Below are 72,089 nucleotides of genomic sequence, written 5' to 3' on the forward strand. Positions count from 1 at the left end.
TGGCCATAGTTATTCGTGCATGTTGTTGTTGTTTTGTTGTTGTGGGTGAAGTTGAGGTGAGCCGTGAGCTTGGGTGAAGCCATGTTGGTCTCATTTTGCATGTATTGTTGATGGGTTGAACGTGTGTCAACATATGTAAATGAACAAAGATTGTAGAAGTATGTTTATGATGTTGCATGTTGGTATTGGACTGTTTTTCTTGAAGTTGAAGTGGGCCGTGTGTTGTAGACTTAAATGGAATCATGCTTAATCTTCTTGTACATGTATTGGGAATGAATTGAGTGTGTTGTAGTGTGGATAAATGGATGAAAATCATGAAGTTGTTGTAGTTGTGTTGAAGCCGTGTAGGGGGCTGTTTTAGAGGAATTTATGGACTGTTTTGTGTCATGTTTTGATTGTTGTTGTTATAGACATTGTGGTGTATTGTATGCATTATGAATATGTGAATTGAGGTGTTAAAGAAATGAATCATGTTGAAGGGGGAAAACAGTCCAAACCGTGGACTGTTTTGATGTTAGGAGTGAATTAGTGTATGTTGAATGTTGATTATTGTTATGAACGTATAGTGAAAGTGAAGTTTAATGATTCAAGTTGAAATTGAAATGGTTTGTGGGCTGTTGTAAGAGTTAATATGATGCTAAAACAGTTCCAATAATCGTATAAGTAATGTTGTAAACGTGTTGTTGTCGTTGTAGTTGAAGTTGGAAAATTGCGAAGCGAAAATGGTAATGTTGTGTGCGTTGTTTGGCCGTGGATAAGGGCCTGTTTTAAATGATGTACGGACTGTCCAAAGTTCCCTTAAGTCATGTTTAAACAAGTTCGGATTGATACATGAAAGAATGACTAACAATATTAGCTTGTAGTACTAGTTGGTTTGAAAGCGAACGAAACGTCGTCTAAATGTTGGAAAGGGATTGTTAACGTTAAAATACATATTGAATTCCCTCGTAGACTAATTGTAGCTCTTGATATCTTGATATAGGATAAGTACTATTGGGCAGCAAGTACAAGTTATAATACGACTAAACGCTAAAGGTATGCAAAGCCTATTCCTTCTTTCTTGGCATGTCCTAGACATAAGTAAGAAATGATATGAACCTTGGGGTAAATTCTACTCTCTAGTTCCAAGCATGACTTATGATTCTATTCATTCCGTAATGTTGTGGTCACGAGCCTACTATATGATTGACTAATGAATGATGTATAGAAGTTCCTACTCTTAAGGAATTGCATAATTAGAGGCATACTTGACTATCAAAAGTTACACCATGTCAAATTGATACATGTACATGAAATCTGAAATGTTCCTTACTATAACTTGTAATGAGATTTAAAAAGAACTGAATATGATTATTATCCTGACACTTTAGAGCTGGTCAGTTACTTATCTATTGAGTCTCAAAAGATGATTTGCATGTATGTGGTTGCTTATTATTCTGCTCGTGCTTACCGCTATATCCTTCACTGAGTCTCAGGCCAGGACACGTTTTCGTGCGCATATTTACTATATTACTCACCGAGCCCCTCACTAGAGGGCCGGTACACGTTATATATATATGATGATATGATGATATGATGATATGATGATGATATGATGACATGATGATATGGAGATGGCGGCCAGGAGGGCATATATTCCTTATTACCGAGTCTCTCACTAGAGGGCCGGGACACGTATATGTTTATGTTATGATGCTATGATTATAATTACCGAGTCCCTCACTAAAGGGCCAGGACACGTTATATATGTTATATACAAAATGATTATTCAGCCTTGGTTACAAAACTCTATATTGATATTGATATGAGAATGATACAGATGAAATATGTTCAAAGGCAAGTTTTATGAAATTTTGTTTGTTGCATTGGGTCCTACACACCTTGTCTCAGTATGAGTCTATCACTATGTTTCATGCTTTACATGCTCAGTACATATTCCGTACTGACCCCCTTTTTTTTCGGGGGGTTGCGTTCATGCCCGCAGGTACAGATGCTCGTTTCGAAGATCCGCCAGCCTAGGATATCTATTCAGCTACTTTGAAATGCTCCTTCGTTCCGGAGCCTAGCTTGTGATATAACTCCCTTTTGTTGTATATGTATGTGTTTAGTTGGGGTACGGCGGGGCCCTATCCCGTCATATGATTCTGTCATTACTCTTAGAGGTCTGTGGACACATGTGTGGGTCTGTATATAGTTGTTGTTGCGTTGTATGAATATGACTTATGTTTGGGGGCGTACCCATTCGTAATGGCAGCCTTGTCGGCTTGCATATATATATATGTTTGGGATGTTGCATGTAGTGGCAGCCTTGTCGGCTTGCGAAGATATATATATGTTGTTGTTGAAGATCGTAACTCCTCAGGAGACAAGTGCCTACGACATACAGAATTTTGACAGCTTTAGAATAACGTCCTGCCTTTTTATACAAATAAGTTCACAATATGCTGGTTATAAATGATTATAGTTAACAGGTGATATGAGTGTCCAATTCGGGCACTAGTCACGGCCTATGGGGTTGGGTCGTGACAGCTCCGACTATGGTGGCCGACATGGGAGATCGGGTACATAGATTTGTGAGTGGCTTAGGGCCACATTTATTTAAAGATTGCTTAACGGCTTCATTGCAAGACGGGATGGATATTTACCGAATACTAGCCCATGCCCAGAACTTAGAGGGACTACAGCAGCCACAAAGGGGTGATCGCGACATTGATAGAAGGCAAAGCAAGAGGGCCAGATCTATGGGGGCAGGAAGCGACTATAGAGGGGGATCGAGGCAGACTTATTCCCGACATTCAGGCCAGTCAGTGACTAGTGCGCCTCCACAATTTGCAGATAGGAGATTTGATCTCTCCTTTCCTTCAGGACAGGGTCAGATTTCGAAAGCTTCGGGTTCTCGGTTTGGGGGTGATTATAGTCAGAGGAGACCACCAGTTCCACGATGTAGCCGGTGCCAGAAATTGCACTCAGGGCCATGTCGCCAGGACACAGATGCTTGTTATGTTTGTGGACAGACTGGGCATTTGATGTGAGATTGTCCCTCGCTGTACGGTAGAGGTGGGGTCCAGCCCACAGGTTAAGCAGCTGGTTCTTCCTCTGTGCACCCGGTAGGGCAGACTCCACAGATGTTAGTAGGTCGAGGTAGAGGCAGAGGGGGAGCATCTACTTCAGGTGCCACTCAGTCCCGTGTATATGCTTTAGCCGGACGGCAGGATCTTGAGTCCTCCCCGGATGTGGTTACAGGTACATTGTCTATATTCTCCCGTGATGTGTATGCATTGATAGATCCGAGTTCTACATTCTCTTATATTACTCCATATGTTTCTAGTTGTATTGGGGTGAAACCTGAGCCAATCAAACCTTTTAAGGTATCTACTCCGGTTGGTGATCCCGTGTTAGCGAGACAAGTGTATAAAAATTGTGTACTGGTGATATGTGATCGCCAGACCAAAGCTGATTTAGTCGAGCTGGAAATGATAGATTTTGATGTAATTATGGGTATGGATTGGTTGGTCTCGTGCTATGGTAATGTTGATTGCTGAATGAAAGTAGTTCGATTCCAATTTCCGGGAGAGCCCGTGCTTGAATTGAAGGGTAATGCAGCATCTCTGAAAGGTATGTTTATTTCCTCCCTTAAGGCAAGAAAGATGATAGCCAAGGGCTATATTTATCATCTAGTTCGAGTTCATGACACTGAAGCAAAGTCGCTAACTTTCCAATCCGTTCCGTTAGTGAATGAATTTCCAGATGTATTCCCAGATGAACTTCCAGGTCTTCCTCCAGAAAGAGAGATTGACTTCGCCATTGATGTGTTGCCGGACACCAAGCCTATTTCTATTCCTCCGTATCGAATGGCTCCGGCAGAATTGAAAGAGTTAAAAGCACAGTTGAAAGATTTTCTTGAGAAGGATTTTATTAGACCCAGTTCATCGCCGTGGGGAGCACCAGTCTTGTTCGTGAGAAAGAAAGACGGATCTCTACGAATGTGCATTGATTATAGGCAGTTGAACAAGGTGACGATAAAGAACAGATATCCTCTCCCAAGGATTGATCATTTATTCGATCAACTACAGGGTGCCAAGTGGTTTTCTAAAATAGACTTGAGGTCGGGTTATCATCAAGTGAGGGTTAGAGAAGAAGATATTCCCAAAACAGCTTTCAGAACGAGATATGGCCACTATGAATTCTGAGTAATGTCATTTGGGTTAACTAATGCTCCGGCAGTGTTCATGAATTTAATGAATAATGTGTTCGGGCCACTCTTAGACTTATTTGTGATAGTATTCATTGATGATATTCTGGTATATTCTCACACAGAATCAGAACATGCAGATCATTTACATATCGTTCTTAGAATTCTTCGAGCCTGAGAATTATATGAAAAAATTTCAAAGTGTGAGTTTTGGTGTAACATTTCAAGGCCATGTCATTTCAGATGATGGCATTCGAGTCGACACTCAGAAAATTGAACCTGTGAAGACTTGGCCAAGGCCTACAACGCCTACAGATGTCCGTAGTTTTCTGGGATTGGCAGGTTATTATAGAAGATTTGTAGAGGGATTTTCCTCTATTTCAGCTCCATTAACAAAGCTAACCCAAAAGTCAACTAAGTTTCAATAGAATGATGCCTGTGAACGCAGCTTCTAAGAGTTAAAGGACAGGTTAACCTTAGCTCCGGTCTTAACACTCCTAGAAGGGCCAAATGGTTATGCCATGTATTTTGATGCTGCTGGTGTTGGGCTAGGGTGTGTATTGATGCAGCATGGTAGAGTTATTGCTTATGCTTCGAGACAGCTGCGGAAACATGAAAAGAACTATCCAACTCACGATCTCGAATTGGTTGCAGTCATTCACGTCTTAAAGATGTGGAGACATTACTTGTATGGTGTACATGTTGATATCTATACAGACCACAAGAGTCTTCAATACATTTTCAAGCAAAAGGAGTTGAATCTGCGGAAGAGGCGGTGGTTAGAACTACTGAAAGATTATGATGTGAGTATTTTATACCACCCCAGAAAGGCAAATGCAGTAGCTAATGCGCTTAGCCGCCGATCAATGGGAAATTTATGTGAAGTTCATCCAAAAAAGAAAGAGATGGTTCACGAGCTCTATCAATTAGCTAATCTTGGAGTACGTGTAATTGATTCGGGTAGTGTAGGGATTGGCATTAATGATCCCACAATTTCATCTCTGAATATAGAAGTGAAAGAGCGTCAGTATGAAGACCCTCATTTGTGTCATTACAGAGACACATCTCATGGGAAAGAGAAGTCCCCATTTGAAGTTTCGACTGATGGAATACTTAGATACCGAGGCAGGCTATGTGTGCCGAATGTTACAGAATTACGCCGGCGAATTCTAGACGAAGCCCATTATTATCGGTATTCTATTCACCTAGGTGTAACAAAGATGTATCACGATCTCAAAATGATTTATTGGTGGGATGGCATGAAAAGAGACATAGCAGAATTTGTAGCCCAATGTCCAAATTGCCAACAAGTAAAGATCGAACATCAGAAGCCAGGGGATTATTGCAAGCAATGGAAATCCCTACTTGGAAATAGGAATTGATCAACATGGATTTTATTGTGGGGTTACCTAATTCCTTCTTTTTTGGCATGTCCTAGACGTAAGTAAGAAATGATATGAACCTTGGGGTAAATTCTACTCTCTAGTTCCAAGCATGACTTATGATTCTATTCATTCCGTAATGTTGTGGTCACGAGCCTACTATATGATTGACTAATGAATGATGTATAGAAGTTCCTACTCTTAAGGAATTGCATAATTAGAGGCATACTTGACTATCAAAAGTTACACCATGTCAAATTGATACATGTACATGAAATCTGAAATGTTCCTTACTATAACTTGTAATGAGATTTAAAAAGAACTGAATATGATTATTATCCTGACACTTTAGAGCTGGTCAGTTACTTATCTATTGAGTCTCAAAAGATGATTTGCATGTATGTGGTTGCTTATTATTCTGCTCGTGCTTACCGCTATATCCTTCACTGAGTCTCAGGCCAGGACACGTTTTCGTGCGCATATTTACTATATTACTCACCGAGCCCCTCACTAGAGGGCCGGTACACGTTATATATATATGATGATATGATGATATGATGATATGATGATGATATGATGACATGATGATATGGAGATGGCGGCCAGGAGGGCATATATTCCTTATTACCGAGTCTCTCACTAGAGGGCCGGGACACGTATATGTTTATGTTATGATGCTATGATTATAATTACCGAGTCCCTCACTAAAGGGCCAGGACACGTTATATATGTTATATACAAAATGATTATTCAGCCTTGGTTACAAAACTCTATATTGATATTGATATGAGAATGATACAGATGAAATATGTTCAAAGGCAAGTTTTATGAAATTTTGTTTGTTGCATTGGGTCCTACACACCTTGTCTCAGTATGAGTCTATCACTATGTTTCATGCTTTACATGCTCAGTACATATTCCGTACTGACCCCCTTTTTTTTCGGGGGGTTGCGTTCATGCCCGCAGGTACAGATGCTCGTTTCGAAGATCCGCCAGCCTAGGATATCTATTCAGCTACTTTGAAATGCTCCTTCGTTCCGGAGCCTAGCTTGTGATATAACTCCCTTTTGTTGTATATGTATGTGTTTAGTTGGGGTACGGCGGGGCCCTATCCCGTCATATGATTCTGTCATTACTCTTAGAGGTCTGTGGACACATGTGTGGGTCTGTATATAGTTGTTGTTGCGTTGTATGAATATGACTTATGTTTGGGGGCGTACCCATTCGTAATGGCAGCCTTGTCGGCTTGCATATATATATATGTTTGGGATGTTGCATGTAGTGGCAGCCTTGTCGGCTTGCGAAGATATATATATGTTGTTGTTGAAGATCGTAACTCCTCAGGAGACAAGTGCCTACGACATACAGAATTTTGACAGCTTTAGAATAACGTCCTGCCTTTTTATACAAATAAGTTCACAATATGCTGGTTATAAATGATTATAGTTAACAGGTGATATGAGTGTCCAATTCGGGCACTAGTCACGGCCTATGGGGTTGGGTCGTGACAGCTCCGACTATGGTGGCCGACATGGGAGATCGGGTACATAGATTTGTGAGTGGCTTAGGGCCACATTTATTTAAAGATTGCTTAACGGCTTCATTGCAAGACGGGATGGATATTTACCGAATACTAGCCCATGCCCAGAACTTAGAGGGACTACAGCAGCCACAAAGGGGTGATCGCGACATTGATAGAAGGCAAAGCAAGAGGGCCAGATCTATGGGGGCAGGAAGCGACTATAGAGGGGGATCGAGGCAGACTTATTCCCGACATTCAGGCCAGTCAGTGACTAGTGCGCCTCCACAATTTGCAGATAGGAGATTTGATCTCTCCTTTCCTTCAGGACAGGGTCAGATTTCGAAAGCTTCGGGTTCTCGGTTTGGGGGTGATTATAGTCAGAGGAGACCACCAGTTCCACGATGTAGCCGGTGCCAGAAATTGCACTCAGGGCCATGTCGCCAGGACACAGATGCTTGTTATGTTTGTGGACAGACTGGGCATTTGATGTGAGATTGTCCCTCGCTGTACGGTAGAGGTGGGGTCCAGCCCACAGGTTAAGCAGCTGGTTCTTCCTCTGTGCACCCGGTAGGGCAGACTCCTCAGATGTTAGTAGGTCGAGGTAGAGGCAGAGGGGGAGCATCTACTTCAGGTGCCACTCAGTCCCGTGTATATGCTTTAGCCGGACGGCAGGATCTTGAGTCCTCCCCGGATGTGGTTACAGGTACATTGTCTATATTCTCCCGTGATGTGTATGCATTGATAGATCCGAGTTCTACATTCTCTTATATTACTCCATATGTTGCTAGTTGTATTGGGGTGAAACCTGAGCCAATCAAACCTTTTAAGGTATCTACTCCGGTTGGTGATCCCGTGTTAGCGAGACAAGTGTATAAAAATTGTGTACTGGTGATATGTGATCGCCAGACCAAAGCTGATTTAGGCGAGCTGGAAATGATAGATTTTGATGTAATTATGGGTATGGATTGGTTGGTCTCGTGCTATGCTAATGTTGATTGCTGAATGAAAGTAGTTCGATTCCAATTTCCGGGAGAGCCCGTGCTTGAATTGAAGGGTAATGCAGCATCTCTGAAAGGTATGTTTATTTCCTCCCTTAAGGCAAGAAAGATGATAGCCAAGGGCTATATTTATCATCTAGTTCGAGTTCATGACACTGAAGCAAAGTCGCTAACTTTCCAATCCGTTCCTTTAGTGAATGAATTTCCAGATGTATTCCCAGATGAACTTCCAGGTCTTCCTCCAGAAAGAGAGATTGACTTCGCCATTGATGTGTTGCCGGACACCAAGCCTATTTCTATTCCTCCGTATCGAATGGCTCCGGCAGAATTGAAAGAGTTAAAAGCACAGTTGAAAGATTTTCTTGAGAAGGATTTTATTAGACCCAGTTCATCGCCGTGGGGAGCACCAATCTTGTTCGTGAGAAAGAAAGACGGATCTCTACGAATGTGCATTGATTATAGGCAGTTGAACAAGGTGACGATAAAGAACAGATATCCTCTCCCAAGGATTGATCATTTATTCGATCAACTACAGGGTGCCAAGTGGTTTTCTAAAATAGACTTGAGGTCGGGTTATCATCAAGTGAGGGTTAGAGAAGAAGATATTCCCAAAACAGCTTTCAGAACGAGATATGGCCACTATGAATTCTGAGTAATGTCATTTGGGTTAACTAATGCTCCGGCAGTGTTCATGAATTTAATGAATAATGTGTTCGGGCCACTCTTAGACTTATTTGTGATAGTATTCATTGATGATATTCTGGTATATTCTCACACAGAATCAGAACATGCAGATCATTTACATATCGTTCTTAGAATTCTTCGAGCCTGAGAATTATATGAAAAAATTTCAAAGTGTGAGTTTTGGTGTAACATTTCAAGGCCATGTCATTTCAGATGATGGCATTCGAGTCGACACTCAGAAAATTGAACCTGTGAAGACTTGGCCAAGGCCTACAACGCCTACAGATGTCCGTAGTTTTCTGGGATTGGCAGGTTATTATAGAAGATTTGTAGAGGGATTTTCCTCTATTTCAGCTCCATTAACAAAGCTAACCCAAAAGTCAACTAAGTTTCAATAGAATGATGCCTGTGAACGCAGCTTCTAAGAGTTAAAGGACAGGTTAACCTTAGCTCCGGTCTTAACACTCCTAGAAGGGCCAAATGGTTATGCCATGTATTTTGATGCTGCTGGTGTTGGGCTAGGGTGTGTATTGATGCAGCATGGTAGAGTTATTGCTTATGCTTCGAGACAGCTGCGGAAACATGAAAAGAACTATCCAACTCACGATCTCGAATTGGTTGCAGTCATTCACGTCTTAAAGATGTGGAGACATTACTTGTATGGTGTACATGTTGATATCTATACAGACCACAAGAGTCTTCAATACATTTTCAAGCAAAAGGAGTTGAATCTGCGGAAGAGGCGGTGGTTAGAACTACTGAAAGATTATGATGTGAGTATTTTATACCACCCCAGAAAGGCAAATGCAGTAGCTAATGCGCTTAGCCGCCGATCAATGGGAAATTTATGTGAAGTTCATCCAAAAAAGAAAGAGATGGTTCACGAGCTCTATCAATTAGCTAATCTTGGAGTACGTGTAATTGATTCGGGTAGTGTAGGGATTGGCATTAATGATCCCACAATTTCATCTCTGAATATAGAAGTGAAAGAGCGTCAGTATGAAGACCCTCATTTGTGTCATTACAGAGACACATCTCATGGGAAAGAGAAGTCCCCATTTGAAGTTTCGACTGATGGAATACTTAGATACCGAGGCAGGCTATGTGTGCCGAATGTTACAGAATTACGCCGGCGAATTCTAGACGAAGCCCATTATTATCGGTATTCTATTCACCTAGGTGTAACAAAGATGTATCACGATCTCAAAATGATGTATTGGTGGGATGGCATGAAAAGAGACATAGCAGAATTTGTAGCCCAATGTCCAAATTGCCAACAAGTAAAGATCGAACATCAGAAGCCAGGGGATTATTGCAAGCAATGGAAATCCCTACTTGGAAATAGGAATTGATCAACATGGATTTTATTGTGGGGTTACCTAATTCCCGAGGAAAGTATGATTCTATATGCGTGATCGTGGACAGAATAACGAAATAAGCCCATTTCCTTTCGGTTAGAACTACCTACTCAGCAGAAGATTATGCGAGGTTGTACCTCAAAGAAATTGTGCGACTTCATGGTATTCCACTATCCATTATCACAGTTTACAGCAAAGTTCTGGAAGTCCTTTCAAGAAGGTCTAGGTACACAAGTAAAGCTTAGCACGGCATTCCATCCGCAGACTGATGGGCAAGCCGAGCGTACTATTAAGACCTTGGAAGATATGCTCCGAGCATGTGTGCTGGATTTCGGTGGTAGTTGGGATGATCACTTACCCCTTATTGAGTTTGCATACAAAAACAGCTACCATTCCAGTATCCAAATGGCACCGTATGAAGCATTATATGGAAGAAAGTGTAGGTCCCCAATTGGATGGTTCAAAACAGGAGAAGTACAGCTAATAGGCCCTGAATTGATTCAGCAAGCGGTAGAAAAGGTCAAGATGATCCGAGATCGATTGTGGACAGTCCAAAGCCGCCAGAAATCTTATGCGGACAATCGCCGGCGAGACTTGAAATTTCAGGTTGATGATTGGGTATTTTTGAAAGTGTCGCCAATGAAAGGGGTGATGAGATTTGGCAAGAAAGGGAAGTTCAGTCCTAGATACACTGGACCCTATAAAATTATCCGCAAGGTGGGTCATGTAACCTATGAACTGGACTTGCCTTCAGAGCTTGAATCGGTTCATCCAGTTTTCCACGCCTCTATGCTTCACTAGTGTGTTGGAGATCCTACAAGGATTGTTTCGATTGATGATGTGCAAGTGATAGAAAAGCTAGCCTATGAAGAAGTGCCCATTGCCATTTTAGACAGGCAAGTGCGAAGACTTCGAAATAAGGAAGTGGCTTCAGTCAAAGTCTTGTGGAGAAATAACAACCGGGAAGAAATGACTTGGGAAGCGGAAGAGAAAATGAAATCCACATATCCGCACTTATTCCAACCCCTAGGAGAGATTCAAGATGAAACGCCAACGATATAAGGTAGTTATGCTTACTTTTCATGCTTTTGGTCATGTATGGCAAATTCGTAAGTTCTATTGTGTTGTGGCCCTGTGAGGCAATGTTATTATGGGTTGTTGTGACAGGTTGGTAGTGTCATATTACAGGGGAAACTTTGGCGAAATTTTCGTAGGATTCCCGAGTGTTTAACATTCGAGGACGAATGTTCTAAAAAAGGGGGGGAGAATGTTACACCTTGGAAAATTCCCCGTTAGCATACAGTAAATAGGCTAGCAAGGAACACGAGGTATATGATGATTAGGAGAAGTGAGAGAAAACATTTGAGGACCCTAATCAAGATTCAAAGACATTTGATGTAAAGGAAGAAGTTTTGCAAGGAAAGCAAAAGGATATGTTATGTGTCGGGTAGGAATTGTGCACGACGAGTCAATGATGGGCATAATGATTTCTTACAGACGAGTAATAACGTCCCTTAGATTGGTATTGAACTGTTAAACAAGTGTTAAGAAGGTTCCATAAGGATCGGAGATCAAACGAGTCGACGAGAATAAGTCCTGGATAGCTGAACATTATACGGCCAGACATACTGGCCGTATAAAATCCACGGACCGTATGTCCAACCGCAGATTCAGCCCAGAATGGAATACTTCACTGGACCAAACATACGATTCAACATACGGTCAGTGAAAAATATACGGACCGTATGTTGGTCCGTATAAGTTGGTCGGGACAGGTTGTGATTTGATATAAGGGACCTCTCTCATTTCATTTTCATTTCATTTTGCACCCACAAGTCAAGAAACCTATAGAATATTCTCTCCACTCTTCAGCCACAAAAAATCAAAGGAAAGCCAAGATCAACCACTTCAAATCCATGAAAACAAGTGTGTGAAACTTAGTAAAATTTCATCTACCTCAAGAAAACCCAAGGGAAGTGAAATAGGGTTTTGGTGTTGGAAGAGCATTTCCATTCAAGGCTTGTTCATACAGCATCTAAGGTAAGTTTCATGACCATACCATGTTGTTTAAGGTATTGGAAGGCTAAGACACTTGAATTGTAGAAAGACATAGAAAATGGGTCATAAATGAGTGAATAGTGTCATTGTTGAATAGTGGTTGGGATGAATGATGAATGTTGGTATGTTGTGATCGTGAATATGTTATAAATGACATTAATACCATGGAATAGGTATTGTATGTGAGAAAACGCGATAGGGAGTCATAACCATAATTGTGGAGAAATTGAAGGGAAATGGTGAATTGTGGTAAATGTAGATAAATGATGATTGTCGTGTGCGATATTGTGAATATTGATATGAACATTTGGGAGTTGATATAGAATATGAGAAAAGTAGTATAAACAAAGGAAGTACTGCCCGATTTTCTCTAGCATTAGTAAGTCCGTTCTTATAATTGTTAGCTAATGTCGATATGAATTCTCTTGAAGGTAGAACGTGTGCGTTAAAAGAGAACAAGCAAGCGATAGACTAGTTAAACGACAAAGGTATGTAAGTCAAATCCCTTTCCTTCCAAGGCATGAATCTTCTAGGTTTTTCCATGATCCTCCTATATGATGGAGCTTATGAGTCCGTAAATATACCAAACTATATACGAGTATGATAATGATGATGATGAGTAAAAGTATATAGATTCTAGAGTTCATGATATGATGTTCCTATAATGTAAATGATGTCATTCTTGTTAACACTTACCTTATATACTATTTCTTTCGAGGTGAGGCAGGATGCTCATAAATGTTCATAATATAATCGGGGGTTCAAGACCTTATGTCACCCCGACATAGCCATGATTGCCTTCAAAAATCTAATGTATGCTCTTAATGGTAAATATGAAATGATACTACGTCATGATATGCCTATGTTATGTATGAAAATGCCAAGCTACGATATGTTCATGAGATTTTTAATAATGATGGGTTACGATTGACTATGTGACGATATGATTCCACCGTGCCTAAATGGTCGGGCATGTCACCTCTAAGGCGGGCTGCGTAGGATTCCACCGTGCCTAAATGGCCGGGCATGTCACCGCTAAGGCGGGCTGCTATGTTTACACCGAGACTAGAGGGTCGGGCATGATCACCACTAGTGGACAGCATATGATGGTTACCCGGACGCGGGTTAACGATGAGGATTATGATGTGATGATATATGTAATGTGATGACATATGTACCATGATTATATAAATATGCGATAGATGTACGAAATGTATTCACCTATGAAACTTATGCATGTTATATCCTTCTCTTATGGCTCAGGATCCTTCTACTATATTTATTTCATTCTTGTCTTACATACTCAGTACAATGTTCGTACTGATGTCCGTTTTCTTTTGACGCAGTGTTCATGCCCACAGGTAGACAGGGAGGTGAGCTTGATCTAGACCTGTAGTAGCTATCAGCTGATTTGATAGCACTCCATTGTTCTGGAGGTGCTTATGTTGTTCTTTTATGTACATGTATATTTTGGGCACCACGGGGTCTTGTCCCGTCCTTATGTCTAGTACTCCAGTAGAGGCTCGTAGATACGCAGTGTGGGTTATATGGTCTCACAAGGTCACTACTGTATATATGTAAGTATGTGTACATTATCTTTTTGATAGCCGAGAGGCATATGTATATAAAATTATTTGTGTTTCCAAATGAAATATGATTTTCTTATAATTTGAGTATAAATTTGATAAAATAGCATTGAATGAGCATGATGAGTAATAGAACACTGGTGCTCGGTGGTTAGCCCAGGTACCCGTCGCGGCCCCTAGTCGGGTCATGACAAATTTCCTCCAAAATCTAGCACACATGCTCTCAGCATATCTTTAAGGGTTTGGATAGTGCGCTCAGCCTGTTTGTCAGTTTGTGGATGGAACGATATACTAAGTCTCACTTGTGTTCCCAAACCTTCTTGGAAGGATCTCCAAAAAGTAGCCGTAAATAATGCTCCTCTATCAGTAATAATGGATACTGGAACACCGTGAAGTCACACTATCTCTTTGATATACAACTTTGCATAATCTTCTGCTGAGTACGTAGTTCTGACTGGCAGGAAATGAGCTGATTTTGTGAGTCTATCTATAACCACCCATATAGAATCATACTTACGCCGGGAACGAGTTAAGCCTGTAATGAAGTCCATATTAATCGCTTCCCATTTCCAAGACGGAATCTCTATAGCTTGCAGTAATCCCCCAGGCTTTTGATACTCAATTTTCACCTGTTAACAATTAGGACATTGGGCTACAAACTCCGCTATAACTTGCTTCATTCCATTCCACCAATATATAGATTTAAGATCATTATACATCTTTGTCGCTCCTACATGGACAGAATAACGAGAATGATGGGCTTCCTCCAGGATCTGTCGACATAGCCCTGCAACATCAGGAACACATAATCTGCCTTGATGCCTGAGAACTCCATCTGCAGGAACCTCAAATGGTTACTTCTCCTTCTGAGGAAGCACATCTCCATAGTGAACTAACATGGGGTCCTGGTATTGGTACTTCTTTACCTCCTCTACTAAAGATGAGACCGTTGGGTTCTGGACAGTAACTCCTGTACCGCTCGAGTGCATTATGCAAACTCCTAGGCTGGCTAGCTGTTGAAGCTCACGAACTAACTCCTTCTTCTTCGGTTGAACATCACCTAAACTACCCATGGATTTGTGGCTAAGAGCATCGGCTACTACATTCGCCTTTCCCGAATGATATAAGATGCTCACATCGTAATCTTTCAATAGCTCCAACCACCGCTGTTGCCGCAAATTCAATTCTTTCTGTTTGAACATATATTGGAGACTCTTGTGATCTGTATAAATATCTGCATAAACACCATATAAATAGTGCCTCCATATTTTTAGTGCATGAATAACTGCATCCAACTCTAGGTCATGAGTCGGGTAGTTTTTCTTGTGTTTCCGTAGTTGTCTTGAAGCATAGACAATAACTTTTCCATGCTGCATCAACACACAACCTAGCCCAACACCTGAAGCATCATAATAAATAACATAGCCTTCTGATCCCTCTGGAAGTGTTAGGACTGGGGTTGATGTCAATCTATCCTTCAACTCCTGAAATCTGCGTGCGCACGCTTCCGTCCACTGAAATTTAGCTAATTTCTGAGTCAGCTTCGTCAGTGGTTCCAAAATGGAAGAAAATCCTTCTACGAATCTTCTATAGTAACTGGGTATCTACTCGCATACCGTCAGCTAAAATAATGTGCCCCATAAAAGTCACAGAATTTAGCCATTCAAATTTTGAAAATTTGGCATATAACTCCCGAGCCCGAAGAATTCCAAGAACAGTACATGGATGATCCGCATGCTCTGCCTCCGATCAAGAGTATACCAGAAAATCATTGATGAACACAATTACAAATAGATCTAAGAAAGGCCTGAATACATTATTCATCAAGTTCATGAATACCGTTGGGGCGTTAGTCAACCTAAATGACATTACCCGAAACTCGTAATGGCCATATCTAGTTCTGAAGGCTATTTTCGGGATGTCCTCTTCCTTGACCCTCACTCGGTGGTATCCGGATCTTAGATCTATTTTTGAGAACCACTTGGCACCCTGCAACTGATTGAACAAATCATCAATCCTTGAAAATGGGTATTTGTTCTTTATCGTCACATTGTTCAATTGTCTGTAGTCAATACACATACGTAAGGAACCATCTTTCTTCCTTACAAACAACACAGGCCCTCCCCATAGCGACGAACTGGGCCTGATAAAGCCTTTTTCAAGCAAATCCTTCAGTTGCTCCTTTAACTCCTTCAATTCTGCAAGGACCATTCGATAAGAAGGAATAGATATGGGCTTAGTATCCGGCAACACATCGATAGTAAACTCAATCTTCTGTTCTGGTGGAAGACTTGGAAGCTCGTCTAGAAACACATCCGGAAACTCATTTAGTTAGCGATTTGTCTTATGTGTCTTGAACCTGGACTAAATGATAAATACAACCCTTAGCAATCATCTTTCTCGCTTTGACATTGAAAATAAACCTACCCCTCGGGGACGCAGTATTACCTTTCCATTCTAAAACTAGTTCTCCCAGGAACTGAAATTGGACTATATTTGTTCTACAATCAACATTAGCGTAACAGAAGGCTAGCCAATCCATACCTATAATAACGTCAAAATCTAACATGTCCAACTCATGTAAATCGGCCATAGTATGGCTATTGCAGACTACAACCACACAGTTCCTATATACCTACTTAGCTACCACTGGGTCCCTTACAGGTGTGGATACCTTAAACGGTTTGATTGGCTCAGGTTTCACCCCAATACGGTTGGCAATATAAGGAGTAATATATGACAAAGTAGAACCCTGATCAATCAATACATACACATCATGAGAGGATACTGACAATATACCTGTAACCACGTCAAGGGAGGACTCAAGATCCTATCGTCCCGCCAGTGCATATATACAGTTCTGAGGGCAGCTTGAACTGGATGCTCCTCCTCTGCCTCTGCCACGGCCTACTAGAGTCGGGGAAGTCTGCCTAAGAGGGCGTATAGATAATGAAGAGCCAACTGCAGACCCCATTGGTTGAGCCACACCTCCACCTCCTCCCAAAGGACAATCCTGCATTATATAACCAACCCGACCGCAGGCATCACAAGCGTCTGAACCTTGGCGAAACTGGCCCGAATGTGGCCTACCACATTGATTGCACTGTGGTAAGGGCGGCCTCATCTGACCGGATTTACCTCTATACCGGGAGCCCGAAATCCTGGAGCTTTTACCCGATCCAAAATAAATAGGACGATTAAATCTTTTTCCCGCGAACCGAGGAGGTGCACTGACCGCTGATTGGCTTGAATAACTGGAATATTGCTGCCCTTAACTTCCTCTGAACTCGCTAGCGACACCAGAAAATCTGGCCCTCTTACTGTGCCTTCTGTTAGAATCACGCTCGCCCCTTTGCAGCTGCTGCTGTTCCTCCAAATTTTGAGCATGGGCATGAAATGTGGCCCCAACCCGCTCATAAATCGATGTACACAGTCTCCCATATCGGCTACCATGGCTGGGGCATACCTAGCCAAAGAATTAAAAAGGAGACTATTCTCGAGCGCTCATATTCCCTTACCCGAGATTCAAGAACTTGTCATCTCGAGCACGTCGAACCTCTGGTGGTAAGTAATGTCGCAAAAAAGGCATCCACGAACTCTTTCCATACTGGGGGAGGTGCATTTGCCCTTCGTGAAGACATCCAAGTGTTGTACCAGTAGATGGCCACATACAGCGATCTATAAGAAGCCAGTTCAACTGACTCAGTATCAGAAGCATATATTATTCTAAACGTCCTCATCATCTCATCTATATAGCCCTGCGGGTCTTAATCTGGCTTTGACCCGTAAAATTTTGAAGGGTTCATACTAATGAAATCCTGGGCTTTTGCATTGACCGCTCTATCATCTTGGCCGGCAGCTTGCCACCTAGCCTGAGCAGCAACTAACTTGGTCAGCAACTGAATAGCCTCAGTCATCTGCTGGCTTGGGGCACCTGGCAGAGGGACTGGGGGTACAAGAGTTAGAGTTAAAGCCCCTTCATGCTCCTTTGGTAGGGGTGGAGTAGGAGAGGTTCGAGATGGAACCTCGTTATAAGACTCACCCTCCTTTACCTCTGCTGGTGGCTCCCGTTCAGTTCTTCTTTCGGCCACCGTCTTGCCCTTCTGGGCTGCTGTAGCTTTCCTCTGCACAAGCATTACTGAAATCATAACACACGATTAAGAAAAAGGAAAACCTGGTAACATGGCTCTATCGCATGATCTAAGATAAGAAAAAAGTTCATTTAACCCTAAACACCCCGCAGCCTCCTGCTTATAAGTGTGGTGCACTTCACACCCATAAACAGGACTCTAGCGGACACGACTCGGAGACATACCCTAGGACGAACTGCTCTGATACCACTTTTGTCACGATCCAGCTGGAGGGCCATGACGGGTCTCTAGTACTAGCCTACCGAGCACTTCTAGCCTAACATTCCATAACCATTTCTAAGTGGGTCATATAGACAGCTCATGAATATCATACTTAGTAAAATCATCAATAACAATGTCCATAAGCATAGGCCAGCGAGACTACCAAAATATTATACAACAATAAGAACTGAAGAAGCTATTGAACATCTAACAGCATACATATCTCCACGAGCCTCTAAGTAAAATACATGAATCCATAAGATGAGGAAGGATTTCTCCATGCCCAAGTATATATGTACAAAGGAGTAGTACCAAAAGACTGCAGCTCTGGAACAACTGGAGCGTTTCTGAGATGCCACTGATGGAGCTCCTAGGGATCAGACCCGTTTATCTGTCTACCTGCGGGCATGAACGCATCATCCACAAAAAGACGTCAGTATGAACAGTGTACTGAGTATGTAAGGAAAGAGTAACCACATAATAAGAGATACAGAACATAACATGGGATCAGGATAACCTGTATGTCTGCTTGCCTCTTAAGGCAAATATCATGCATGCTTAGCCTTTTCATAAAAACATTTCTCATACTTATATAACATAATAGTGCTGCGGACCTGCAGCCCGATCCATATATATAACATACTTATACTTATGTAACATAATAGGCATAAATATGATTCTATATGGGTAATTGTGGATAGACGTATGAAGTCAGCTCATTCCTACCAGTCAGAACTACATATGTAGGCCAAGATTATGCAAAGCTCTATGTCAAAGAGATAGTGCGGATCCATGATGTTCCAGTATCTATTATTTCTGATAGAGGGACATATTTTACCGCCAATTTCTGGAAGTCTTTGCAAGAAGGTTTGGGGACTCAGCTGTTATATCCCGTATTTTATACGTTCAGATATTTCAAGGTAGTCGTGGCAAGTTAAGGGAATGACCATCTTCCAAAATTATTTTAATGTACAAGTTGGTTATGAATATTATTTATGAATATTAGTAGTATGGAAATATCGGGAAAGGTTAAGGGTAAAAAGGGAAATTCGCAAAATGGTTCATGGTAATATTGTAGAAAGGCTAGGGGCAAAATGGGAATTTCACAAGGTGTTCGAGAAAGTTCTTGAGGGACCAAAGTGTACATGGCAAGACAATTAAGTCATCTTTTATTTTAAGAAAATTCTAGAGAAAGGGAGAAGGGCCATGTGTCCCTATTTTTAAATTGAGGGACTAAATTATAAATATGGATAAGTGGTGGAAGAAATAAAACCATATTTATCTTCCAAAAATCAAGAAACTTGTAGAAGAAGAGCAAGAAAGAGGAAGAGAAGAGAGGGGTTCGGCCCTAAGCCAAGAAAATTGGCCCCATGGAAAACTTATCAAAAAAATATTTTCTTGTGGTATTCTAAGCAATTGGAAGGCCCTTCTTAACATGGGATTATTATTGAAGCAAGAGGACCATGTATTCTTGCAAGTTACAAATCATGGCTAAGTGGGGAGTTAAGGAGAAAAGGTAAGAATCAATCTTCTTTTATATGTTATGCATGGTTGGTATATGTTGTAGAGTGAAGAAATGGATGAAATATATGAAAATATGTGTGTTGGTGTATGGCCGTGCATATGCCATGTTTGGCCGTGTATGTGTTGCATGGCATTGAAGTGATGAATTAATTTTATTTAGTAAGGTGAATGTTGTAGTATGTGTAAATGGATGAAATTCATGAACTATGTATATGTATGGTGTTGGCCGAATGGAGTGGTTGTTTGTGTAAAAATGATGAATTAATTCTATTTAGTATTTTGATTGTCATATTGTGGATTCCATGATGTAAAATGAGGATTTAATGGCGTGAAATGAAGTTGTAATCGGTGTGGTGTCGTTGGAGAAGTTAATGTGACATTAGCATGAATTCTTATAATTGTATAAATGAAGTTGTTAATGTAAAATGTTGGTGGAATACATGAACTTGGAAGTGAGACATTTGTTTGGAAGATTGTAAGCTGGGTTGTGGTGATTGAATTTGAAAGAAGGAATTAAGTTGTTATTGTTCTTGTTGAAGTTGGAAGGTGTTGGATGAAGTAGTATGTTGATTGAATCATTTTGAATATTATATGAATTGAATTGAATATAAATGAATGTCATTTAATTTTATGACAAAGGTTGTTAATATTAGAATGCGTCTTGAATTGATTGTTGATGTTGTTGGTATAATTGATGGTATTGTTGTTGATAGTTTGGCCAGGTTAAATTCCCGGATTGTTGTTGATTGAAATTGGCCAAGTTAGATTTTTGGAGATGGTGTATTTACAGGGGAAGTGCTGCCAAAATTTTGGTAGACAAAGTGTTAGTCTAGAATGAGGTTCTTAGACATCTATAGCTAATGTTTATATTCGTTTGTTATATCCCGTATTTCGTACGTTCGGATATCCCAAAGTAGTCGTGACGAAGTAAAGGGAATGACCATTTTCAAAAATTTATTATAATGTATAAGTTGTTGTGAATATTATTTACGAACATTGGTAGTATGGAAATAGTGAGGAAGACTAAGGGTAAAAAAGAAAATTCGCGAAAAGGGTTCATGGAAAATATTGCGAAGGACTAAGGGCAAAATGGGAATTTCACAAAAAATATCAAGAATGTTCTTGAAGGGCCCTTGGCCGTGTGGCATGCCCCTATATGTCCACATTTGTATTAATTAATAAGGGCTAATGGTAAATTATAACAACATAAGGGGCAAAGCTTGCCAAAGAAGACATTAGTCTTCTTTGTTAAAATTTCAAGAAAACTCTAGAAAAAACAATGACAAATAAGTCATCTTTGCCACCAAATAGAAGAATCTAGAGATGGATAGGTGGCCACATAAGATTGGAGGAGACTATATATATATATATATATATATAAAAGGAGAGGACTAATTCATCAATTTGGAGAGTTGAAGAAACAAAGAAAAAAGAAGACACTTTGGAAGAAAAACAAAGGGCCAATTTCGGCCAAGCTTGGAGGAAACAAGAACCTTGGAAAAATTTCTTAAAAATTACTCTCTACTAATTGGAAGGTCCCTAGCTAGGAGAAGAGGTCATTGGAACAAGTAGAACATTTATTGTTGCAAGATCAACATTCTAGCCAAGTGGGAAATTGAAGAAAAAGGGTAAGAACTTAATCTTCTTTTATATTTTATGTATGGTTGTATATGTTGTGGTGTGTGGGAGTGAATGGAACTCATGAAGATTATGAAAATATGGATGTTGAATAGTTGTCCGTGTATATGTAGTTGTGGCCGTGTGGTCATAGTGTGATTTGGAAGAGAATGGATTAATTCTATGTAGTATGTTAGTTGTTGTTGCAGTGTAGTTGTTGTGGCCGAGAATGTTATTGTGTGGTAAGCTATGATGAATTGATTTCATGTAATATTCTAGTCGATGTCGTTGCGGATTCTATGATATTATATGAAGGTTTAAAGGGTTGGAACGAAATGAAAATTGGTTGTAGATTGGTGGAGAAGTTAATGTAATATTAGTATGCTTCTTTATGTTTGTATGAATATGATGTTAGCAATGCATGGTTTTAATGTGGGTTATGAATCTAGAATAAAAATGTGTGGTTACACTTTTGTTGAAGTTTTCGGGTAGCATTAAATCATTGTGAATATTGTGAATGTTGTCGGACTATGTAGGAAGAGCGCTTAATGTTAGAATGTATTCTTGAATTGATTATTGACGTTATAGCTTGGTTGTTGGTTGGGTTGCTGTTGAATTGGGCCGAGCCATATTCTCGGGGGTGGCATATTACAGGGGAAATGCTGCCGAAATTTTGGCAGACAAAGTGTTACTTTAAAGAATCAACTTCTAAAGGCTCTAATCATGTTTTGGTAAACATGACCAATTTGTAGATTTTGGCGGATTTGGAACGTGAATTTGGAGTCACATAAGAAGCAGAAAAGGTATGTAAGGCTTCACCCTTCTTTCTATGGCATGTCTTAGACGGAATATGTTGGATATGAGCCTCGGGAATAACTCTACCCTCCGGAATCCGCGCCTAAAGTTTTCTCTTTTTCAATCAGTAGAATTGAACTAAAAAGTGTGCAAAATGTTGGAAGAATTTCCTAAACCTCCAGAACTCGCATAAATAGGACCCGACTACCCTAAAACCCTCACAAGTAACGCCATGACATGTAACATATGTAAATTTGGTACGCCGCCTCATTTGACCCGAGGTGGGCCCATGGTCCCCGGATTTTCCTTATTGTTCCGTTTGATCTATTTTGAAGCAGAATCCAAAGAAAACTTTTGATCCTTATCCCGTTCACCGAGTGACAAGTATTGTAACTATGCTAATGAGGATACTTCTATGATGACAATGATAATGATGATGTTAAGAAAGGGAATATGCCTATGATAAGTATGACAAAGATGATTCCATGACTAAGATGATGAACATGATCTTATAATGATAACGATGTAGTCCAAGATGAGAAAATGCCTACGGTAGATGTGTTGGCAAAATGTTCTGCTATGAAAAGGAAAATATGGAAACGTTAAACTAATTCTTGATATCTCAACTCTATTACAGGTAATGACTACTCTAAAAGGTCCTATGTATATGAAACTGTAACCTATGACCCTATTTGATGTTTTCCTCATAATGACACTTTTCATTGGTAGTCTCGCCTCATAATACTCGTTCCTTCAAGGTGAGACAAAGCGACTATGGTTGTTCCATAATGTAATCGGAGGCTACCGACCTTCCGTCACTCCGATGGACACATGACTTTCTTTGAGCTCTCATGCATGCCAATGGTATGACATATGTATATGAATGTGAATATGTATATGTATATGTATACGGGGAAAAGGGAAAGGGCCACTGTTATATCACCACCTGATTCAGCTGGATTTCGTCCCGGACGCGGGATATGGGAGAGCCGGATACGGCGTCTGTATATGTGAAATATATATTTATATATAATATGTTGGGACACTGTTGGGGAGGCGGGTGGGAGAGCCGATGTATTCGGCGTCTGTAAATGTGAATAAAGGATACCGTTTTCTGAAATGTTCTGTTTTATGTACATGTGAGTAAGAAGTACTGTTTTTCTGAAAAAGGGACTAAGCATGCATGGCATCTGCCTGAAAGGCATTCATATGTACAGGTTACTTCTGTCCAAGATAATCTCCATATGTCTATTCCGTTATTAATCATACTGTATATTCCTTTATTATGTCACTATTCATGCCTTACATACTCAGTACTTTACTCGTACTGACCCCTCTTCTTCGGGGGCTGCGTTCATGCCGCGCAGGTACACCAGATGAGCCACAGCTATCATAGAAGATGTTCCAGCGGAGTTGGCAGGCTTCACTTGTTCTGGAGTGTTGCCGAGTCAGAGTGTCTGAGCCATGATGTTTGTTTGATGTTAGAGACTTTGCAGACAGAGTCGTGGGTATAGAGTGTCGATAATATGTTGTATCATAAAGTCCATGTGATTGCAGATTCTGTTTGACTTGAGTACGATGGTAAAAAAAATCTCTTGAAAGTTTTACTATGTTTTCCATTTTTATTGATATAAGAGTCTAAGAAAGTTAAGTATGTAACAAGAGTCAGCGGGTTCGCTCGGCTCCAGATATGGGGTCGGGTGCCCATCACACCCTAGTAAGGTCGGGGTGTGACATCGTTAATATTGTTATAGATTTTGGAAGGCCAAGAGTTGAGTTGGATTGATTAAGGAAGCGAACAAGGTATGTAAGGCTCATCCTTTTCCTTCAAGGCATGATCCCGACTTTAAGATTTCACATTTATTTTCACATCTCTTTGATCTCGAAAGTTAGGTGTTATGATTCCAATGCTATAATTTTGTAGTTACTTCTAAATCTTCCTTGTCATCCAAAGCTAAAAGTCTAGAGTTCCAAGATATGATATCCTTCCTAATAACCTATAATGGTTTCCAAAATGTCTATATCTTTCCAAAGCAAAGGCGTATGAATTTGTAAGCTTCTATGACTACGATGATGAATATGCTTTTGTAATGATAACGATGAAGTTAAAGAAAAGAATTGTCTAGAATGATTATGACAAGAATGATTGTATGTCTAAAAGTCTTAAGTTAAGGATTCAATATGAATATAAGAATAATGAACTAGTTCTTGAGTCCAGTTCTATTCCTTTGTCATGACTCTATTTTCTAAAGACTCCAAAGTACATGAAGTAATGTTTTACGAGGTTTACGATCTTGTTCCATGTTTTCTCTTAATGCTATCCTTCATTGATAGTCTCGCCTTATAATATTAGTTCCTTCAAGGTGAGACATGACGATCTAGATTATTTCATAATATAATCGGAGGTTACCGACCTTACGTCACTCCGGTGAAGTTATAGCTTTTGATTGGGCTCTTATGCATGCTTGAGTTGTGATGATTACACCGCGCCTATATGGCCGGGCATGTCACCGCTAATGCGGGCTGCTATGTTTCCACCGTGCCTATATGGCCGGGCATGTCACCGCTAATGCGGGCTGCTATGTTTACACCGAGCCGAGAGGGCCAGGCATGATCACCACTAGTGGGCGGCATGAGATGATTACCCCGGACGCGAGAGGCCCGAACGCGGGCTAAGGATGTTACGTGATTCAGACAGGTTATGTATACATGAAAGTAGAAGTGAGCATGCATGATTCCGCCTTAAGAGGCAAGCAGTCACAGTATATCTTTTCTTTTATCTTCTAGATTTCCTTATTATATTGTTGTTCATGCTCTGTCCATATTAACCTGTTATTATTTATGCCTTACATACTCGGTACATTACTCGTACTAACCCCTCTTTCTTCGGGGGCTGCGTTTCATGCTGCGCAGGTACACCCAGATGAGTTGAAGCTATTATAGAAGATGTCCCAGCGAAGTTGGCGAGCTCCATTTGGCCCTGGAGTGTAGCCGAGTCAGCGTACTATGCTATGATGTCTTGTTCGAAGTTAGAGACTTTGCAGACAGAGTCGTGGGTATTGGGAGTCAGTCTGTCAGCGGCTCCATCAGCCGATGTGTCAGTTTGTATTATGATATAAGTTCTACATGGTTACAGATTTTATTTGATTTGAAAACAACAAAAAGAATATTTCGGAAAGCATTATTATGTATTTCATGTTTATTTGATTTAGAGGTCCAAAAGATTATGTATGTAATAAGAGTCAGCGGGTTCGCTCGGTTCCTGACACGGGGTCGGGTGCCCATCACACCCTAGTAAAGTCGGGGTGTGACAAAGTGGTATCAGAGCAGGTCGGTCTAAGGGTTGTCTGCAAAGTCGTGTCCAGTCGAGTCCTGTTTATGGGTGTGAAGTCGGCCACATTTATAAACAGGAGGCTGCGGGGCATCTAGGAATTGTTGACCTTCTTTCTGTCTTAGATCGTGCGATAGAGCCAAGTCATAGGAAATAAGATTTCTTATACTAATCGTGAATTCCGCAGACGCCTAGTAGCGACGGAAGAAGGCGAGTGACGATATGACAAGTCACAGAGGTAAGTCTGGATATTTTGTTCTGTTATTTGGGACTGGAAGTTCTGGATGGCTGGAATATGTCATATAGCCGTATGTTCTGTGAAGTATTATCGATAGTTGCTGCGAACAGATCTGGAATAGTAGAAATGGTGTAGGAGATTCTGCCAGAACGGATACGTCTAACAGGAAGAAGAGTGGAAAGAAAATACTATACATAGGCAATAAGTGAGATGCGTTGTTTCAGAAAGGTTATGGATTTGGCATGGCAATGTAGGTGGGATCGCTACCATCGGGAATCTGCGAATCCAGGACGAAAGATAGTCCTAGGATGTGTCTACGAGCCGTGTCTAGTAGAGTCTTGGTTATGGGTGTGTTGCGCGCCACACTTATAAACAAGAAGTTGCGGACATTTTAGGAATATATGACCTTCTTTCTTCATAAGAATCGTGCGATAGAGCTATGATGTAAGAAATTCTTGTTCCTAAATCGTGTGTTGTGTATTTCAGAGATGCCTAAAAAGAAAAAGGCTACAGCAGCCCAAAAGGGCAAGACGGTGGCAGAAAAGCGGGCTGAAAGAGCACCGCCACCAGTAGTCGAAGAAGATGAGTCCCAGAGAGCGGCTCAATCTCAGTCCTCCCAGACAGTGCCTATTACCGAGGAGCACATGGGAGCCTCAGCCCCAGCTCCAGCTCCTCCACCAAATGCTTCGGGCCAAGATGTAAAAGAGGCCATTACTTTATTGACTCAATTGGTTGCGGCCCAGGCTCAGGGGCACAGTTCAGGGTATGGTGATAGGGTTGTTAGTGCAAGAGCCCGTGATTTCATTACTTTGAACCCTCCGGAATTCTTTGGGTCAAAACCGGAGGAGGATCCCCAGGACTTTATTGATGGTATGCTAAGGACTCTCCGGTTGATACATGCTTCAGACACCGAGTCAGTAGCGCTGGCGTCACATAGATTGAGAGACGTCTCGATCCAGTGGTATAAAGTGTGGATGGCTTCACGGGGGGCCAATGCACCTCCCCCGGTATGGCAAGAGTTTGTTGATGCTTTTCTCCGTCATTATATGCCCCCAGAAGTTCGGCGAGCTAGGGCCGATAAATTCTTAAATTTGAGGCAAGGCAGTATGAGTGCCCTAGAGTATAGCCTCCGTTTTAACTCCTTGGCCAAGTATGCTTCGGCCATGGTAGCAGATATGGGCGATCGGGGTCACCGATTTGTAACGGGCCTAGGGCCCCATCTGATGGACAAATGCTTGACTGCGTCCCTTCAGGATGGTATGGATATTGCATGCATTCAGGCACATGCTCAGAACTTATGTCACACCCCGACCTTACTAGGGTGTGATGGGCACCCGACCCTTAATTAGGGCCGAGCGAACCCTCAGACTCTTGTCGCACATAAAATTACGTCAAACTTTTAAATCAGATCAGATAAAATATATAGTAATTTTTTCTTTCTTTCTTTCAGAAATGTTCTTTCTCGAAGCTTCCAAACGAACAAATCTATAGTCATACAAAATTCAATACATAACACAGACCGACATATCGGCCGGCGGAGCCGCTTACAGACTGACATACTATACCCACGACACTGTCTGCAAAGTCTCTAACATATATCAGACATCACAGCACACATACTCTGACTCGGCAGCACTCCAGGAGCAAATGGAGTTTGCCATCTTCGCTAGAACATCTTCTATAATGTCTTCAACTCATCTGGGAGTACCTGCGCGGCATGAAACGTAGCCCCCGAAGAACAGGGGGTCAGTACGGAATATGTACTGAGTATGTAAGGCATGAAATACAGAAAGCAGAACCATAATCGAAACAAATAGTACAAAGGGTAAGCATATTATCCAGATTGCCGAATTACTTACTTCTCAGACACAGATCATACAGACCAATACAGATCATACAGGCCGACACAGATCGTACAGACCAATACAGATCATACAGACCGTACAAATCATACAGAGCGTATGGAATGCTGACATACTCACTTTCCAGGCACAGATCGTACATACCGTTATCAGATATCAGAAGGAGTGTGGCACGTACAGAACGCACAGATAATGTCATACGTCAGACGGAGTATAGAACGTACTGATTGCTCAGATGATGTCATATAGCAAACGGAATACAGAATATACGGAAGGTCAGAATACTTACTTTCCAACACGAGTCATGCATATCGGGATCGGATATCATATCACATACGCGGCAACCCCGGGGACATATACCACGCCGGGACAATTACCATATCATACATACGGTAACCTCGAGGACAAGTAACACGCCGAGGAACCGGTGAACAATGCCAAGGGATGCGCACGATAACATAGGAACGTGGTCGCCACTCCTACCTTTGGCGCCACAACACATCATATTTTAGAAAATTTGCTCCGATCTCCGTCACACATCATAACATAACCACGGTACCCGGGGCGGACAGATAACACGGCTCCCCGAGCCCGGACACATCATACTTCATAATATATCCTCGGTAACCGGGGACGGACATATAACACAGTACCCCGGAACCGGACACATCATACTTCAGAATTCATATATGGAACCCAGCCCTCAACAGAGGACTCGGCGAACCATCCGCACGATACATACCGGCCCGGGACTCAGTGAAGGAAATCATAACATATGCACGAGTAGAATAGTGAGAAACCACATGCATAGAAATCAAGACTCGACAGACCAATGTACTTACCGATACCTGGAGGCTCGAAACAGATTTCAGGTCAATCCGCGTAGTATGAGAAAGTTACGAGCGTTCGAAGTACAGAACGCTTTATAAGCGTTTCAGAAGCCTTTTTTGGGGAATCAGAATCATAGTCATATCAGACACCTTCAGATATCCTTACGAATCAGATCAAATAGAGATTTTGGAACCATACTTACGTATAAGAAAATTATAGACGTCTTGATACAGAAACATCTTCGAACATTTCAGAGCAATCCGAGATCGTATACGAAAGTTAGGGACATTAAATCTTACAGAAGTTCTTGAACCAGAATAAACATATCAGAATGCTCTTATCAGGATACTGATTTCGGAATTCTCATATCAGGATACTTATATCGGAATACTTATATCAGCATACTTACATCAGAATACTTATATCAAAATACTCATATCGACACACTTATATCAGAAGACTGATATCAAAATGCTTATATCAAGACACTTATATCAAAATACTTATATCGGAATACCTATATCAAAATACGTATATCAGAATACTTGTACCAAAATACTTATATCAAAATACTTATATCAAATACTTATATCAAGGGATGAACTAGGATCACAAACTCAGGTCAAGAAGTGAATTAGAATCATAATCAGACTCAGCATCACAGAACAGAGTTACCCCAAGGCAGCATATCACATTATACCTTACTTGGCTCTAGGACATGCCAAAAAAAGAAAGGGTAAGCCTTACATACCTGTGTCGCGACCAACTAGTTACGCTTGTGCATCCAACTTGTTTGCCTACATGCAAGAGAGTTCATCCATTCGTTAGTTCCTTCGTCAAGTACTTGCCTCGACCTTTTAATGCATTCATTTATATTCTGCCGAAATTTCTGCAGCATCTCCCCTGTAAATATACCAACCCCGAGAATACGGCTCGGCTCCAAATTAACAACAACAACAATCCGGGAATTTAACCCGGCCACAATATCAATAGCAACGACAACAAGCATTCTATCATTAAGCGTTCCTACACAATTTAACAACATAGCTCATATTCAAGTCAACTACTTACATTCAAACCAACATCAACGTTCATACATCCAATCACCAATCCGAAACCATTCAAAACAATATTCAAAACCCTTTAGACAATTCACACAATATTTCAAACACCCCAACCAACACTCCAATATACCCGAATTCACCTCCAAACTCGAGAACAACACCACACATTCTCTCCTTCCAAGTTCACACATTATGTCACAATACATTCATTTACAACTTCATTTCATAAATTCAAGAAACCACATCAAGGCTACATTACAATCATATTAGCCTCCAAATCAGCCCACACAATTATAATCTTAACTTGAGTTATTAAAACTTCATTTTCCATCATAGAACTTACAACGATGACAACCAAAATACTAACGACGATTTATTCATTCTCAACTACACCAGGGGCCATACGGCCAACACCATACCCACACACTACATGCACAATTCCATGAATTTCCATTCTTTTCCATGCATTATAACCATCCACATGCTACATAAAATTGACATAATCTTTTCAAATGACACAACATATACGGCTACATAACACACACACGGCTACACTTCAACATAGGTAATTTCATGTATTTCATTCATTTCTTCATATGTCAACATGCTCAAAACATCCACAATATATATACAAAGAAGATTGGACCTTACCCTTTTTCTCCACTTCATCTTCTCGGCTAGAAGTACATATGGCAACAACGAACGGTCTTCTTGTTCCAACAACTACTCCACGTTAACGAGGGCCTTCCAAAGAGTAGAAAACTAGAAGAAAAATAATTCTCCATGATCAATTTTTAAGGGCAGGTTTCGGCCAGCCCCTTGGCCGAACCCCCCTCTCTCTCATTTCTTTTTTTTTTTTCTCTTTCTTGCTCTCTTCATTTGTGGTGATTAATAATTCACCACCCTTCCTATATATATATATATATATATATATATATATATATATATATATATATATATATACAATCATGTGAGGGGCACATGCCTCCCCTCTCTAGATTTTTCTTTCCTTTTTCCCTTTTATTTTTCTAGAATTTTCTTGAATTAAGATGACTTATTTTGTCATCCTTTTATTTTATTCTTTTTCTTTTCTTTTCTCCTTTTTTTTCGGCCACTTGGCCATTTTTAGGGAATTTTCAAGACTTGTATAAAATTCCCATTTCGCCCCTCGACTTTCTTCAAAATTACCATTTTGCCCTTAAGTTTTCACATTATTCCCATTGATCATTTCACGAATTTCTCCTTTTGCCCTTAACCTTTCTCATCATTTCCATACTAATAATAATCATAAATAATATTTTCAACCACTCGTATATTGAAATAATATTTTTGAAAATGATTTCGCCCCTCACTTTCCACGACGGCTTTGGAATTTCCAAACGTTCAATATACGGGCTATAACAACTTAGAGGAAATCCTACAGAAGCGGAGAAGTGAGCGTGAACAGGATAGGGGACATAGCAAGAGGGCCATATCTTCGGGCCCAATAAGTGAGTCCAGAGGCGGACACAGGCAACAGTTCCCTAGACGTTCGGGCTATTCTATGACCAGTGCACCTCCACGGTTTCCAGACCAGAGCATTGATAGATCTGTTCATTCAGGGCCGAGTCAGAGTTATCCGGGGTCCCAGTTTAGAGGTGATTCAGGCCAGTCAAGGCCACCTATACCACGATGTTCCCAGTGTGGGAAGTCGCATTGGGGTCAATCCCGATTGGGTTCAGATGTTTGCTATTCATGTGGTCGACCGGGCCATATTATGTGTGATTGCCCCTCAGTGCATGGTAGAGGTAGGACCCAGCCATCAGGGTCGGTAGCCGGATCTTCGGCATTTGTACACCCTACGGGGCCAGGTTCACATGCGCCAGTCGGCCATGGTAGAGGTAAAGGCAGAGCTCCCAGTACTAGCGGTCCTCAGCACCGTATTTATGCTTTGGCTGGACGCCAAGATCTTGAGTCTTCTCCTGATGTGGTCACATGTATATTATCGGTATTCTCTCATGATGTATATGCTTTGATTGATTCGGGCTCCACATTATCATATGTTACTCTATATATTGCGGGTCGATTTATAATTGAGCCGGAGTCTATCAAACCTTTTGAGGTGTCTACACCCGTGGGTGACTCGGTAATAGCTAGCCGAGTATATAGGAATTGTGTGATTGTGATTTGTGATCGTCGTACCATGATTGATTTGCATGAGCTAGAAATGGTAGATTTTGACGTTATTATGGGCATGGATTGGTTGGCTTCTTGTTATGCCAATGTTGATTACCGAATGAAGATGGTTCGTTTCCAGTTTCAGGGAGAATCAGTCTTACAATGGAAAGGGAATGCGGCATCACCAAAAGGTAGGTTTATTTCCTATCTAAAGCCAAGGAAGATGATCATGAAAGGGTGTATTTATCACCTAGTGCGAGTTCAAGATGTAGAAGATGAGTCGCCGACTCTTCAGTCAGTTCCGGTAGTGAACGAATTTCCGGATGTGTTCCCGGAAGATCTTCCAGGCCTTCCTCCCGAGCGAGAGATCGATTTTGCAATTGATGTGTTGCCAGACACTAAACCCATATCTATTCCCCCATATGGAATGGCACCCGCGGAATTGAAAGAGTTGAAGGAGCAATTGAGGGACTTGCTTGATAAAGGCTTCATTAGGCCTAGTTCATCCCCGTGGGGGGCACCCGTATTGTTCGTCCGGAAGAAGGATGGCTCCTTGAGAATGTGCATTGATTATCGGCAATTGAATAAAGTGACGATTAAGAACAAGTATCCCCTCCCGAGGATTGATGATTTATTTGATCAATTGCAAGGTGCCAAATGGTTTTCAAAGATTGATTTGAGGTCCGGGTATCACCAAGTAAGAGTTAGGGAGAAAGATATCCCTAAGACAGCTTCCAGAACAAGATATGGCCATTTCGAGTTCCGAGTAATGTCGTTTGGGTTAACTAATGCCCCGGCAGTGTTTATGGACCTAATGAACAATGTATTCAGACCTTTTCTGGATCTATTTGTAATTGTATTCATCGACGACATCTTAGTGTATTCTAGATCCGAGGACGAGCATGCGGATCATTTGCGAATTGTCCTTGGAGTTCTTCGAGCTCGAGAGTTGTTTGCAAAATTCTCCAAGTGTGAGTTTTGGTTGAACTCGGTATCATTTCTGGGCCATGTCGTTGCAGCCGATGGTATTCGAGTGGATAGTCAAAAGATCGAGGCCGTGAAGACTTGGCCAAGGCCCACGACTCCAACGGAGGTTCGTAGCTTTTTGGGCTTAGCAGGCTATTACAGAAGATTTGTTGAGGGTTTTTCTTCTATTTCTGCGCCACTCACCAAGTTGACTCAGAAGTCAGCTAAGTTTCAATGGACAGATGCTTGCGAGCGTAGTTTCCAAGAGTTGCAAGACCGATTGACTTCAGCCCTAGTCTTGACACTTCCAGAGGGATTGGAAGGATATGTTATTTATTGTGATGCTTCAGGCGTCGGGCTAGGTTATATATTGATGCAAAATGGTAAGGTGATTGCGTATGCTTCTAGACAATTACGGAAACCTGAAAAGAACTATCCAACCCACGATTTAGAATTAGCCGCAGTGGTCCATGCATTAAAGATATGGCGACATTATTTATATGGTGTCCATGTGGATGTTTATACAGATCATAAGAGCCTTCAGTATATCTTCAAGCAGAAAGAGTTGAATTTGCGACAACGACGATGGTTGGAGTTGCTAAAGGATTACGATGTTGATATCTTGTATCACCCCGGAAAGGCTAACGTTGTGGCTGACGCTCTGTTACACCCCGACCTTACTAGGGTGTGATGGGCACCCTGTTATATCCCGTATTTTTGAACGTCGGATTAATTGTAAGCTGAGGTGGGGGCTCACACGTCAAGATTATTTTTGGGACATGTGACAAATTATATGAATCACATATGTGAAGTTTAACACAACTCAAGAAGGGCCCTTGGGCCAAATCAAAGTGGAAGTCCTCCAAACGAATATTTTTAAGAAAACGTTTTCGGGTGACCAGACTTTGGGGGGAAACAACTGTATTATAAGTTTGGAATTTGGAAACATACCAGGAAATACAAGTTGTAGATAATTTAATTAGCTTTCCATCCATAGGTCGTGGGTTCCCAGGTGACGTCGGTACAAGGAGATATGGACGTTTTAAGGTCGAAAGGTCTGTGGGCTAGGCCCAATTCGGGACCAACCGGGTTGGCCCCAAAAAAAAATGAAAAAACTAATTAGGCCCAAATTTGCAAGGGGTGGCCGGCCAACATGGCCAAGCCCAAGCCCATGGAAATTATCCATGTGGTAATTAAATATAAGGACCATTTAATAGTCATGAAACATTAGAAGTTTCAAGACAAAACTAGAAGGAGAGAAAACAAGAAACAAGAGCAAAAAAGAAGGAGAATTTCGGCCAAGCAAGGAGAGAAAGGAAAAAATTTTAGGCCACCAAATCTTGACTCAAAAATTATAATTTTCTAGTATTCTCACTAATTTAAGGGCCCTCTTCAACGTGGTATAATTTTTAAGGAAAGAAAGTGCTTGTGTTGGCAAGTGAAAATTTCTTGAGAAAGGTAAGATTTTACTCCTTTTGTCTTGAAAGAAATATATATATATATATATATATATATATATATATATATATATATATATATATATATATATATATATATATATATATATATATATATATGTGTGTGTGTGTGTGTGTGTGTGTGTTGTAGAATGAGGAAAGGAATGTAGAGTATGAAAAATTGTGTGTTATAGGCATATGTGTGTATGGCCGAAAATTGTGTGGATGAAGAAGGATGGTAAAAATTTTATTTGTTATGTTAATTGTGTTGTTGTGGCCTTGTGATGGAAATGGAAGAATAATGGTTCAAGTTGGTATAAAAATTTATAGAAAAATGGTTATGGGAAATTATGTGATTTTAATATAGTTTTGTGTAATTATGGGAGTGAAGTTCTAAATGTGGATTATTATGTTAGTTGATGGATTTGGAAGGATACTAATCCATATTGGCATGAAAGATTGGTTGTTAAGTTGTTATGGGAAGTTTTGTGATTTTATGGTAGATTTAAGTAATGATGAAAATGAAATTGTTAAAGTGTGAATTATGATTATTGTTAATGAAATTGGAGGATGAAAATGTGTTATGAATATTTATGTCGAAGATTAGAGGTTTCGGATGAATTATGACTTTGGTGGAAAGTTTGTATATTTTGTATATCTTGTGAATATTTTGTAAATATGATATGAAATGCTTCCAAATTACATTGTGATGATCTTGATTAATAATGAACATGAAAATATTGAGATTGGGTTGGAGGTGTGAAGTTGGAATGAGAGTTATTGCACAATGTAGAAAAGAGGAACATTTATGTTAGAATGTATTTTTGTTGTGATTCTTGATGTTGTTGGTGTTGCTTTGGGTGTTGTGTTGATGAATTTGGCCGAGTGGAATTCTCGGGGATGTTGTATTTATAGGGGAGGTGCTGCCGAAATTTCGGTAGACAAATACTAAATCAAAATTGGAACTTTAAGCCTTATGAATAGTAATTGGTAAATGTGACCATTTGTAGGTTTTTGACGAAACGGGATTTGAGTTTTGGCGATCGTAAAAGGCAAGAAAGGTATGTAAAGCTCCACCTTTTCTTCTCTTGGCATGTTCTAGACGTGTTAGGTTTGAATTTGGACCCCGGGGATGGCTCTACTCTTCGGAATCCACGATTAAATTTCTCCCTTTTTCATTCAGTGGAATTGAATCGATTATGTTGCTAATGATTAGAAAAGTTGTCTAAACACCTAGAACTTGAGCAAATAGGACTCGATTACTTTAAAACTTTCATAAGGGATATTAGGAAGTGTAAAATACGTAAATTTATGTACGCCACCTCATTTGACCCGAGATGGGTCCACCATTCCCGAATCCCTTCCTATTGTTCTGCTTGAATTACTTCTATACGATAATTAAAGGAAACTCTTGGTTACCGTTCCGACTACTAAATGGTGGTATTCTAACCACTCCAAGTTTGTTATGAATTGTACGCCCTCTTTGACATAAGATCTCCGCTACGAACATTCCGGTATAAGCATTTTGATATAAGTTTTCTGACATAAGTAGTTTGATGTAAATGTTCCGACATAAGCATTCGCACATAAGTATTCTGGTATGAATATTTTGATATGAATCATCTGATACGAGTATTTGATACAAGTATTCCGGTATAAGTATTCTGACAAAAATATGTGATGTGAGAGATCCGCTATGAATACTCTGATAATACGTTCGATCATTTCATTGAGTCTTGATTATGTGCATCAGTTTCTCACTACTCTGCTCGTGCATGTGCTATGATCTCTTTCACCGAGTCCAGGGCCGGGTATGTTAACGTGCACTTTCTACTGCATTATTCACCGAGTCCCTCACTAGAGGGCCGGGTACGGTATGTATATGTATATCTGATGAGGATGTGGTGATGTGTTGATGTGGTGACGGGCTACGGCGGCCAGGAGGGCATCTGATGATTCCATTCACCGAGTCCCTCACTAGAGGGCCGGGTACGGTATTTATATATAAATATATATGTGTGCATGCATATGGTGTGATTTGCTTATATTACCGAGTCCCGTAATGGGCCGGGTACGGTTTGTGATATTGGCATATAATTATATATGTTCATGCATATGATTATGATGTACTTATACCACCGAGACCCCTATTGGGCCGGGTACGTTCTATACCTATTATGTTCATACTCACATTTTCGATTTCTGTTCTAGCTTGTTTACTACACTCCCTGCTTTACATACTCGGTACATATTCCGTACTGACCCCCTTTCTTCGGGGGCTGCGTTTTCATGCCGCGCAGGTACAGACGACAGGTTTGCTGATCCGCCCGCTTAGGACTTTATTCCGCTATTTTGGAGCGCTCTTTTATCCGGAGCCTACATCTTGGTATAGCCTTCTGTTATTGTGTATATATACGCCATTCAGGGGTACGACGGGGCCCTGTCCCGTCTTATGATTCTGTTACGTTCTGTAGAGGTCTGTAGACACACATGTGGGTTCTGTATATGCTTTTGGGTTGTTATGATTTGTGATGGCCTTATCGGCTTCTACGTGTTATACTTGTGCCTAGGCGATATTTAATAACGCCAATTGAAGTTTATATTGATATACTCTGCTAATATGCTAGCTAGGGCTATTGGGTACGTTTGGGTGTCCAATACGGGCACTAGTCATGGCCTACGGGGTTGGGTCGTGACAAAAGTGGTATCAGAGTGGTCCGTCCTCGGAGTGTCTATAGACCGTGTCTAGTAGAGTCTTGTTTATCGGTGTGTCGTGCACCACATCTATAAACAGGAGGCTACAGGACATCTAGGATGTTACCCTTCTTTAGATCTTAGATCGTGCGATAGAACTGTATTGGTAGGATGATTCCTTTCTAACAATTTATTATGTTTTCAGCAATGCCTCCGAAGAAGGCAACGGCTGCCCAGAAGGGCAAAGCGATGATGGAGGTAGGAGAGACCATCCGGGCCCAGAGAGTTACCAGGGCCCATACGCAGCCTGTACCGGAGGATATACCCCCATCGGCCGGTTCTGTTACACCGCCCTTACCGGAGGAGATTGGGGCAGCCGCAGCTGCTGATCAGGGGGCGACTCCACCGTTAGCTCCCGGGGTTTCAGTACCCGAGCCTCCAGCTCCACTGCCAGGGGAGGAGTATAGGGCTATGCGATATGCGGTCCAGTTGTTGACCAGATTGATGGCGGAGCAGGTTCACAGGCACGTATTTGTGGGTGATCGTGCGGATAGACGTGATAGTTCCAGGGCCCGTGAGTTCTTGACATGTAGTCCTCCAGAGTTCTCCGGGACAACGCCTGAGGAGGATCCAGAGGAGTTTATCAGGAAAATGCGGCGCACGTTACATTTGATTAAGGCTTCTGCGACAGAGTCAGTTGAGTTAGCTTCGTACCGGTTGTATGATGTAGCAGCTAATTGGTACGAGTCGTGGGAGTTATCTAGAGGCGACGGTGCCCCCCCCAGCAGTTTGGGATGAGTTTGCTGAGGCTTTTCTTGGTCATTTTCTGCCTCCGGAGCTACGGCGGGCTAGGGTCGACAGATTTCTGCTACTGAGACAGAATGGTAGGAGTGTCCGGGAGTATAGCCTAGTGTTTGACTCATTGGCTTGGTATGCACCTGCCATGGTAGCTACTATGACTGATAGGATGCACCGTTATATAGTGGGGCTGGATGACTATTTGATCGATAGTTCTCTGGTGCTGGCCGCTCAGACCGGCATGGATATCGCCCGTATACAGGCGCACGCCCAGGGCATGGAGGACCGGCATAAGGGGCGTCAGCCCGATAGGATTCAGGATGAGAGTCGGCCCAAGAGGGCCAGATCAGCTGGGTATTCTGAGGAGTTACGGAGCAGACCATCTCTGCGGCAGGGTAGCAGATATTCTTCCCATCCAGCACGGAGCACACCCCCACAGCCCTCGGGCCGAAGACCAGATTTTGCAGGGTATTCAGGAGCAGGCCATAGCTCCAGGGTTTCAGACTCACGGACGAGCAGAGGTCCAGATCAGACGAGGCCACCCCTACCCCGATGTTCTCGCTGTGGTAAGTCCCACTTCGGAGAATGTCGTTATACTACGGATGCTTGTTTTTCATGTGGCCGTCGAGGCCATATTATGAGAGAGTGCCCGTTTAGGGGTGGTTCAGGTGGTTCAGCCCAGCCCACCGGGTCAGTTGCTGGCACATCTTCCCCTTCCGTAGCCATGCGCCCTGCGGAGCAGAGTGCGTCGATACCAGCAGGCCGCGGGAGAGGTCGCGGCGGGGGTTCCAGTTCTAGCGGTCCTTCGCACCGCATCTATGCCTTGCCTAGTCGACAGGACCCAGGAGCACCATCAGACGCGGACGCAGGTACATTATTGACCTTTTCTCGAAATATATATATATGCATTGATAAGTCTAGGCGCTATCTTGGGATATATTTTCCACTCCTAGTTGCTAATAGAATCTGGGTAAAACCTGAAATGATAGGATCCTCAGAGGTAACTATTCATACTAATAAAAAGTGAACGTTAAGATTTTAAAGGACTAATTCGGTAATCCCTTAAGTAAGGGAAATAAAAGACCTCCTTCGAATCGGAGTGGGACCCACTAAGAAATTTTTTCGAAAATTTGTTAAAAACCCAACCTGCCTAAAATTACGTGACAAAGCTCGTGCGGGGTAGTGGGCGCGATTACGTCAGCACTAACGTATCAAAATTCACTAAAGTTCCGAGGTTAAGCGTGCTAGGGCCAGAGATATTCTGGGATGGGTGACCCCTGGGAAGCATACTGAAATTTTCATAAATGTAGATACAAAATATAGATGGAAAATATGGGGCGACTCAAAGTAAACTGGAATGTACTGAATGGTTGGAAACCCTAAATAGGTCGGGTAGGCTAAGGCGGGCCCGACCGGCGGAGAAAAAGGAAGCGTGACACAGTTCTGGGATCAGGAAGAGTCTTAATAGTGTTTGGGAAATGAATTGTAAGTGAAATGGTAATAAGTGTATATGTGTGCAAATGACATCTCAGTTATGACTGTATCGATCGACAGGTGGGCCCCAACAGTCAGTGTTGCGATATATGAAAAACATCGACTGAACGAAATCTAGAAGACGAAGCGAAAGCTATGGTACAGATGTTGCAAGTAGACGGATACTGATTCCACCACTAGTTAAGGTTGGAAAGCCCTAAGTATAGCGATGCTCGGGAATAGAAAGAAAGCGAGTACTAAAGAGGGGATAGTAATGGTAACGTTTGGAAAAAGCTCGAAGGAAAGGAAGAAACTCCCCCGATGCACTTTCAGACCCTATAAGACTAATCTAACATGCGAGGACGAATGTTCTAAAGGGGGGGAGGATGTTATATCCCGTATTTTTGAACGTCGGATTAATTGTAAGCTGAGGTGGGGGCCCACACGTCAAGATTTTTTTTGGGACATGTGACAAATTATATGAATCACATATGTGAAGTTAAACACAACTCAAGCAGGGCCCTTGGGCCAAATCAAAGTGGAAGTCCTCCAAACGAATATTTTTAAGAAAACGTTTTCGGGTGACCTGACTTTGGGGGGCAACAACTGTATTATAAGTTTGGAATTTGGAAAAATATCAGGAAATAGAAGTTGTAGATAATTGAATTAGCTTTCCATCCATAGGTCGTGGGTTCCCAGGTGACGTCGGTACAAGGAGAAATGGACGTTTTAAGGTCGAAAGGTCTGTGGGCTAGGCCCAATTCGGGACCAACCGGGTTGGCCCCAAAAAAAAATGAAAAAACTAATTAGGCCCAAATTTGCAAGGGGTGGCCGGCCAACATGGCCAAGCCCAAGCCCATGGAAATTATCCATGTGGTAATTAAATATAAAGACCATTTAATTGTCATGAAACATTAGAAGTTTCAAGACAAAATTAGAAGGAGAGAAAACAAGAAACAAGAGCAAAAAAGAAGGAGAATTTCGGCCAAGCAAGGAGAGAAAGGAAAAAATTTTAGGCCACCAATTCTTGACTCAAAAATTATAATTTTCTAGTATTCTCACTAATTTAAGGGCCCTCTTCAACGTGGTATAATTTTTAAGGAAAGAAAGTGCTTGTGTTGGCAAGTGAAAATTTCTTGAGAAAGGTAAGATTTTACTCCTTTTGTCTTGAAAGAAATATATATATATATATATATATATATATATATATATATATATATATATATATATATATATATATATATATATATATATATATGTGTGTGTGTGTGTGTGTGTGTGTGTTGTAGAATGAGGAAAGGAATGTAGAGTATGAAAAATTGTGTGTTATAGGCATATGTGTGTATGGCCGAAAATTGTGTGGATGAAGAAGGATGGTAAAAATTTTATTTGTTATGTTAATTGTGTTGTTGTGGCCTTGTGATGGAAATGGAAGAATAATGGTTCAAGTTGGTATAAAAATTTATAGAAAAATGGTTATGGGAAATTATGTGATTTTAATATAGTTTTGTGTAATTATGGGAGTGAAGTTCTAAATGTGGATTATTATGTTAGTTGATGGATTTGGAAGGATACTAATCCATATTGGCATGAAAGATTGGTTGTTAAGTTGTTATGGGAAGTTTTGTGATTTTATGGTAGATTTAAGTAATGATGAAAATGAAATTGTTAAAGTGTGAATTATGATTATTGTTAATGAAATTGGAGGATGAAAATGTGTTATGAATATTTATGTCGAAGATTAGAGGTTTCGGATGAATTATGACTTTGGTGGAAAGTTTGTATATTTTGTATATCTTGTGAATATTTTGTAAATATGATATGAAATGCTTCCAAATTACATTGTGATGATCTTGATTAATAATGAACATGAAAATATTGAGATTGGGTTGGAGGTGTGAAGTTGGAATGGGAGTTATTGCACAATGTAGAAAAGAGGAACATTTATGTTAGAATGTATTTTTGTTGTGATTCTTGATGTTGTTGGTGTTGCTTTGGGTGTTGTGTTGATGAATTTGGCCGAGTGGAATTCTCAGGGATGTTGTATTTATAGGGGAGGTGCTGCCGAAATTTCGGTAGACAAATACTAAATCAAAATTGGAACTTTAAGCCTTATGAATAGTAATTGGTAAATGTGACCATTTGTAGGTTTTTGACGAAACGGGATTTGAGTTTTGGCGATCGTAAAAGGCAAGAAAGGTATGTAAAGCTCCACCTTTTCTTCTCTTGGCATGTTCTAGACGTGTTAGGTTTGAATTTGGACCCCGGGGATGGCTCTACTCTTCGGAATCCACGATTAAATTTCTCCCTTTTTCATTCAGTGGAATTGAATTGATTATGTTGCTAATGATTAGAAAAGTTGTCTAAACACCTAGAACTTGAGCAAATAGGACTCGATTACTTTAAAACTTTCATAAGGGATATTAGGAAGTGTAAAATACGTAAAATTATGTACGCCACCTCATTTGACCCGAGGTGGGTCCACCATTCCCGAATCCCTTCCTATTGTTCTGCTTGAATTACTTCTATACGATAATTAAAGGAAACTCTTGGTTACCGTTCCGACTACTAAATGGTGGTATTCTAACCACTCCAAGTTTGTTATGAATTGTACGCCCTCTTTGACATAAGATCTCCGCTACGAACATTCCGGTATAAGCATTTTGATATAAGTTTTCTGACATAAGTAGTTTGATGTAAATGTTCCGACATAAGCATTCGCACATAAGTATTCTGGTATGAATATTTTGATATGAATCATCTGATACGAGTATTTGATACAAGTATTCCGGTATAAGTATTCTGACAAAAATATGTGATGTGAGAGATCCGCTATGAATACTCTGATAATACGTTCGATCATTTCATTGAGTCTTGATTATGTGCATCAGTTTCTCACTACTCTGCTCGTGCATGTGTTATGATCTCTTTCACCGAGCCCCGGGCCGGGTATGTTATCGTGCACTTTCTACTGTATTATTCACCGAGTCCCTCACTAGAGGGCCGGGTACGGTATGTATATGTATATCTGATGAGGATGTGGTGATGTGTTGATGTGGTGACGGGCTACGGCGGCCAGGAGGGCATCTGATGATTCCATTCACCGAGTCCCTCACTAGAGGGCCGGGTACGATATTTATATATAAATATATATGTGTGCATGCATATGGTGTGATTTGCTTATATTACCGAGTCCCGTAATGGGCCGGGTACGGTTTGTGATATTGGCATATAATTATATATGTTCATGCATATGATTATGATGTACTTATACCACCGAGACCCCTATTGGGCCGGGTACGTTCTATACCTATTATGTTCATACTCACATTTTCGATTTCTGTTTTGGCTTGTTTACTACACTCCCTGCTTTACATACTCGGTACATATTCCGTACTGACCCCCTTTCTTCGGGGGCTGCGTTTTCATGCCGCGCAGGTACAGACGACAGGTTCGCTGATCCGCCCGCTTAGGACTTTATTCCGCTATTTTGGAGCGCTCTTTTATCCGGAGCCTACATCTTGGTATAGCCTTCTGTTATTGTGTATATATACGCCATTCAGGGGTACGACGGGGCCCTGTCCCGTCTTATGATTCTGTTACGTTCTGTAGAGGTCTGTAGACACACATGTGGGTTCTGTATATGCTTTTGGGTTGTTATGATCTCTGATGGCCTTATCGGCTTCTACGTGTTATACTTGTGCCTAGGCGATATTTAATAACGCCAATTGAAGTTTATATTGATATACTCTGCTAATATGCTAGCTAGGGCTATTGGGTACGTTTGGGTGTCCAATACGGGCACTAGTCATGGCCGACGGGGTTGGGTCGTGACACACCCGACCCTTACTTAGGGCCGAGCGAACCCTCAGACTACTGCTGCACATAAAGTCACATCAAACGTTTTAAGTTAAATAAAATAAAATACATAAAGTCACATCAAACGTTTTAAGTTAAATAAAATAAAATACATAGTAAAATTTTTTTTTAGAAATATTCTTTCTCAAGGTTTCAAAGCCGAACCAATCTATAATCACACAGAATTCAGAACATAACACAGACCGACATATCGGCTGACGAAGCCGCATACAGACTGACAACCAATACCCACGACACTGTCTGCAAAGTCTCTAACATAAGTCCAGAAGTCATAACATACAAACTCTGACTCGGCAGCACTCCAGGAGCAAATGGAGCTTGACAACTCCGCTGGATCATCTTCTGTAATAACTTCAGCTCGTCTGGGAGTACCTGCGCGGCATGAAACGCAGCCCCCGAAGAACAGAGGGTCAGTACGAAAAATGTACCGAGTATGTAAAGCGAAAATGTAACAAATATAACCATAATCCGAACCAGAAGTACAGAAATACAGTGGACAGAATCAAACCCGAATCCGAAATAGAAATACAGAGTCTAGCTGGCAGAATCATCGTACGGATCAGGGGCACAGAATGTGACTGACATAATCATAATCAGAGCCAGAGGTACAAAAATGTAACAGACGGAATCATGGTCCGGATCAGACATACAGAAGTGACGCAGACAAAATCATTTTCCGAATCCGATTTCCAGAAGTGTAACAGACAGAATCGTAACCCAATCTGACAGACAGAAGTGTAACGGACAGAATCATAATCCAATCGGACAGACAGAAGTGTAACGGACAGAATCATAATCCAATCGGACAAACAGAAGTGTAACGGACAGAATCATAATCCAATCGGACAGACAGAAGTGTAACGGACAGAATCATAATCCAAGCGGACAGACAGAACTGTAATGGACAGAATCATAAACCAATCGGACAGACAGAAGTGTAACGGACAGAATCATAAACCAATCGGACAGACAGAATCATGCATGCAGAGTCATACAGAGTCATATGCTTATACAGATGCAGATAGCATATACAGACATACATATATCAGATCCCGGCCCTCTCATGAGGGACACGGCAACAGAACCCTGCCCTCTTAGTACAGGACGCGGTGGACAGACAGATCAGATCATATGCCATCCTGGCCACCATCCCCATACATCACATAATCAGATTACATACAGATGTAAACAGATCCCGCCCGCACACCGAGGGACGCGGTGAACAATGCAGTGGAATGTGCACGATAACAGAACCTGGCCCGGGCGCAGTGAAGGAAGCATTGAGGCGTCCACGAACAGATTAATGAGAAACCACATACACACAGATCATCATACAGACTCAATGGAACTGAAGTAGGCCAAACGGCGGGTCAAATCAAAGTATTCAGACAATATTCATAACATACGCATATATGTCGCTTCGGACGGCACGACAGATTTTACCAGAATAAGATCTCCAGAAACGTTCCAGATGTCAAAATCATTTTATAAGACTTATAAAAATAGTCATAACACTTGTCATATAATGAACAGAATAATAGCCCAGATGTTTCCTGTGAAGATCGGACAGAAACAAGGCAATTAAAGTCATACAAAAAGTATCGGAGCTTTGTGGGCCCACTTCGGACCAACTCGAGGTGGCGTACATAAATTACAGGTAATAGACCTTATGAGGTCGTCCTTGATCGTTTTTAGGCATTCTGACTCCATTTAGGAAGTTGCATACATATAGTTTACTTTATAAGCAAATTATAAGAAAACTAGTTCAATTGCATTCAATGAATAGTGCCCAAAATCAAACTCGATTTTCTACGAACAGAATAATCCCCGAGGCTCAAATTCAAGCCTAGTACACCTAGGACATGCCAAGAGAAGGAAAAGGACAGCTTTACATACCTTGGTTGCGCCTTACGCTCGCTCAAATTCGATTCCCGTTTCGTCCAAAATCTGCAAATGGTCACTTTTACCAATTGTCATATTCAAGCCTTAAGAATCCGATCTTAGGCACATACTTGCCTACTAAAGTCATAATTCATCCAAGGTTTCCAATCTTTAACAAACATTTCCATAACATGTTTCTATCTTCCAACTTCATCAACAATAATTATCATTTACACTTTAACGAATTCCATTTCCATATTTACATAAATTATAATAAAGTTGCATACCTTCCTACAACAACTTAACAACAAATTTTCCATAACAACAAGAACCATTATTCTTCCATTCACTTCACAACAACACAATTATCATACTAAAGGAACTTAATTCATCTTCCACTATCAACACAATACCACACGGCCACACACCTATATTTTCAATTTCAACCAAATTCATTCCACTTTCATTTCCAATATAAATTTCACCATAACCATAACTAGGATACAACATAAAATTCAACTCATATTACTTATACATCAAGGCATCCACGGCTACACATACATACATATAAATACCATGCAATCTTCCATATTCTTATGAATTTTAACTCTTTCTACCTCCTACAACATAAACCAAACCTTCATAACACATAAAAAGGGATTAAATCTTACCCTTTCTCTTCAACTCCTTCACTTGCCCAAAGTGCGAAAACGATGAAACGGATGAACCATCTTCCGAAATAATTATACCACGTTGTAGAGGGTACTTGAATTGGTAGGAATACTATAAGAAAATAATTTTTGGAACAAGATTTAAGCTACCCAAATTTCCATGGTCTTGGCCGAAATGGCCTTGCTTTTGTTCTTGCATCCTTGGCTTGTATTTCCTTTCTTGAAATGTCTTGAAGCTTCTATGACTTAATCACCCTTTTATGTAATTAACACATGGAAAATTTCCATGGGCTTGGGCCTACTATGGCCGGCCAAGCTCCCTCCATTTGGGCCTTTTTCTATATTTCTTTTAGCCCAATTAATGTAGTCCGTATTTTGAAATTCCCGAAACTAATTTCCAAAATTCCAATTTTGTCCTTGGCCTTCTTCTGTATTTCCACACCAATATTTTTCATGAACAACACACACATGTGTGAATTCAATTCAACATATGGCTTTATTCCTTACAAATCAAGATCATTTCGAATTTTCCCGAACATGCGAAAGTGCGGGATATAACATCCTCCCCCCCCCCCCTTTAGAACATTCGTCCTCGAATGTTCAACTGACCTTAGGGGGGTCTCGTGCCACTTCGGGGTGGTTTCCTTCTATAGTTATCCTTTGCCGACTCTCCGATGTGGATTCTTTACAAATATGATTGAGTAATTCTTCACGTCACTAATTCATATACTTTCATAGCGTATTTCCTCATATTCCCCACAGTCACTAGGCCATGAACTATCTTATAGTAACCGACGAATCCTTTTCGCTCTTTCACAGACGCTATGTCCCTTCTTTCTTCCCTTCAAACTTTTCAAACATTATAATTGATACCACTTCTGTCACGGCCCAACCCCGTGGGCCGCGACTGGTATCCTAACTGGATACCCGTACATACCTACCTAACAGAGTTGGCGTACCAGACGGGTAATTCATGCTAGGTGTACACGGATTCAAACCAATATAAATACAGCGCACGAGAATGCACACATACATAAACATACTAATGCTTGCACATAAGCCGTTGAGGCTAACATAGCAGACGGAGTCACAAACTCATACATACTTACCTGAACAGTAGCAACCTGTAACCCACATACATGTCTACACCATCGTCCTTGTCAATATTTCTACACCCTTTTCACCTACTATTACCCTTCTCACTTATTTGGCTCGATTACTCATGATTCTTCTCAACCGCGCCATCTATTTCCTTATATACCTTTCGGGAGTTTAAATCTCTTAACATTGTCATAGAACTTTATCATTCCATTTCTTACTTCATATTTCTTATCGTGGTTACGGTTCTTTGGTCCCACTTGCTTAAGTCAATTTTTCAAACCCCACACACCTTTCCTTCGTTTCATATAACCATACTTATCCTCTTTCACGTACCCATGCTTGCAGTTTACCCAAATAGTCCCGTGCGTTACTCGTCGTTCCTTTTCTAGAGATTCTGCTCGGTCATGTTTCTTACCTCTCGCTTCCTTCCAATATTTACCCTTTTCGCTTTTTCCTTTACTTACGCTCTTTCCTTTCCAAGTATCATTGTACTGGAACTTTCCAATCTTAACAGATAGAGAGAATAACAACAGCCTACCTTATAACATTTGCACGATTTACCTTTGTCATTATTACTTGGAGTTCGGTACCCTTATTCGTTTGGTGCCTTTCGCCTTTTAGCACCGGTCGCGGGGACACACGTACTCACTAGTACAATCATAGATAAGGCATCATACGCATTCATATATGCATACATAATCATTTTCAACTAGGCAACACATTACCCCCAAACATCGTTCAAGCCTGTTCTAATTCCAAAGCCGGAGCGTTCTTTCTATTTCTTCTCAAATCCAACCAATTGCGTGCTGTGTGGCCCTTCTATGGTCTCCAACCATCTCGTATATTCTAATTCCACTCAGGCCGTTTTAGCTTTCCATTCGTCTCTTATATCGGAATATATAAAATTCTGACATACTTCCCAGGGGGTCACCCATCCTGAAATTGCTCCCACCTGAGCACGCTTAACCTCGAAACCTTGGTGCGCTTCGGTGCCTTAACGCTGATATAATCACGTCCACTTTCTCGTATGTCCTTTACTACATAATCTAGAGCAATTCAAAGTTTTATGGATTCTGAGACACATTCATAACACGTCCTTTCTTATGCAATTACTATTTTACCCTTTTCGGTCTTCCGTACCACCTTTATAAATTCTTATCATTCGAAATCTGTACGCAGAACATACCAACAGTACCTTACAGAGCACACGGCTATATGTCACATCCTAGCCGCCCAGAACGTTCAGTTTCAGGTAACAGAACGAATATTTCCAGACTTGCCTTTTTGACCTTTCCATATCGTTATTTGCCTCTTACCGTCGTATGTAAGGCTTACAAAAAGAGTTTCATTTTTTCCTATGACTTGGCTCTATCGCACGATCAATGACAAAAAGAAGGTCAACCATCCCTAGATGCCCCGTAGCCTCCTGTTTAAAAATGTGGCGCGCTACACATCATAAACAGGACTCTACCGGACACGACTTTGCAGACAACCCCTAGGACAGACCTTCTCTAATACCACTATGTCACACCCCGACCTTACTAGGGTGTGATGGGCACCCGACCCTTACTTAGGGCCGAGCGAACCCTCAGACTACTGCTGCACATAAAGTCACATCAAACGTTTTAAGTTAAATAAAATAAAATACATAGTAAAATACATAAAGTCACATCAAACGTTTTAAGTTAAATAAAATAAAATACATAGTAAAATTGTTTTTTAGAAATATTCTTTCTCAAGGTTTCAAAGCCGAACCAATCTATAATCACACAGAATTCAGAACATAACACAGATCGACATATCGGCTGACGAAGCCGCATACAGACTGACAACCAATACCCACGACACTGTCTGCAAAGTCTCTAACATAAGTCCAGAAGTCATAACATACAAACTCTGACTCGGCAGCACTCCAGGAGCAAATGGAGCTTGCCAACTCCGCTGGATCATCTTCTGTAATAACTTCAGCTCGTCTGGGAGTACCTGCGCGGCATGAAACGCAGCCCCCGAAGAACAGGGGGTCAGTACGAAAAATGTACCGAGTATGTAAAGCGAAAATGTAACAAATATAACCATAATCCGAGCCAGAAGTACAGAAATATAGTGGACAGAATCGAACCCGAATCCGAAATAGAAATACAGAGTCTAGCTGGCAGAATCATCGTACGGATCAGGGGCACAGAATGTGACTTACATAATCATAATCAGAGCCAGAGGTACAGAAATGTAACAGACGGAATCATGGTCCGGATCATACATACAGAAGTGATGCAGACAAAATCATTTTCTGAATCCGATTTCCAGAAGTGTAACAGACAGAATCGTAACCCAATCCGACAGACAGAAGTGTAACGGACAGAATCATAATCCAATCGGACAGACAGAAGTGTAACGGATAGAATCATAATCCAATCGGACAGACAGAAGTGTAACGGACAGAATCATAATCCAAGCGGACAGACAGATGTGTAATGGACAGAATCATAAACCAATCGGACAGACAGAAGTGTAACGGACAGAATCATAAACCAATCGGACAGACAGAATCATGCATGCAGAGTCATACAGAGTCATATGCTTATACAGATGCAGATAGCATATACAGACATACATATATCAGATCCCGGCCCTCTCATGAGGGACGCGGTAACAGAACCCGGCCCTCTTAGTACGGGACGCGGTGGACAGACAGATCAGATCATATGCCATCCTGGCCACCATCCCCATACATCACATAATCAGATTACATACAGATGTAAACAGATCCCGCCCGCACACCGAGGGACGCGGTGAACAATGCAGTGGAATGTGCACGATAACAGAACCTGGCCCGGGCGCAGTGAAGGAAGCATTGAGGCGTCCACGAACAGATTAATGAGAAACCACATACACACAGATCATCATACAGACTCAATGGAACTGAAGTAGGCCAAACGGCGGGTCAAATCAAAGTATTCGGACAATATTCATAACATACGCATATATGTCGCTTCGGACGGCACGACAGATTTTACCAGAATAAGATCTCCAGAAACGTTCCAGATGTCAAAATCATTTTATAAGACTTATAAAAATAGTCATAACACTTGTCATATAATGAACAGAATAATAGCCCAGATGTTGCCTGTGAAGATCGGACATAAACAAGGCAATTAAAGTCATACAAAAAGTATCGGAGCTTTGTGGGCCCACCTCGGACCAACTCGAGGTGGCGTACATAAATTACAGGTAATAGACCTTATGAGGTCGTCCTTGATCGTTTTAGGCATTCCGACTCCATTTAGGAAGTTGCATACATATAGTTTACTTTATAAGCAAATTATAAGAAAACTAGTTCAATTGCATTCAATGAATAGTGCCCAAAATCAAACTCGATTTTCTACGAACAGAATAATCCCCGAGGCTCAAATTCAAGCCTAGTACACCTAGGACATGCCAAGAGAAGGAAAATGTTATGTCCAGTGTTTTCGTATAATTGGAAATCAAGAAAATAATCAAGACTTGTTTGTTATAAAGAAATATTTTGATTTTAGTTGATATGGCTATGTTGGTTATGAAATCATTGATGTTAGGACGTTGGGGAAGGCCGAGGGTAAATTTGGAATTTCGAAAATTAGTTTCGGGAATTACAAAACGGGACTTTTAATGAATTGGGCCAAGGAAATTGAAATAAACATTTGGGCCCAAAGAGGTGGGGTGGCCGGCCACTAAGGCATGGTCCAAGCCCACTTTTAAAAGTCATGTGCTATGCACATGACCTCTAGTATGGATATATATCAATGTAACACTTAGAAATTATCAAGAAAATCACAATTCATTCCTTTGAGTCAAAAACCCCCATTCGGCCGAACCATAGAAAAAAAAAGAAAAGAAAATTTTCCTAGCTTGTGTTGTGATCCAAAAATCTTGGTTTCTACATAATTGTGAAGTACTCAAGACCCTCTTCAACGGGGTATAATTAGTTTGGCACAAGAACGACGTTTTCGACAAGTCGGGTTTTCAAAGAAAGGTAAGAATTTTGCCCTTGATTGATATATAATTGATATGAATATGTTAAGGAGTGGGAGTAGATGGGAATCCCATAGTTTTAACGTAAATAGAAAGTCGTGGGTGTGTGTGTGTAGTGTGTTTGGCCGTGAGTTATGGAAGAAAGAAGTGACTTGAATTGATCTTGTTTAAGTTGGCATAATGTGTTGTTGTGATCCTTATATCGTAAATGAGTGATTGTTGAATTAAATTGGCGGTGGAAAACGAATTCGGATATTATCGGAAAGTGTATATCCTTGGTATCTTTATGTATATCAATGTATATTTTGGGTACTAGAGACTTTAGATATGACTTTTAATGATATGGATGAATTCGGAATGAAACGGAGTTAGTTAGAATGTTCGTCGTGAAATTTTGATATTTTGAAGAACTACGGAAATTTATTGATTTTGGTGCAATTTCGTGTATGACTTAGATTGAATTTGAAATGTGTTTGGCTAGTGTTGGATGGGTAAATGAATACAATTATGTGAATATAGAATTGGGATTTTGAAAGTTTGAATGGAAGTTGCCAACTTTAGAAATCATGTAGAACTTTAAAGCTAGAATGGTTTGATTGTTGTTTGGTTTGGTTGTTGATGTGTGGGCTGTTGTGGTTGGTTAATTTGAGCCGAGCTACGCCTCGGGGATGTTAGATTTATAGGGGAAATGCTGCCGAAATTTCGGTAGGCAAAAATGAAATTAAAGGCAATTTTTAGCCTAAGAATCTCAATTGGTAACTTTGACCATTTGCAGATTTTTGACGAGACGGGGCGGGACTTTTGGAGGAGCTTACGACATCTGTGAGGTATGTAAAGCTTCCCAATTCTTTATTTGGCATATCTTAGGGTGTTAGTTGAATATGAGACCTTCCGGAGCATTTCTGCTCCTCGAAACCCGATCCACAGGAAAGTTACTATTCATTCAATTCGATTGAAGCCTAAAGGCTCCCTTTTGGCTAGAATGCCACTATTCGTCTGAAACCTATCGAAATGTGGTCGGGTAACCTATAAATAATTATGTATGACCCTTGGCATATAACTGCTCGTAAAAATATGTTCGCCACCTCACTTCGACTCGAGGTGGGTCCGCTACCCCAAAATGCCCGATTTGCCCTTCGGGCCACCTTTGAGAATAAAGTTGAAAGTACCACTTCCGACCTTTGGAACATCCTCCTACGGGGTATGTTTGGACTATTCGATGCGCTAATCTATGTTCCGAACTATATGGACCATTTTGGAAACGTTTTGCAAAATGAAACTTTATGTCGGCTAAGTATTCGACTACTTTGTATTCTAAAATGACTTATGAGTTCATTTTGCTTTGAAAGACTATTTCGAAATACGATTTGCATTTGTTTGCTCACGACTCCGCTCGTGCCTTATTATGACTTCGTTCACCGGTTCCCGGGCCGGTTTTGATTCGTGCGTTTTATGATAATTCGGCCGTATGCTGTGTTACGGTTCCCAAGGCTTCGCCATAGGGCCGGGTTCCGTTTGGAGTTATGCTGTGATATGGCTCGGGATGCGATACGCTCACCGATGATTATGATTATGTTCGGGGATGTACGGAGATTTGAAACCTTCTGGTGTTATGCTGTGTGTGGCGCCAGCGTCGGAGTGGCGACCACGTTCTTAAGCGTTTGCATGATTTTTATTTGCATAAAATATATGTATATGATTCCGATACAGATTTTTGACATACCAGTTTGTACCCCACTTTGACATTTGATTTGCTTTCGGTTTTGATCCATAATTCTGTACTCCGTGCTTTACATGCTCAGTACATATTTCGTACTGACCCCCTCTCTCCGGGGGCTGCGTTTTATGCCCGCAGGTGCAGACATCGGTGATCCTCCGCAGTAGGCTTCACTTCTTGCTTTCCGGAGTACTTTTACTTGATCCGGAGTCCACTCTTGGTACAGACTCCTCCACTTTGTATATATACTTTGTATATTTGACAGTTTGGGTACGGCGGGGCCCTGTCTCGCCATATGTCATGTTTTGAATTCGTAGAGGTCTGTAGTCATCTTTGTGGGGCGAGGGTCCTATGTGTATGTTGTCTGATTTTGCTTTCGGGTCTCAAAGCGGTCTGTTTGATATGATGGCCCCAAATGGCCTTTTGTATATATTTGTATTTTGACCGGCGATTTCTATTCCGCCGCTTTGTTTGAGTTTGATTTGATATGACCGCTTAAGACATATTTTCGATATAAATTATGTGTGATATAACTTTTGGAAAATCCTGAAATAAGTTTGGGTTCGGAAATGAATATGCGATTTGGTCTGGGTACCCAGGTAGGGTGCCAGTCGCGGCCCACGGGGCTGGGTCGTGACAAAAGTGGTATCAGAGCGGTTTGTCCTCGGAATGTCTACAGGCCGTGTCTCGTAGAGTCTTGTTTATCGATGTGTTGTGCACCACATCTATAAACGGGAAGCTACAGGGCATTTAGGATGTTACTTTCTTTGTAATCTTAGATCGTGCGATAGAGCTGTGCTATTAGGATGATTTTGATCTGACTCGCCTTCGTGTTTGCAGTGATGCCTCCGAAGAAGGCAACGGCGGCCCAGAAGGGCAAGGCGAGGATTGGAGAGACTAGCCAGGCACAGCGAGCTACCCGGGCTCGTGTCTATGATTTGCCTGAGGATGTGCCTCATTCTGAGGGGTCTGCTACACCCCCACTAGTACAGCCTGGAGCAGGACCTTCAGCAGCTCCAGAGGTCCGTGTACCCGCACCTGAGACTCCAGCTCCTCAGCCAGGGGCGGAGGATAGGACCCTGAGGGAGGCTGTACAACTGTTGACTACACTGGTAGCAGGACAGGCTCGCAGGCGCGGGCGGAGGGACGATGATGATGATGACAGGCGGGACAGCCTGAGAGTTCGGGAGTTTTTGCTATGTGGCCCTCCAGAGTTCTTCGGGTCTAAGCCCGACGAGGACCCCCACGACTTTATTCGGGGGATGCGACGCTCACTGGACTTGGTCAGGGCTTCAGAGACTGAGTCAGTTGAGCTGGCTTCGCACCGGCTTCGAGATGTGGCTACCCACTGGTACGAGACTTGGGAGCTGTCTAGAGGAGAGGGTGCCCCTCCAGCCACTTGGGATCAGTTTGTGACAGCATTCACCCGCCACTTTTTGCCCCCAGAGTTACGGCGGGCACGGGCTGATCGATTCTTACGTCTGCAGCAGAAGGGTCGGAGTGTTCGCGAGTATAACCTTGAGTTTGATTCTCTGGCCCGATATGCACCGGCCGTGGTAGCAGATATGTCCGATCGGATGCACCGCTATGTTATGGGATTGGACCGGTATTTGGTAGACAGTTGTATGGCCGTGTCACTGCAGACAGACATGGATATTTCCCGGCTTCAGGCCTATGCGATGGGTATGGAGGACCGTCGCAGATCTGATCCTGCTGGCAGAGATCGAGACAGGAGACCACCCAAGAGGGCTAGATCCGTGGGTTATTCAGGGGATTCTCGAGGCGGACAGCCTCAGCAGCAGCAGCAGTCTGATAGATATTTTCCTCCTTCCGGCCGGGGTACTCAGTCAGGTAGCCGGAGATTCGACAGTACGGGACCGTCTGGGGCCGGTCAGAGCTCCAGAGCGGCAGGATCGCAGGTATCCAGGGGTCCCAGTCAGGCCAGACCACCTAGACCCCGTTGTCCACATTGCGGGAAGTCACATCCCGGGGAGTGTTACCGAGCGACGGGAGCTTGTTTTTCTTGTGGCGGTCAGGGCCACTTTATGAGAGACTGCCCATTGGCCAGTGGTTCGGGTAATGCGGCTCAGCAGACAGGGTCAGCCGCTGGTTCTTCCTCTGTTCCATCTGTTGCACGCCCTGGAGGGCGGGGTATTCCAGCACCGGCAGGACGCGGTCGAGGCCGCGGTGGCGCTTCAGGTTCTAGCGGTCCCTCGAACCGCATATATGCTTTGGCCAGCCGCCAGGATCAGGAGGCTTCGCCAAACGTCATCACAGGTACATTACTGGTTTTCTCCAGATCTGTATATGCATTGATTGACCCTAGCTCTACTTTATCATATATTTCCCCGCTCGTTGCTAGTAAGATTGGGATAGTGTCTGAGCCTATAGAGCCATTTGAGGTAGCTACGCCAGTTGGGGATTTTATTGTAGCGAGACAGATCTATAGGGATTGTTCTGTGACCATTTATGATCGTAGCACTAAGGCTGATTTGGTAGAGTTAGACATGCTCGAGTTTGATGTCATTATGGGTATGGACTGGTTGTCTTCCTGTTATGCTAATGTCGACTGCCAGAAAAAGGTAGTCCGTTTTCAGTTTCCCGGGGAACCAGTCATAGAGTGGTTCGGATCTACTGCATCGCCGAGGGGTAAGTTTATTTCATACCTCAAGGCTAAGAAGATGATCCAGAAGGGTTATATCTATCATTTAGTTCGTGTGCACGATACTGCCGCGGAGGTACCTACCCTTCAGTCTGTTCCGGTCGTCAGCGAGTTTCCAGATGTTTTTCCTGACGAGCTTCCTGGCCTTCCGCCTGAGCGGGAGATTGATTTTACTATTGAGTTGATGTCGGATACGCAGCCTATATCTATTCCTCCGTACAGAATGGCACCAGCTGAGTTGAAGGAGTTGAAGGAGCAGCTGAAAGATTTGCTGGATAAGGGCTTTATTAGACCCAGCACATCACCCTGGGGAGCGCCGGTGCTGTTTGTCAGAAAGAAAGACGGGTCGTTGCGGATGTGTATCGACTACCGGCAGCTGAATAAGGTGACTGTTAAGAATAAATATCCCCTCCCCCGGATTGATGACTTGTTTGACCAGCTGCAGGGTGCTAGACACTTTTCAAAGATAGATCTGCGTTCTGGTTATCATCAGGTGCGAGTACGGGAGTCAGATATCCCGAAGACTGCTTTCAGGACTCGGTACGGGCATTATGAGTTCAGAGTTATGTCTTTCGGGCTGACTAATGCTCCAGCAGTATTTATGGATTTGATGAACCGGGTATTTCGGCCTTTCCTGGATATGTTTGTTATTGTGTTTATTGATGATATCCTGATTTACTCGCGATCAGTCGAGAAGCATTCAGATCATTTGAGGACGGTACTTGGCATCCTCCGTCAGCAGCAGTTATATGCTAAATTCTCTAAGTGTGAGTTCTGGTTGACTTCTGTGGCATTCTTGGGCCATATTGTCGGCGCAGATGGTATTCGGGTTGACACGCAGAAGATTGAGGCTGTGCAGAATTGGCCCAGGCCTACTACACCGACTGAGGTGCGCAGTTTTCTGGGATTGGCTGGGTATTATCGCAGGTTTGTGGAGGATTTCTCTTCTATTGCAGCACCACTGACGAGGCTTACCCAGAAAGCAGCAAAGTTCCAGTGGTCAGATGCCTGCGAGCGCAGCTTTCAGATGCTGAAGGAGAGATTGATTACAGCGCCAGTTCTGGCTCTTCCAGAGGGGTCTGATGGGTACGTCGTATATTGTGACGCCTCTGGTATTGGGATAGGATGTGTATTGATGCAGCACGGGCGAGTTATAGCCTATGCTTCCCGGCAGCTCAGACCGCACGAGAAGAACTATCCCACTCATGATCTTGAGTTGGCCGCGGTGATTCATGCTTTGAAGATTTGGCAGCATTATTTATATGGGGTCCATGTGGATATCTATACGGATCATAAGAGCCTTCAGTATATTTTCAGACAGAAGGAACTAAATTTGCGGCAGCGGAGATGGCTTGAGTTACTAAAGGATTACGACGTTGATATTCTGTACCATCCGGGGAAAGCCAATGTGGTAGCTGATGCGCTTAGCCGCAAGTCCGTGGGCAGTCTGGCTGATGTTCCATCTGATAAGAGAGATCTGGTTCGTGATATTTATCAGCTGGCCAGCCTCGGAGTTCGTTTGGTGGATTCTGGGGATTCTGGGATTTCTGTTCGTCCAGTTGCTGAGTCATCTATTATTCAGGAGGTAAAGCAGCGCCAGTTTAAGGATCCTCTTTTGATTCGGTACAGAGATGTGGCCCTTAGTAAATCAAAGACTCAGTTTGAGATCTCGCCTGACGGAGTATTATTATATGACGGCAGATTCTGTGTACCGGACGTTGCGGGCTTACGGCGGCAGATTATGGGCGAGGCCCATAATGCACGGTATTCTGTTCATCCTGGTTCCACTAAAATGTATCGGGACCTCAGGTGTTTGTATTGGTGGGACGACATGAAGAAAGATATTGCTGAGTTTGTTAGTCAGTGCCCGAACTGCCAGCAAGTTAAGATCGAGCATCAGAAGCCCGGTGGATTATTACAGGAGATGGAAATTCCAGCCTGGAAATGGGAGATGATTAATATGGATTTTGTTGTTGGATTACCGCGCACTCCACGCAGGTACGACTCTATCTGGGTTGTTGTTGACAGGCTGACGAAATCAGCCCATTTCCTTCCGGTTCGGACTACTTATTCGGCTGAGGACTATGCCAGATTGTATATCAGAGAGATAGTCAGACTTCACGGGGTCCCTGTATCTATTATTACTGACCGAGGTGCTCAGTTTACAGCAAATTTCTGGAGGTCATTTCAGGAGGGATTAGGGACTCAGGTGAGTCTCAGTACAGCTTTTCACCCTCAGTCCGACGGGCAGGCCGAGCGCACTATCCAGACGCTCGAGGATATGTTACGGGCTTGCGTTATTGATTTCAGGGGCAGCTGGGATGATCATTTGCCGCTTATTGAGTTTGCCTATAATAACAGTTATCACTCCAGCATTCAGATGGCTCCGTACGAGGCCCTTTATGGCAGGAGATGCAGGTCTCCTATTGGCTGGTTTGACGTGGGCGAGACTAAGTTGATTGGGCCAGATGTGATCCAGGAAGCTGTAGATAAGGTAAAGCTTATTCGAGAACGATTATTGGCTGCTCAGAGTCGACAGAAAGCTTATGCAGATAGACGACGTCGACCGTTAGAGTTCCGGATTGGCGACTGGGTATTCCTGAAGGTGTAGCCCATGAAGGGTGTCATGAGATTTGGCAGGAAGGGTAAGCTGAGTCCGCGGTACATCGGGCCATACCAGATTGTTCGGAGGATAGGCGCAGTCGCCTACGAGCTAGACTTGCCATCCGATTTGGAGTCCGTGCACCCGGTGTTTCATGTATCTATGCTGCGGAAGTGTATTGGTGACCCTTCCAGGATATTCCCAGTAGATGATCTCCAGGTGACGGAGCAGTTGTCTTATGACGAGCAGCCGATATCTATTCTGGATCGTCAGGTAAGGAGATTGGGCACAAAGGAAGTGCCTTCTGTCAAGGTTCTGTGGCGCAATAACAACCGAGAAGAGATGACTTGGGAGGCGGAGGATGAGATGAAGAAGAGATTCCCCCATTTATTCCCTACGCCTCCTGTAATCTAGATTCTCGTATTTGTTGTATTAATGAATGGATGGACCATGTGTGCTATATATAAGAATGGTTTTCCCGTTATGTTTGTGAGCCTTCATAAGATTTACTTAACATTCGGGGACGAATGTTCTTAAGGGGGGGAGAATGTTATGTCCCGTGTTTTCGTATAATTGGAAATCAAGAAAATAATCAAGACTTGTTTGTTATAAAGAAATATTTTGATTTTAGTTGATATGGCTATGTTGGTTATGAAATCATTGATGTTAGGACGTTGGGGAAGGCCGAGGGTAAATTTGGAATTTCGAAAATTAGTTTCGGGAATTACAAAACGGGACTTTTAATGAATTGGGCCAAGGAAATTGAAATAAACATTTGGGCCCAAAGAGGTGGGGTGGCCGGCCACTAAGGCATGGTCCAAGCCCACTTTTAAAAGTCATGTGCTATGCACATGACCTCTAGTATGGATATATATCAATGTAACACTTAGAAATTATCAAGAAAATCACAATTCATTCCTTTGAGTCAAAAACCCCCATTCGGCCGAACCATAGAAAAAAAAAGAAAAGAAAATTTTCCTAGCTTGTGTTGTGATCCAAAAATCTTGGTTTCTACATAATTGTGAAGTACTCAAGACCCTCTTCAACGGGGTATAATTAGTTTGGCACAAGAACGACGTTTTCGACAAGTCGGGTTTTCAAAGAAAGGTAAGAATTTTGCCCTTGATTGATATATAATTGATATGAATATGTTAAGGAGTGGGAGTAGATGGGAATCCCATAGTTTTAACGTAAATAGAAAGTCGTGGGTGTGTGTGTGTAGTGTGTTTGGCCGTGAGTTATGGAAGAAAGAAGTGACTTGAATTGATCTTGTTTAAGTTGGCATAATGTGTTGTTGTGATCCTTATATCGTAAATGAGTGATTGTTGAATTAAATTGGCGGTGGAAAACGAATTCGGATATTATCGGAAAGTGTATATCCTTGGTATCTTTATGTATATCAATGTATATTTTGGGTACTAGAGACTTTAGATATGACTTTTAATGATATGGATGAATTCGGAATGAAACGGAGTTAGTTAGAATGTTCGTCGTGAAATTTTGATATTTTGAAGAACTACGGAAATTTATTGATTTTGGTGCAATTTCGTGTATGACTTAGATTGAATTTGAAATGTGTTTGGCTAGTGTTGGATGGGTAAATGAATACAATTATGTGAATATAGAATTGGGATTTTGAAAGTTTGAATGGAAGTTGCCAACTTTAGAAATCATGTAGAACTTTAAAGCTAGAATGGTTTGATTGTTGTTTGGTTTGGTTGTTGATGTGTGGGCTGTTGTGGTTGGTTAATTTGAGCCGAGCTACGCCTCGGGGATGTTAGATTTATAGGGGAAATGCTGCCGAAATTTCGGTAGGCAAAAATGAAATTAAAGGCAATTTTTAGCCTAAGAATCTCAATTGGTAACTTTGACCATTTGCAGATTTTTGACGAGACGGGGCGGGACTTTTGGAGGAGCTTACGACATCTGTGAGGTATGTAAAGCTTCCCAATTCTTTATTTGGCATATCTTAGGGTGTTAGTTGAATATGAGACCTTCCGGAGCATTTCTGCTCCTCGAAACCCGATCCACAGGAAAGTTACTATTCATTCAATTCGATTGAAGCCTAAAGGCTCCCTTTTGGCTAGAATGCCACTATTCGTCTGAAACCTATCGAAATGTGGTCGGGTAACCTATAAATAATTATGTATGACCCTTGGCATATAACTGCTCGTAAAAATATGTTCGCCACCTCACTTCGACTCGAGGTGGGTCCGCTACCCCAAAATGCCCGATTTGCCCTTCGGGCCACCTTTGAGAATAAAGTTGAAAGTACCACTTCCGACCTTTGGAACATCCTCCTACGGGGTATGTTTGGACTATTCGATGCGCTAATCTATGTTCCGAACTATATGGACCATTTTGGAAACGTTTTGCAAAATGAAACTTTATGTCGGCTAAGTATTCGACTACTTTGTATTCTAAAATGACTTATGAGTTCATTTTGCTTTGAAAGACTATTTCGAAATACGATTTGCATTTGTTTGCTCACGACTCCGCTCGTGCCTTATTATGACTTCGTTCACCGGTTCCCGGGCCGGTTTTGATTCGTGCGTTTTATGATAATTCGGCCGTATGCTGTGTTACGGTTCCCAAGGCTTCGCCATAGGGCCGGGTTCCGTTTGGAGTTATGCTGTGATATGGCTCGGGATGCGATACGCTCACCGATGATTATGATTATGTTCGGGGATGTACGGAGATTTGAAACCTTCTGGTGTTATGTTGTGTGTGGCGCCAGCGTCGGAGTGGCGACCACGTTCTTAAGCGTTTGCATGATTTTTATTTGCATAAAATATATGTATATGATTCCGATACAGATTTTTGACATACCAGTTTGTACCCCACTTTGACATTTGATTTGCTTTCGGTTTTGATCCATAATTCTGTACTCCGTGCTTTACATGCTCAGTACATATTTCGTACTGACCCCCTCTCTCCGGGGGCTGCGTTTTATGCCCGCAGGTGCAGACATCGGTGATCCTCCGCAGTAGGCTTCACTTCTTGCTTTCCGGAGTACTTTTACTTGATCCGGAGTCCACTCTTGGTACAGACTCCTCCACTTTGTATATATACTTTGTATATTTGACAGTTTGAGTACGGCGGGGCCCTGTCTCGCCATATGTCATGTTTTGAATTCGTAGAGGTCTGTAGTCATCTTTGTGGGGCGAGGGTCCTATGTGTATGTTGTCTGATTTTGCTTTCGGGTCTCAAAGCGGTCTGTTTGATATGATGGCCCCAAATGGCCTTTTGTATATTTTTGTATTTTGACCGGCGATGTCTATTCCGCCGCTTTGTTTGAGTTTGATTTGATATGACCGCTTAAGACATATTTTCGATATAAATTATGTGTGATATAACTTTTGGAAAATCCTGAAATAAGTTTGGGTTCGGAAATGAATATGCGATTTGGTCTGGGTACCCAGGTAGGGTGCCAGTCGCGGCCCACGGGGCTGGGTCGTGACAGAAAAGGACAGCTTTACATACCTTGGTTGCGCCTTACGCTTGCTCAAATTCGATTCCCGTTTCGTCCAAAATCTGCAAATGGTCACTTTTACCAATTGTCATATTCAAGCCTTAAGAATCCGATCTTAAGCACATACTTGCCTACCGAAATTTCGGCAGCATTTCCTTTATAAATTCAACATTCCTGAAAGTCTAATTTAGCCAAAACAATCAACAACCCAACAACAACATCAACAACAACAACAATCACAATATAACACAATATAATGAAACTAGCCTTCTTTCCGACATAACGCAATATCTTTCATTCCGACCTCACACTTCCAAACCAATCTCAATATTTTCATATTCACCATTAATCCTGATCATTACAACGCAATTTGGAAGCATTTCATATCCTTTCTACAAAATATTCACAAGGTATACCAAATATACAAACTTTCTACTAAAGTCATAATTCATCCAAGGTTTCCAATCTTTAACAAACATTTCCATAACATGTTTCTATCTTCCAACTTCATCAACAATCATTATCATTTACACCTTAACGAATTCCATTTCCATATTTACATAAATTATAATAAAGTTGCATACCTTCCTACAACAACTTAACAACAAATTTTCCATAACAACAAGAACCATTATTCTTCCATTCACTTCACAACAACACAATTATCATACTAAAGGAACTTAATTCATCTTCCACTATCAACACAATACCACACGGCCACACACCTATATTTTCAATTTCAACCAAATTCATTCCACTTTCATTTCCAATATAAATTTCACCATAACCATAACTAGGATACAACATAAAATTCAACTCATATTACTTATACATCAAGGCATCCACGGCTACACATACATACATATAAATACCATGCAATCTTCCATATTCTTATGAATTTTAACTCTTTCTACCTCCTACAACATAAACCAAACCTTCATAACACATAAAAAGGGATTAAATCTTACCCTTTCTCTTCAACTCCTTCACTTGCCCAAAGTCCGAAAATGATGAAACGGATGAACCATCTTCCGAAATAATTATACCACGTTGTAGAGGGTACTTGAATTGGTAGGAATACTACAAGAAAACAATTTTTGGAACAAGATTTAAGCTACCCAAATTTCCATGGTCTTGGCCGAAATGGCCTTGCTTTTGTTCTTGCATCCTTGGCTTGTATTTCCTTTCTTGAAATGTCTTGAAGCTTCTATGACTTAATCACCCTTTTATGTAATTAACACATGGAAAATTTCCATGGGCTTGGGCCTACTATGGCCGGCCAAGCTCCCTCCATTTGGGCCTTTTTCTATATTTCTTTTAGCCCAATTAATGTAGTCCGTATTTTGAAATTCCCGAAACTAATTTCCAAAATTCCAATTTTGTCCTTGGCCTTCTTCCGTATTTCCACACCAATATTTTTCATGAACAACACACACATGTGTGAATTCAATTCAACATATGGCTTTATTCCTTACAAATCAAGATTATTTCGAATTTTCCCGAACATGCGAAAGTGCGGGATATAACACGCTCTTAGCCGCAGAATCATGGGAAGTCTAAGTGATGTACGACCAGAAAATGAAGAGATGGCCTGTGAGCTTTAGCAGTTAGCGAGCCTAGGAGTCCGAGTAGTGGACTCAGGTAGCAGCGGAGCTACTATTCAGAATTCGGCCGTTTCATCGCTTGTAGCGGAAGTAAAAGAGAGACAATATGAGGATCCCATGCTAATGCAGTACAGAGATACACTCCCTCAGAAGGAGGATTCATCATTTGATATTTCGGAAGACGGAGTTCTCCGATGTCGAGGCAGGTTATGTGTTCCCGATGTGGTAGGTCTACGTCACCAAATATTAAGGGAAGCTCATTGTTCCCGTTACTCCGTTCACCCCGGAGCGACAAAAATGTATCATGATCTTAAGTCTATATATTGGTGGAATGGGATGAAGAAATACGTAGCGGAATTTGTAGCTCAATGTCCTAATTGCCAACAAGTGAAGATCGAGCACCAAAAGCCGGGTGGCTTATTGCAAGCTATAGAAATCCCAACTTGGAAGTGGGAAGTGATTAATATGGATTTCATTACAGGGTTACCCGGTTCTCGACGTAAGTATGATTCTATATGGGTGATCGTGGATAGACTCACAAAGTCAGCGCATTTCTTACCGGTCAGAACGACCTATATGGCAGAAGATTATGCGAAGCTTTATCTTAAAGAGATAGTGAAACTCCATGGCGTTCCAGTATCTATTATCTCCGTTAGAGGGACCCAGTTTACAACCAAGTTTTGGAGATCGTTCCAAGAGGGTCTAGGGACCCAAGTGCGCCTTAGCACGGCATTTCACCCACAGACCGATGGGCAGGCCGAACATACCATTCAGACTCTTGAAGATATGTTGCGAGCATGTATGATAGATTTTGGAGGAAATTGGGATGATTATTTGCCACTTATTGAATTTGCTTACAATAATAGTTACCATTCCAGCATTCAAATGGCACCGTATGAAGCTCTATATGGGCGAAAGTGTAGATCCCCAATTGGGTGGTTTGAAACCGGAGAAACTAAGTTGATAGGGCCAGACTTGGTCCAGCAAGCAATAGAGAAAGTTAAGCTCATAAAAGATCGGTTGCTAGTGGCTCAAAGTTGTCAGAAGTCCTATGCGGATAATCGTCGAAGAGACTTAGGGTTCGAAGTGAAAGTTTGGGTATTCTTGAAAGTGTCGCCGATGAAGGGCGTGATGAGATTTGGAAAAAAGGGGAAGCTCAGTCCCCGGTATATTGGGCCATACGAAATTGTACGCAAGATAGGCAAAGTTGTTACGTCCGACATTTTTGCTTATTTGAAAAATGCAAGATAAATTGTCTTGTAATGAATAAGGCCACATTTGGACCATGCTTGATATGAATGGGTAGGTTATGAGTACGTTGGTGTGAAATTACGAAAGGAGGCCAAGGGCAAAAATCGGAATTTTGGAAACTTGTCCCATGAATTACAATGAATAGCCAAATTGGGCTCAACAAAAAAAATAATAAAATGAGGCCCAAATGGGAAGGCCCAACCGGCCAAGCAAGGGTCCAAGCCCTTGGATTAATTAATTTCCATGTGGAATTATATAATCATAATTATCCTAAGAAGGTTCAAGAGAAACCAAGAACAAAACACAAGCAAAAAAGAGAGAGTTTCGGGTGGAAGAGGAAAGAAAAGAAAAAGAAAGAAAAAATTTTTGGAGCCAAATCCTTGATTCAAAAATCCAATTCTTGTGAAATTATTACCAAGTGCAAGACCCTCTACAAGATGGTGTAAGTATTTTGGCAAGAAAGTGATTTTGTAGCAAGAGGAAAACTTGAAGAAAAGGTGAGAAACAATTCATTTTCTTATGTTATTAAGTTTGGTTTATGTTGTAATATGTAGAATTGAGTAGAGTGTATGGAAATATGGAAGTTTGTAAAGTGGGTATGTTGTTTGAAAGTTGGCCGTGTGTATGCATGAATTGCATGTCCATAATGACTTGAATCTTTGTTGAAATCTAGTGTAGTTATGGTAGAAATTGTATTAGAAATGAAAGTGGAATGAATTAGTGAAAGTTGGAGAATATAGTATGTGGCCGTGAGGTGTGTGTGGATGATGGAGTGTGAATTTAATCTTGGTAGTATGTTAAGTGTGTTATGGTGAAATGAATGGAAAGATAATAATCTTTATTGTCATGGAAAAATGGTTATTAAGTTGTTGTAGGAAAACATGCAACTTTGTTATGGTTTATGTAAAAATGGAAATGAAAGTATCAAGAGGCAAATTATGATTAATGTTGATGAATTTGGAAGATGGAAATGTAATATGAACTTGTAAGTTGAAGGTTAGGAGAATTGGATAAATTGTGGCTTTGATGGAAAGTTTGTATGTTTGTATATCTTATGTATATCTTGTGAGAATGGTATGGTATGCCTCCGCATCGTGTTATAATGACCTTGATGGGTGATGAATATCAAAATAATAAGTTTGGTTTGGAAATGTAAGTTTGAAACGAAAGATGTTTCGTTATGCCGGAAAGATGGCTAGTGATGCCATATTGTGTGTTGTAATGCATGTTGTTGCTATTGATGTGGTTTCTGGGTTGTTGTGTTAATGAATTGAGCCGAGCTAAGTCTCGGGGTCGTCATATATACAGAGGAAATGCTGCCGAAATTTCGGTAGGCAAGTATGTGTTAAGTTGGACTATTGAGAAAGTTTGAAACTAACAATTGGTAAACTTGACCATTTCTAGATTTTGGACGAAATTGGGGTGGAAGCCAAGCGAGCGTAAGGCGCAATCGAGGTATGTAAAGCCTTCCCCTTTATTCTTAGGCATGTTCTGGATGTGATAGGCTCGGCCGCGAGCCTTAAGTACGACTCCGTTCCTCAGAATTCGAGACGGAAAACCGCTCCAATTCCTTCAGTACAATTGAAACCATTTCCTTACAAATTGCCTTTAAAGTGAACTTTTGTACGAAACTTCCCTAAACGGAGTCGGAACACTTCCAAATGATTATGGATGACCTCATAAGGTCTATTATCAGTAATTCACTTATGTCGCCTCGAGTTGGTCCGAGGTGGGCCCACAAGGCCCGATATCTTCTGCATAACCTTAATTACTCCGGTTTTGTCCGATTTTTTTTTCAGAAAACCTCTGGATTATTATTTTTATCATGATATGACTATTTTTATGCAAAATCTTACAAAATGACCTCTGGACATCGAAGAATCTGATTCTGATAATAATTTATCGTGCCTTCCCAAGTAGGATATAGGCGCGTATTATGCATACTATCTGGATACTCTGATTTGGCTTACCGTTTGGCACCCTTCAGTCTGATTGAGTCTGTATGTATGTGGTTTCTCATTAATCTGTTCGTGGCTGTCTCAATGCATTCCTTCACTGCGTCCCGGGCCAGGTTCTGTTATCGTGCACATTCCTCTACATTGTTCACCGCGTCCCTCGGTGTGCAGGCCGGGATCTGTTATATCTGTATGATTATGATATTATGATCTGTGTATGGGGATGGCGGCCAGGATGGCATATGATCTGATCTGATTCTGTCTGTCCACCGCGTCCCGTACAAAGAGGGCCGGGTTCTGTTACCGCGCCCCCAGACAGGGCCGGGATCTGTATGTATGTATGCATGTGCCATCAGCATTTATATAAGCACATGACTCTGTATGATTCTGTATGATTCTGTATGACTCTGCATGCATAATTCTGTCCGGCACACATTTGTCTATCCGTATGTATTATGATTCTGTCTGTCAGTCTGGACCATGATTCTGTCTGTCCATCTGGATTATGACTCTGTCCGGTATACTTCCGTGTATCTGTTCGACTTATGATTCTGTCTATTACATTTCTGTGTTCCTGGTCCAGATTATGATTATGTTTGATACATTTCCGCTTTACATACTCGGTACAGTTTTCGTACTGACCCCCGGTTCTTCGGGGGCTGCGTTACATGCCCGCAGGTACAGACGCACCTGGAGATACACCGCCAGTCTAGGGCTCAGATTCTGCTATTTTGAAGAGCTCCTTTGACCCGGAGCGAATACTTTTGGTTTATATCTTCTGATATCTGTATATTCTGTATGTATGATAATTCTGGGTACGGCGGGGCCCTGTCCCGTCATCTGATTCTGTATGTCTGTTAGAGGCCTGTAGATATGTATGTGGGTTACGGGTTACATCTGTTCAGGTAGGTGCGTACGATTTTGGTGACTCTGCCTGTTATGTTAGCCTCATCGGCTTATGCAAAAGTTTCAGTATGCATATGTATATATATTTTCGCGCCGTATCTGTATTGGCTTGAATCTGTAAACACCTATTTGGAATATCATATCTGGTACGCCGATTCTGTCAGGTAGGTACGTATGGGTATCCAGTTAGGGTACCAGTCGCGGCCCACGGGGTTGGGTCGTGACAAAAGTGGCCTATGAGTTAAATCTACCTCCAGACGTAGAGTCAGTTCATCCAGTATTTCATGTTTCGATGCTTCGGAAATGTGTTGGAGATCCTACTAGGATCGTCCCAGTGAATGATGTGCAAGTAACAGAGAAATTGACTTATGAAGAGATACCCATTGCCATACTAGATAGGCAAGTACGGAGACTTAGAAACAAGGAAGTGGCCTCAGTTAAGGTCTTATGGAGGAACAACAATCGAGAGGAAATGACGTGGGAAGCAGAAGAGAGTATGCAATCCAAATACCCACATCTATTTCAGCCCTTGGAAGAAGTACAAAATGAGACGTCGAGATCATAAGGTATGCACGTTTTCCTTTTATGCTTTTGGGTCGTGTGTGGCCAATTTTTTTTATGTTATTATGTAGTGGCCCTGTGTGGCATCGATATTATGGGCTGTTGTGGCAGGATGGCAGTGCCATAATGTAGGGGAAACTCTGGCGAAATTTTTCTAGAATCCCCGAACACTTTAACATTCGAGGACGAATGTTCTTAAAGGGGGGAGAATGTTACACCTCGGAAAATTTTCCGTTGGTACGCAAGTGGATGAACTAGTGATGAATGTGAGTGCACGATGTCTATGAGCAAGAAACGACGTTTGATGACCTTAGGAGAGATTGCGAAAGTATCCGATGTGAGACGAGGAAGTTGGCTAAGTTAAGATGAGATACAAGGTGAGAGCAATGCATGTGCATGGACGGGGGTGATTAAAATGGGAAGTCTAAGAAATATGGGAAGTTGCAGAATTGCAACTGCCCAGTGGTCGTGAATCGCGAAATACGGACCGTAAATTGCAATACGGTCCGTAAACTGGCAGTCGTAAACTGCCATGCAAGGTTTCAACTTTCTGCCCAGTCAAGAAATGGTAAAACACGACCAGGTGGACGGACCGTAAAGTGATTTACGGCCCGTAAACCATGGTCGTAAACCACCATGAAGGCAGCCCAGCTTCTGGTTCTGGAAATGGTTAAATACGCCCATGGAGGACGAGCCGTATAGTGGAATACGGGCCGTAAACCTCCATGGACGACCACTGTTCACCCAACACAGATTTTTCAATTCATTAAATGTGAGGATCAAGACTTGTCTTATTTCATTACAACATTACACCACTTCTCTCTAAAACTTCTCTCTACATTTATTATATGAGTTTTCAAGGATTATAAGCCATCAATAACATTAAGACAAGTGAATCAAGGATAAGGGAATCATCAATGATCATCCAAGTCAAGAAATCCAAATGGAGAAAAACTAGGGTTTTGCTCAAAGAGGAGTATTATCAACCAAATCTTGTTCCTACAACTTCTAAGGTAAGATTCATGATTTTTACAAGATGTTTAAGGTATTGGAGAATTAAAATACATAGATTGTAGAAAATGTGGTTAACTAGGTCATAAATGGTGAATAGTGACATTTTGAGGAATAGTTTGAATTGAATTATGAATGTTGTTGTGTTACGATATGAATGTATTATAAATCGTACTAAGATCATGAACTAGACACTTTAGACGAATGGACGAAGTTGGAGGTCATGACGATAAATATGGGAGAATTAGAAGCAAATTGAGAAATCTAGATAATGTGGCTAATGTGAATGACTAATGGCCATTGTTATGATATTAATGAAGGTATAGACGCTAGCATTGGAAGGAAACGTGCAAGTGTAGAATAGTCCGACGAAAAGGTATGTAAGGATAACCCTTATTTCATAAGGCATGATTCTTGGCCAAACTTCTAATTCCTCTATATGAGTATGTTGTATTCAAGTGATTGACAATCCGAGCTCATAAGCTCACGATCCTTAACATGTACTACGATTGTACTACGCCCCTCATATGACGAGTAAACCTAAGATATGGATGTAGCAATAATGACGAAGATAGTGATGACGATAATAATAATAATGATGCCAAAGGTGCCTACGGGCTATTATACTTATATGTGCCTATGAAGGGCTATAATGATACCCCGAGCTTATAACGCCGGGTAGGATATATGTATATGATTATGTATAAAGTATGTATACGATTACGTAACGCGCGCACACCTCTGCAGATGGTACGGATAACCCTGAAGCCTTGGGAGGGCCAGGTAGAAATAACATTGAGCCTTGGTTGGCTAAGTACGTATGAAACACCGAACCTTATGGTCGGGCACGCTATGTATTTATATAAGTGTATCGCTATGTATATAATATGAATATGAATGTGAAAAGACTATGTATACGAATACGAATAAGGACATGTATGCGAATATGAGCCCAAGTAGGGTATGAGCACTATTATGAAATACACATGAGAAATGGAAAGTTCCTATGAAAGGCAGGTAAGTGCCATGATGATGATATTATTGTCTTCCCTCCTGTGCCACTTCATATATTGTCTATGATGCTTCTATATTGATGTTAATCACGCTTTACATACTCAGTACATTCTTCGTACTGACGTCCTTTTGGTTGTGGACGCTGCGTCAAGCCCGCAGGTGCACAGAGAGACAGACTTGATCCATAGCTGCCTATTTGGAGATTACATAGAGAGCTCTATTTCCTTCGGAGCCATATCTTTTGGGTACTCATTCTTTTGTGTATATAATTATGGGCATAGCGGGGTCCTGTCTCGCTAATGTGATATGTTATACTCTTAGTGGCTCGTAGATATGTGTGTGTGTGGGTAGATGTGTTTGGTCTTGTTGGCCTATGTTTTGTATATCATTTTTGTCGGCCACGTGGGCCCATGTACATTGATGTGGCATAAATGCCTATGATGATATAAATGGGTTGTTGTCCAGATGGGACTAGTTGACGAATGAATGGAAATGCATGTATAATTATGTGGCTCACAAAAATGTAAGTATAAGAGTAAGCTAAGAGGGTGCTCGGGTGGGTTAACACCAGGTGCTCGTCGCGGCCCCGAGTCGGGTCGTGACAACGTTCATGATTTTATGCATGCAATTCATGTTTATCAAGTTGCAACCATACTTCAACATCAACACATATAACCTCATGGTTACTATCATGTTCCAACATCAACACACATTATTTCATACATACAACTTATATCTACACATCTACATCACCCTTAATACATGAAAAAGGAAGTTAGATCTTACCTTGACAATCCGACTTCTTAACTTGGCTAGAGTTTGTGAATTGAGATGAAAATGGTTCTTGTTGCTCCAAATACTATCTTCACGTTCTAGGAACCTTCTAAAGGGTTGAAACACCTTGGAAAATAATTTTTGGATCAAGACTCAAAGAGCTCAAATATCATCCCCTTGGCCGAATGCTCTCTCTCTAGGCTTAGGTTTTCTTTCTTTGTGTTGTGTAGTTGAAATGAATTGTGATGGATGATTTCTTGGTCATTATTTTGTTCAACTTTGATGCTTACAAGTTGGTCCCATGCTCCACTTATGGCATGAGTCATTCCATTAACGTTACACTTAAATTCTTTTCTAATTCTTTCCCTTCACTTTCGGCTAGCCTACTTCCCTTGTCTCTCCTTTATTCATTCTTTTCAATTGTTTACAATACAATTGTAAGTGTGGTGAATGATTCATACATCACCCTTTTTCTATTGTAATCATGCCAAGATGGATGAGCAATATTTAATGTAAAGTGATCCCTCCACCATGGGATGTCTTCCTAAAATAATGTATACTTTCATAAAGTAGTAGATGCTCAAATATTCAATTGTATGCTCCAAATTTTCTCCTCCAAATTTCAGTTTTATGGCAAAATATAACTTGTATTTTCCTTCCAATATAATTGTCCACAATATATTAAAAATGTAGTGGATGAATCAACATTTAATTACACATTTGTATGTCTTCCATTAGCCTTATTTTAGATGACTTTGAGTCATCCTTTTTACCTTGGACGTTTGATACTCTTGTTGGCTCATTATTGTCACAAATTTTTACTTAACACCACAATTAAGTAGTTCCTAATCTCCAATAACATTTTTACACTAAGTAAAATTTATAACCGATTAGGTCTAGTTTAGAAATTAAAAATCCGAGGTTTCTACCTCACATCGATTCCTTCGCGAATAACTCGACGTATAAAATACGGGGTCTAACATTCTCCCCCCCCCCCCCCCCCCCTCTCCCTTTAGAACATTCGTCCTCGAATGTTTAATTTGGTCCCGTACGGTCCTATAAGAATTTTTGGAATGGTTTCCCTTATCATCATAACATACAGTTCATCAGGCAATTAATATAGTCAAGTGAGGAGTTGAAGTTACCTGTCGGCGTAGAGAACAAGTAGGGATACTTGACTTTCATCTCCTCCTCGGCTTCCCAAGTCATCTCTTCCCTGTTGTTGTTTCGCCATAATACTTTGATGGAAGCCACGTCCTTAGTTCGCAACCTCCTAATCTGCCGATCAAGTATGGCTATAGGCTGCTCCTCATAGGACAATTCCTCTGTCACTTGGACATCATATACGGGGAATACTCTGGAAGGATCTCCTATACATTTGCGAAGCATTGACACGTGAAAGACTGGATGCACTGCTTCCAAATCAGCCGGTAGGTCTAACTCGTAGGCAACCTGGCCTACTCTACGGACAATCTGATAAGGTCCAATATATCTCGGGCTTAGCTTCCCTTTCCTGCCAAATCTCATAACACCTTTCATGGGTGACACTTTCAGGAATACCCAGTCACCAACATGAAATTCTAAGTGTCGACGCCGATTATCTACATATGATTTCTGCCGACTCTGGGCTGCCAGTAATCTTTCCTGGATAAGCTTCACTTTATCAACAGCCCGCTGAATCATAACTGGGCCTATCAGCTTGGTCTCACCAACATCAAACCAGCCAATAGGTGACCTGCACTTCCTTCCATACAAGGCCTCATACGGTGCCATCTGAATACTTGAATGGTAGCTGTTATTATAGGCGAACTCAATAAGTGGAAAATGATCATCTCAGCTACCTCAAAAATCCATAACACAGGCCCGTAACATGTCTTGTAGTGTCTGAATGGTACGTTCGGCCTGTCCGTCAGTCTGAGGGTGAAACGCCGTGCTGAGACTCACTTGTGTCCCCAGTCCCTCCTGGAAGGATCTCCAGAAGTTAACTGTGAACTGGGCTCCTCTATCAAAGATAATAGTTGTGGGAACCCCGTGAAGTCTCACTATCTCCTTAAGGTACAACCTGGCATAATCCTCAGCTG

Source organism: Lycium barbarum, chromosome 8, assembly GCF_019175385.1.
Source record: "Lycium barbarum isolate Lr01 chromosome 8, ASM1917538v2, whole genome shotgun sequence".
Lineage (NCBI taxonomy): Eukaryota > Viridiplantae > Streptophyta > Magnoliopsida > Solanales > Solanaceae > Lycium > Lycium barbarum.